This window comes from Pinus tabuliformis, chromosome 4_1, assembly GCF_031772625.1.
Source record: "Pinus tabuliformis cultivar Carrire ecotype Pingquan chromosome 4_1, CPIR1, whole genome shotgun sequence".
In the NCBI taxonomy this organism is placed as follows: Eukaryota; Viridiplantae; Streptophyta; class Pinopsida; order Pinales; family Pinaceae; genus Pinus; species Pinus tabuliformis.
In genome coordinates this window covers 665,044,610-665,116,698 of record NC_142303.1, presented here as the reverse complement: position 1 = coordinate 665,116,698, position 72,089 = coordinate 665,044,610, and positions in this window count along the sequence as shown.

Genomic DNA, 72,089 nt, shown 5'->3' with positions numbered 1-72,089 from the left:
GTTGACCTTCCTCAGGAGCTACAAGACACCCAGGAGCTAAACAACCACTCTGAGTGCCCAAACCTAAGTTGAAATGTTTTTTTTTTTGTGACATGGGCTCCCAAATTCATGCATGATAAGGCCTCCATATAGTTGAAGGTCTCCAACTGCATGCATAAGCCTATTAGGGTACAATTATGGCCCAAATTCCTTATTTCAAAGGGCGCGGTCCCAAATTCTAAGCCTAAATTCTAGGTCAACCTCCAAACCGCTACCCAAAACTCAGTGAGACTTTAAAATACGATAAAAAACATGAGGAAAAATCCATTCATACAAAAATTTATCAAAGTCTTGACCTAACTAGGCCTAACCATGACATTCATTTTGTTAAACATATTAAGAACATGTAATCTATAGGTCATGAATGCATATCTGAACATAGGGGTCTAAAACTTATATGAGATTCACCAAGAAGGTCTAGTTCCTTCTCATAATAGTTTTAATAAAATTCATTAGCTCATGCATTCATTAACGATTCATCAACTAATTAAAACATGTCAAGGGCCATAACTAGAACATGTTATGAAACGATGCTTAGAACTAACATATAGCCATAATAATAACCATGATAGAACAATAATCAAAGCCACATAATAAAAAGCACAATTACTCATGAAATACAATAGGAAAATAACTCTTATTAACATATGCAAAATCCAACCAAGTCAGGGACTTCCACGTACCACCCAACCACAGATTGAGTTGAACCAAATCTTTCTTTAAGCGAATCACTACCGTGCCATATTCCAAGCACAAATGTGGGACTCAAGACATAAAAAACCAGATCTTCTTGGATATTAAACCACCTCCACCCTCATGCTCCCATGATATCGCCAAAACCAGTTAAGAGATCACATAGGCAAACTGATACATGAACAACTAGGGATTCCCGAAGATTAAACCACGTCCTCCCTTAGGATACTGTGATCCTACCAAATTGGTCAAGAGATCACTAATCCAAAAAAAAGATTGGATGGCTCAGAATTTATTCACCAATACCTTGAGAAATTTTTTTGTCTCCACCCACCTGTTGAGAGCTTCCGAGAGATTAAACCACCTCCACCCCAAACCCTTGGGAATTTCCAAAGACCACCTCACCCAGTTCCAAAACCATCCAATAATCCAAATCTCAACCAAATAGAAGAACCCAATCACACCATGACTATATAGAAATGGTAAGGCAAAGATGAAACCACTATCACACCTAGAAAAATCCATTCCAATGACAACAAGAAAACCAAATACACACATTCTTGTACCATGCATTCACAAACTAGCTAAGGAATCACATATGCAATATGTTACCTGCAAGTATTCCTACTGAAGGTGCTTGATCCGAATTTTCCTTGCTTGTACCTTTCTTTCCTTGTCCTTCCTTTACCTTCCTTGTTTGCTTTCTCCAAGGCTAGAGTGCTCCAAGAATGCTCTAAGTGTGCAATAATATGAGAGAATAGAGAGAGAGCTCCAAAACTGAACTAACAAAAACGAAATGAACAAAAGTTGTGAACTGATCCTTAGAAGCATTTTTATCATTGAGGCCTCTATTTTCTTCATTTTCCTTCAATTTTTCTCACATGAAATTCTGTGAGCTTTCACCTTCATTTTCTCCTATTTTCCATTATTTTCATAAATAAAATGCCAATTAATGCCTCTTTTCCTTTACCAATGGCTTTTCCAATTTCCTTAGCCATAATAAACTGAAATGAACACCCATTAGGATGGTTTTCCCAATATTTACCTTGGAATACATGTCCCATGACCTTGGTCTTATTTTTCCTTTATTAACTTTTATTACATGAACTTTTAACCTGAAATTGTTACACTGGTGCACATTTATTTCACAAGTGTCACTTTCACATTTGTGATTGTTGTTTTGGATTGATTTCACTTTAATAAGTGTCATTATTTTGTTATCTTCACTCTGGCCTGTGTCACTTTCACTTTCTTTAAGCCTTTGCAAGTGTCATTCACACTTTTCACTTACTTTCATAAGTGTCGTCTTTTGGCATGGGAAGTGTCACACATTGTAAAAGCGGAGTTATGGTTCATTTCAAGAAGAAAATTTGGTATCAATGGGTCCTATCTATCATATAGACATGTATTAGACTCATTCCCAAAGTTTTATGCACTATTGTACTAATGTCGTCACTTTCATCGCAAAAGTATATCTTAAGTGTCACACTTGGAGGAGAATGTTGTTTTTTCATCGTATCAAGGGGATCATGTTGATTCTAAGTATTGAGTGTTTAATGTTGTGTCTTCAATTATGCTAAGTGTGTGATCATGTTCAAGTCCAACCTTGGTTTCATCTCTGCCTCACTGATCCCACACTTAGTCAAATTCTGGAAGATCTTATGCCCGACCAACTTGAGATCACTCTGTGCTCTTGAACTATGCATTGTGTAGTTGCAAGCTTCAAGCATGCACACTTTCCTCTTGGAACTACACAATGTATAGTATCTACCTCCAATTATTGTGCATTATGCAGTCACAATGCTTAAGAATTGCCTCTTGACCTCTGCAACTACACAATCTTGCCTCCCACCCAGTCTCCTTCTGTGCATTGGGAAGTTGCAATCATCAGTCTATCTCCATTCATTCCTAAACTACACAACTGCAGAACCTTATTGCCCTCTCTCTCTCATAAATTTCACATTGCGTAGTTATAATGGGAAATCTTGCCTCACTATGACCCTCAACTATGCATTATTATCTCCTAGGCCTCCAATGTTTTGCATTGCATAGTCACAAGCATCAATACCTCACTCCTAGCCTCTAGCACTGCATGTTGTACAATCCTTGAGCCTTACTCCTTATCCAGTACTCAGTTCCTGGTAAACTAGTGGATTTCACGAAGAGAGTTAGACTAGGGGTTTTTAGACTTATTTTGTCTTTTAAAGAGTGAATTTCACTTGCAAGTATTGTACCTTAACATGACAAGATGGTGTTCAAGAAAGATGATAGGGAGGCAATGCTAGAAGACACTTGTGAAGTAGTAAAGATAGGTTAATCATTAGACAGGAAGATGAAGGGATAGTAGTTTACGACAAAATACCAAAGATCAAAATCACATGAAGACTACATATCATTTAGTACCTTGGAGGGTGAATATGAAGAACAAAGAAAATATTTCATGAAGATGAAGTATTTAATAGACCTCTCCCGAAGATTGAATGCAAAGAAACAAGAATAATATATTGGCATTTCCACTTCATCATGGAGTCCATGTCATCATTGTAAAGTTGTGACTTGTACCAGTGCCATCACAATTTCATGTGTGTCCATGTGTCTTTCCACATCATTTGTAGATGTAATTATCAAAAGGAAAGGACAAAATGTAATGTGTGGAAGTACAAGAGTCATATGTGGAATATGAAAATTCACATAGTCATATATGGAGAAAAGAGTTTTTAGGAAAAGTCCAAAAGTCATGTAGAAGTCCAAAGGTCACATTAGAAGTCAAAGAGTCATGAGGTAAGATCAAGAGTCACGATGATATTAAAGGTCATTCCTCTTGTTATAAATATACCCTCATAACTCAAGAAAAGGGTTTTTGGAGGCTTATCCCTTAGAGAGCTATCCTTGGCTTCTATAGCTTAGCATATGAGAGAATATAATTCTTGGAGAAGCAAGAAGTGACTTAATGTTCCACTATTGGAGTTAGCAGCTCGCCATTATAACTGTGTACTTGGATATTTCACCTAATAATCAAAATATTTTTGAGCCAGAACATTTTCATGCATGTATCATGAATATTGTAAGACTATTCTTTAGTTGTTTGTGGTATATGTTTTGTTCATATGTTCTAAGGAAATTGAACTACTTCATTGGCTTTGGTACTTATCTTGTTGAATGTGTGTTGTATTTTCTTTAACGTTCGTTTTCTCTATGTGAACTATTTCACTAGATAACTTATGAATCTTTCCTTGCTCTCGTGTGCCTCTCTTTGGATAATACTATTACTTTCCTTCTATAGAATCACTCTTTCTTACCTCTCGTGAAGGTCTCCTTTTACACATTGCAATTTTTGTTTCACAATATCAACTGACTTGCTGATTTCAAAGGTTATGTGCATACTCTCTTATGTGATTCATTGCAACCAAAAAAAATCTTAGAGTCATGGTGGTCGGGCCAATACTTCGGATGGGTCTCCTACTCCAAACGATGTGAGGTCTAGTTGAAACTTCACATAAGGGACACCCCCTTAGTTGACGGATTTCAAGCACCTTAAACACATCCTTTCATGAACCCTAAGGATAATGGTGTGTGCCCGTAATAACATCACAAAACTATATGTGTCATATATGATTGCTACCTTTGTCCAACTCAAATTGATTGTAGCTCATTGTAGAATTATTTTGCATGTTGTAATTGAATTGGACATCATTCAACAACTTTGGTGAATTATTTTGGTCTACCTACACAAAATTCCTTTTATAATCCTCCAAAATTCAATTAATATATTACATTTTCCCATTGTTTTACCAATGACACCTCAAACTCATCTACTACTTGGTTTTGAAAAGTGTAAACAATTTTCCCCACTTGTGAACCTTATGTTTTTGTCAAACATAATGCTCAATGGGAGACCCCAATAATTCACAACATTATTGAAAAACAACTTTTCAACTTCCTCTGCAATACAAGGCACCTTTGTTGGCACAAATATGGCATACTTAGAAAAATGGTCAACCACCACGACGATCCCATCACACCCTTGTGTGACCAAAATTTGAGAGATGAAGTACATTGATACACTCACCCAAAGTCTCCTTAGCATTGACAAAGGCTATTCTGAACCAATTTGCATCATGGTGTCTACCTTGTCATATTGGCACACAAGAAACGTCTAGACACATTCTTCAATGTCTAACATCATATATTCCTGATAGTAACATTGTTCCAACAATGACATAGTTAATCACCATCCTAGGTGGCTAGCTCAAGGTGGATCATTTCCCTCCCTTAATAGTTCCTTTTAAAAACATTAGATGAATTTGGTACATAGATGCATTCACCAAAGAACAAGAAACCATTATCCATCCATCATTTCCCCACTTTTCCTTCCTTCACTTACTTCACGATGTTAAAATATATGGGATCCTTGTGCAATCGATCCTTGATCTTCTCTTGTAGGTTTGTAAAAATCTATGTTTGACTACTCGTGAGAATCAAAAACTAGTCGTCCTCCAAGGTTGCAATTCGTTCCTTCCTAATTAAGGCATACACTACTACATTCAACTTGATTGGTTAATACTCAATGACATGTCAAATTTTGCCAAGAAATATTACCATTGTGCCTGCTTCAATGATAACTTTGGTTGGTTGAAAAAGTATCTCATTGAAACATTTCCCATGTTCACAATGAACAACTTTCCTAAAAAGTAGTGCCTCATGGTTTTAGACAATTCACCACTTTAGTCAACTCTTTCTCATGAATATGGTACCTCTAATTGTGATATTATAGGCTTCTGCTCTCATAGGCCACTAGATGACCCTCATATGCCACAAAAATCCTCCAATGGTGAAATATGAAGCATTTGTTTACAATTCAATGACAACTCAAAGTCTCACCACTTTAACATAGGTATTGACACAAGTCTATGCTTTAGTTCAAAAAATGTTTCCTTGCACTTATCCATCTAATTCCAAAGTTTTCTCTTTTTAAAAAGTTCATTGCATGGTGTTGGAGTCTTGAAGTAACCTTCCACAAATCTATGGTAGTAGACAGTCAAACCAAGGAAACTTCTTACCTCATTAATTGCCCTAGTTTTCTCTTAATCCTCAACTACTCTTATCTCTGTAGTACCTATGTGAATGCATCCTTATCAAATCGAATGGCCCAAGAATGAAATTTTGGTCTACCCAAATGCACACTTAGACTTGTTTAAGTACAATTATTTATTCTTTCTTGAATCAATTACTTCTATCAACTGCTTCTTGTGGTCTTCCATGTTCTTAATGAAAACCACAATGTCATCTAAGTATGCGACCATCATCTTATCCAAGAAAAGTCTAAGAACATCATTCATCAAGGTGCAAATGGTTGCTAGAGAATTACACAAGAAAAAAGGCATAACAATAAACTCAAAACTACCATACTTCATCATCATGGCTATCATTGTCTCATCCCCTTATGTAATCCTTTCTAAGTATCCCTATCCCAAGACCATCTTTGAGAATACCTTGGCCTTATCCAACTTGTCAAACCAATTTGCAGCCAAAGATATGAAGTAATATTTTTTATGGTCTTTTTCTTTAATGCGTGTTATTCAAAGCACATCCTCTACTTTGGGATTGTTATTCTTCTTTTGGAAGAGGATTAGTGTGCTATACAATGGCCTAGAAGGTTGGATGAAGCCAACACCAACAAGATCAATAAAATTACACCTCAACTCTTACAAGTCAAGTCTAGAAATTTGATATGGAGCTCTATCTAGATGCTACAACCTTGGTTATATTTCAATACAATGGTCAATGATGCACTTGGGTGGGAGCACTTTGGTAACATATTAGGCATATGATCGAAAAAATAATATAATACGTTCACAAGTTTTGGTGGAATATATGTCCTCACTCCAACCTCAAACACTTACCAAATGATTTTTATAAAATTTTGTGATTTTGGGTGCCTAGATAGCGTCTTCATGCTTAGTGTAGAGACAATATGCACCATTTAATCTAGATTCAATGTTGTTGTGCACACAACACAAGTCTTCCATCCACCAACTATCACCGACTTGTTAAAAAATGGAACGAGAACAAACTATATTCTCCTTACGATATCCCACCCAATAATGACTTCAATTCCATACAATTACAACAATGTGAAGTTAACATAGTATTTCCACTTATCCAACTATATGTAAATTGTAGATGTAAGCCCAAATACCACCTTAACATTATAATTAGCCACCTTGATTAAATAACCACATGATCCAACTCTAAGTTCAGTTCACTTGCCAAGTACTTCCATAGGCAGTTGCATGAGGCATACAAATCCACTAATGCTTGAATTTTTCTTTCATTAATGATCAAATTAACATAATAGAGTTGATGGCAACTCCACCCTTGGTTTCTAGATAAGGAACTTATCCATTGCAAATAATTATTTTAAGAAGGGATTCTTCCTTCTGTCCATAGAAACTTGTTGTGCACAACTTGTTGAAAGATATGAACAACTATAAGAAGCAACAAAAACTTTACTTCTACTTGAAGTTACCTGCCAATTGGTACCAAGCATCATCATCTTCAAAAGGGTTATGGGGGAATTCCCTAGCTCAACTTCCCTTGAACAAAATACACTCTTGTATGTGTCCTTTAAAATTTATGCATGATTCTTCACTTGGATAAAGTGCACTCTAAGGTGTAATGGGAAAATTGACTAGGCTTTTACTAGATCAATTGCATCCTATGATGATAGTAGCTTAGATTTATCCTTCACATTCGTCAAACCTCCAATAAACTCCAATGATATTATAGATGACTGCCAAAGGGATCACTTCAATACCTCTACTTTGTGCTACCTCCATGAGCACCTAAACATTCTAGGAAACTTCATATCCAAATGAAATTGTTGCTATATAGATTTTCCTATATAGAAGTGGTAGTTGAATGAAACGATATGGGATATTTCCCTTAGTGAGGGTGTATGAATTGGTGCAGGCATCTTGTTGGGAAAAACGAGCATGCTAGTAGGTTATACCTAGAGCTAACTCTACATATCTAAGAGGGGTGACATCACAAAATCATTGTATCTGAGAAAAGTTGGCGAGTAGAAAGTGTGACAGCACAATTTTTTGATACCAACAATGAACTAGAATCATCTTTGACCTATCCTATATGATATGGTTGTGAGTGAGGCACGAAAGGGAGATCCAAGGATTTTATGGTAGAAAGTGAGAATAAATTCTTTTGATTCTCATTGTCTAGAATCAATGTAACTATGCAATCCTTCACTTGAAAATTTTGTTTGAAGAGGCACCCTTGCTCTACCAGACTATAATGGTGCACTATAATCATAAGGTGAGAATCATGTTCAATAGGATTGGCCACATTAATTGGCTCTTTATGAGCTATAAAAGGAGGATTTGGATGGAGATAAACTGTGCGAATAGTGCAGGGAATGACAATTCTTGATCTTATGTGAAGTGGTCTCACAAGAAGTAAAATACTGGCTAGTTGTTGATGGAAGTGTAGAATGGATAGAGAATTGTGGAGAGGATAGGGATAGATAGAAAGGATAGTGTGGAGTAAATGCACTCTTTCACAATTTCCACTTTGCTACAAGAGCATTTTGAAAATATTCGAAAAGAGATGCATTGGAGACTAGAGCCTCTTCTTTACACCATTTCTGAAAAAAACCATAAATAAATAAATATGATATTACATACTTGTTCTAGATTAGAAATAGATATTTGTACTTGTATTCTATAAAAGAAATCAATACATTGTGTGCATTGTATGGTTGGAAAGATATTATAATTGAATCCATCATGTGCATAACCTTCACTATATCCCATAGGATGAAAACACCCACATAGGGTTGTGCATAAGTCACCCTAAATAGTAATTGCATTGGAAGTGTGGATGATAGCCTTGTCATTGTGTTATACACACATAGATGCATCCTTGACCCATCAATGATGGACCATTTCCCACCATTGAGTTGCCAACCCTTGAGAGTGATGAGATGTTAACAAAATTTTATCATGGTTTTAAAGAGGTATTTATTGTATTTAAGATATGAGGAGAATTCTTTAATCCATGTGTCCAAGTCTTGATATCTATCAAACATACCAATAAACTAACATAATATTACTTTAGGCTCTCATTACATTTTAAAAGTGTTTTTCGGAGGAAGAGATGCAAATAGTGAGATCAACAAGCTTCTTCAATAATCTTGGGATGACTTCAATATGTTGTTGCATATATTATTGTATGTTGGTCAAACATTTTTTGTTGTTCCATGATCTGAGTTGTGGAAATGAGGAATGCAAATTCTTATACCAACTGATATGGAATAGACATAGGGGCTTCACCTTGTGAGCAATATTCTACCATGTTCATTCACAAAGGGTTTTTAGAATTGTGAAAAATAGAGTCAATATATCATAGGTATTGGGGGAAAACATGGGGGATTGGGGGTATAAAAAGGGGTACTTGAAAAAAATATGGGTTATTTTTATTATATAGAGATATTGGGAGATGGGTAAAAATAAAATAAAAAATTCGAGGCTTTTACTATATGCACTATTTAATATGCCAGGGACACAAGTGCTATGAAAAAAGTTGAATGAGTGGAATCCTTATGGGAATAAAATAGAAAATAGACAACTGAAAATGCAATGCTCTCTTCACTCACCAAAAACCTATAACTTTACATACCAATTAACCTCATTAACATAGGCACATTCCATAAAAAGGAAATAGTTCACTTTGATTGTATCTACCTCTTGATTATAATATATTGTCTAATTAACTTATTAGTCCCTACCCTCAAGGATGATAGGGACTATAGTAATCAGTTGGGACTTTGCTATTAGTCCCTACACGAAAATTGATGACCAAAACTTTGTTTTAGACCAAAGTTTGAAGGAACTTATATTACCATTTTCTTTTTAACCAATGTTTATATTCACCACATTTTATTGGTAACCAAATTTTTCATTCACCATCTTATTTGGAATCGGTTGGGACTTTGCTATTAGTCCCTGCACGAAAATCGATGACCAAACCTTTGTTTTAGACCAAAGTTTGAAGGAACTTGTATTACCATTTTCTTTTTAACCAATGTTTATATTCACCACAATTTATTGGTAACCAAAGTTTTCATTCACCATCTTACTTGGCCTCTTCTCGAGGTCATAGGTGCACATTGGCATTAGGATAAGAGAATGGGTTTAATCACATTCTTTTGGAGTGAAGTAATGCTAACATTACTTCTTTAAAATTTAATGTTTATTGCAATTTTTTTCCATTTTGATGTTTATTATAAACTTTTTCACCTTGAAATCTAGGTCTATGGTCTTTGTCTCACAAGCTTTGGCATGTTCTACCTAGTGCAACTCTAGTTCCCTTCCGTAGAGACCTCCCATCTCGGATTAAATCTTGCAGATATTTAAATTTGGTATTGTGAAAATCCTCATAGAGCCCCTTTGTAGAGTGACCTGCAATGGATGATTAGAGGGCTCTCTGTGTTGCAGGGTCCCTTTCCTGCAACATTTCCTTCCCTTCAAGAAATACCAAACAACTCTCATACACTAGCTCTGGAAGATGGTAAGTATGCCTTCATAGTTATTGGCTAATAAATTTCTCATTTATTTTTCAATTATTTGCATATGGGAGAATACAACTGGCTAAATCTAAACAAAGATACAACTAGCTAAATATAAATAGGGATAAATTTATCATCTTTACTTACCCTTATTGCATGAAATACTCCCCTTCTGATTTCATTTCCAACTAAAGATAAAGACCTCCTTACCATCAGATTCAAGGCTTTGGTCTTGGGTTTGACAAGCATGAAAGAAAAGTTGTGTAAGGGGTGTTATCATTTGAATCTTGCATTTTGTTTACCCTGAATCTTGTCGTGAATTCTGTCCAAAGGAGTCAGAATGGTGAAATTACCATCCATATTCAATTCAACTATTACCATCCGCCTAGCTTGAACCGATATGCTTTACCTTTTTTCCTAACCCCACCCTTGTGAAGTATGAATACAGTCTCTAAAATTACTCAACCAGTAATAAACCATCACAGTTGGCTTTGATGCCTAAGGTTCTCATGCCCAGACTTTCCCAATTGTAAGGGATTGTCATTAGAAGCCAACTCTTTGATATCAGGCTAAAACTCCACATATCTAAATTATTCTTGTTAATGACAATGCATGCCTCCATTATGTTACACTTACCTTGGAAATATTTGGAATAATAAACAATAACCCAATCATCACATACCAATCAAGAGGCTACCATGTCTTCTAGAAGAATTCTTGAAAAAATATTCTCCAGCAAGTCTGGCAGAAGATAAATGGATTCACGATCTTATGCTTTTCTCCCTAAAAACAAATTTACTATCTTTACCAGATTTACCTCTACAAACCCCTTTTTTGTGGCAATGAAGAAAAATATCTTGAAAGGATGTGGATAGAGGAATCTAATAATAGTGGTAAAACCCTCATAACTCATTGGAATTTTTTCATTGAAACAAATGAATTCTTTTCTCTATGATCAATATTATTTTTTGTAGGCATTTTTTTTTTCTCTTTGCTCTAAAAGCATGTTTTTAACCATTTGGAATATTGAAACCACCTTCGTAATCTCTTCTTGGCCTTTTCTCTCCATATTAAGACTTGTAACAATGTAAGTATGGAGAGTGAAAGGTATGCCATGTGAAATGATGAGGACAAGACCCAAAACAAATAAGGGTGGAATAATTACTACAATTGAACACATAAAAGGCTCATGGTGATTAGGTCAACTGGTCTGAATTTCCAGCTCTTTCTTTCTCTCTTTCCCTCAAAGAGCTTGACTTGTTCTTGTTCCTTGAAAGGAAGGGAGTCCATAACAAACCAACCTACCTATAAAAAGAAACATATTTGCTCCTGAAGCAGCTAAGTAAATACAAATTTCATGTAAAATGAGCTCAACCAATTCCTTAGTCGATGTTTTAGTTGGAGTCATTAGTTGTGACCTAATGTTGTATATTAACTCGCTGAAATGTTGCAGAAACAACACATGCTCGTGCATCTACCAACCCTTTTAGATGCACAAGAAAATGGGAACCATAATCTCATATATAAGTGGTCACAAATGCAAATTTGTAGAAATTTGAGTATCATTCATGCATATAGAACCACATTTAAAAAGGCTTTGGTAGAGCCATATTTAGAACCACATTTAAGAAACACCAATAATGCAGGAAGGTAGCGTAGGAAGGATTTATTAATGCAAGAAAATAGCATTCTTGATTTATCGACACATCTGATCAATAATGCTATGCCTCCTACATAAACATATTAGCATGATGTAGTGTTAAGTGGTGTGGTTTAGGGTATGAATGCTATGTTATGGAGAAGGAGTGGTGAGGCACGTGGCCCTCATGGGAGGGCCCACATGGTCCATCAAGGTATTTTTTATTCCACACGTTATGTTTAAAAAAAACCTTAATGGCTTTGTGGACCTTAACTTTGAGCTAGTTCTTATTTGTGTAGATTTGGTTTGAAGAGCTTAGTGTTTGAGCTACCAAAGAAAGAACTAGTCAAATCTTCTGAGATTGCAGTATGGGGACATTATTTTTTCCTGATGTACCTCTGTAAACCATTTTTGTGTGGCGATGAAGAAAAATCTCTTAAAAACATGTGGTTGTAGGAATATGATAAAAGCTATAAAACCCTCAAATGAGATAACTCATTGGAATCTGTATTTTTTTGTTGATTATCATATGGTTTTGGTAATGTCTAATTTGGGTATGCAAGGGAAAGGATGTTGAAGGTCAAGAAGTTATCAAACCCTACACTCCTACTACCTTGGATTTTGATGTTGGCTACTTTGACATGGTAATTAACGAAAGTGAACATGTGACTTGATTAATAGTTGTTGCCAATTTTTCATGTTCATTTAAATATACCATATTTTGGAATATTGCATGTGTTAATGCTCAGATTTTGTCGATGCAAATGTATCTACTAGGGAGAATGTCTCACCATTTCTGGAAATTACATTAGGGAGAATACTTGGCCATAAGAGGTCCAAAGGTATGCATTTGTGCTTTGCCTTTGATTTTTTTTTATTTCTCCTCATTCATGCCCCTTAACTACTTACAATGAAGTCCTTGATAAGCAGGTAAATAATCTCTATTTTTCTATCATAGATTGCAATTTTTTATTGGATTATCTTATGTTTTTTATTTTATTATTGCTGGGGTGAGAAAAATTCAACTGATCTATGGGTTGCCCTGTATTGGAGTATGAGCATTTTGTGAATTTTATTGAATTACATGTTTGAGAAATATTTTAGAGTTTTAATGAATATTGAAATAAGCTTAGAAAATTTTTCAATTCAAGCCTTCTGTATTATATGTTTCATGGTGTGATCCAGATTTAAGCAGGAACGCAACAAATTACAGAGATAACCATATACACAAAGATGCAGCGGAAATAATACTTCATTTCATTAATGGAAAATACTGACATATGCTTACAAACAGAAATGGCAATAAACTATCTAGGGCGATGGTAGCTTATCTCTGAGAAGAGATGTGATGGCTACATGCCTCTGAACTGTTCTGAACTGTATTACAATGAGGCTCGAAGGCCTATTTATTGTTGAGAAACAATGGAAAACCCTTCACATACCGAAACCTAACCCTAGAAGATGAAACGCCAAATTGTGGGCCCCGTTTGGGTAAATTGGTACATCAATTTCCCGGGGTCGTAACTTTGGCATACGATCTCCGTTTGACGCGTACGATAGCTCGTTAGAAAGATCTATCCGAGTACTACCACTTTGGGAGGCAACATAGGGCTCGATCACCCCAGAATTCCAAAAAAAACGTCGTTTAGGGCCTCAAAACGGCTCCGGAAGTTCAGGACCCGAAAAACTGCTAAAAATAGTAAACTGTGCTACAATTAAGGAAACTGAAAATGCTGAGAAAGACAATGGTGGGGGTCCAGGTGGACCTGGCAGGTGGCCACCAATATCCACCTGGATCATTCCTCCCCCCTTAGGAAGCAATGGTCCCCATTGCGTTGAGCTCCTCCATGAGATGAGGAAACCTCTGCTGAACTTGTTCCCTGGTGAGCCACTTGCCCTGCTGAAGGAGTTGGCCTGCTTTGACAACTCGATACAGTTGGATATGCTGTTGGCGAGTGTTCTTGATCTGTGTGTCCATGATCCGATCAGTTGCAGCTTGTTCCATGCAATCTGGATTTAATTCTGTGGGTTTGAGCTGTTCTGCAATGTCGGATGTGTCTAGCAATGGTGGAAAGTATGGCCGAAGGCGGTCCACATTGAACACTGGGTGCAGGCCAAGGAATGGGGGAATGCTGAGCTCAAATGCATTGTCTCCCATAGCCTTAGTAATGGTGTAAGGACCATATCGAAGTGGTCTCAATTTCCGATAGGCTCCAGTAAGGCGTTCCTTTTGCAAATGCAACCAGACTTTGTCGCCCACCTGAAACTTGTGTGGCACCCGGTGTTGATCATGTCGCTGCTTGTACTTGGCATTTGATTTCTCAAGAATGTCATGGACCTGCTGGCGAATATGTTGGATGCGCTCAATGAAGCTGGTGGCCTTATCTGTTTCGGACTGGACATGAGCTGAATTCATGTGAGTAGCTGCAAGTGGCATGGCCACATCAATGGGGCATAGTGGCTGGAATCCTAAACCCACCTGAAAAGGGCTATGGCCAGTGGAGCTGTGAAGAGCTCGGTTGTAGCTGTGCTGAACATAGGGGAGGCTCTCGTCCCATGTGCGTGGATGCTTTGAGTTATACATGCGCAGAATGTGCACAATCATCCTGTTGACAACCTCTGTCTGGCCATCAGTTTGAGGATGGAAGGCTGTGGACTTCGTGAGTTTGGTGTCCAGCATTGACCAGAGACTGGACCAAAATGTGCTGAGAAACCGACTGTCCCGATCTGAGATGATAGACTGTGGGATCCCAAAGTGCACCCACACTCGTTCAAAGAAGAGTTTAGCAGTGGCTTCTGCTGTGATATTCTTCTTGCAGGCCATCATAATGGCCATCTTTGAGAACCTGTCGACGACCACAAAAACACAGTCATTTCCATGCTTAGTGGAAGGAAGGCCTGACATGTAATCCATGGAGATGGATTCCCAAGGTCGACTAGGGGTAGGCAACGGGGTATAGAGGCCTTGCTTCTTAATGGTCGGTTTGGCAATGGCACAGGCAGTACATGATCGGATGTACTTCCCAACATCCTGTCGAAGATTCGGCCAATAGAAATAGTTTTGCAGTACTGCCACTGTTTTCTCGACCCCGAAATGCCCAGCAGCCCGACTGTAGTGTGCTTCCCAAATCATCTTGGCACGCTCGCTTGAAGGAACACAAAGGTGACCGAGGTGGCATAATAGGGCATCCTGGAGGTGAAAATCTGCAACCTGCCGACCCTCCAAGAGTGTCTGGTATGTGTGGCCGAATTCTGGGTCGCTTTTGTAGAGAAGTGGCCAATCAGAAGTCTCGTGCCCGCAAGAGTTGAGCACGGTGGTTAGCGCCATGATCGGTGGTCGACTGAGGCAATCTGCAACATTATTGGTGCTGCCCTTTTTATACTTGATATTCAAGTGAAACTGTTGCAGGTATGTAGACCACTTCTGATGGCGATCATTCTGCAATTTCCCTTGGGTCTGTATGAACTGCAGAGGTCGGTGGTCTGTGTGGATGACCGTTTCCTTCCCCAAAATGTAATGCTTCCATTGTCGGCAGGCCTGTACAATGGAATACATCTCTTTATCATAAGTGGGGTACTTCCGGACTGTGTCTGAAAGTGTTTCACTGTGATATGCCACTGGATGTCCATGTTGAGTAAGGACTGCCCCAATAGCATAGTCAGAGGCATCTGTCTCGACCTCAAATGGTTGTTGTAAATCTGGTAACGCGAGCACTGGTGCCGTGCAGAGGCGATCCTTCAACTCCCTGAATGCCTTCTGTTGAGATTCAGACCAAAAGAATTTTGCTTTCGCCCCGCCCTTGGTGACTTGACTCAAGGGCCAAGAAATATGAGAAAATCCCAACACAAACCTGCGGTAGAAGTTGGCAAGACCTAGAAAGCTGCGGAGCTCTGTTAGAGTGGTTGGAGAGGGCCAATCCCGAATGACTTGGACCTTGGCTGGATCGACATGCACCCCCTGTTCATCAATGATGTATCCCAGATACTGAACCTCGGTCATGCCAAAAGTGCATTTCTCCAAATTGGCACATAGCTTGTGTTGCCGCAGTGTTTGGAGAACCTGTCGGATGTGGTGGAGGTGCTCTTCCCAACTCTGGCTGAAGATCAGAATGTCATCCAAGTATACTACTACAAAGGAGTTGGTGAATGGCCGCAAGATGTCATCCATTAGCCTCATAAAGGTTGCAGGAGCATTCGTCAATCCGAAAGGCATGACCAACCATTCGAAGAGGCCCTCCTTGGATTTGAAGGCAGTCTTCCACACATCTGAGGGTTCAATTGGTACCTGGTGATATCCTGACTTCAGATCGATCTTGCTGAAATATTTCGCCCCCTTTAGTTGGTCTAGGAGGTCATCAATCCGCGGGATCGGGTACCTATTACGGACAGTGATCTTGTTCAGCGCCCGATAGTCAATACAGAGTCTCCACGTCCCATCCTTCTTCTGTACCAACACTATCGGGCTCCCACAGGGCGAAGAACTCGGACGGATGTGACCTTTCTGTAGGAGCTCCTGAATCTGCCTCTTGATTTCATTGTTCTCCAGAACGGAGCGCCGATAAATTGGTCCATTGGGTAGCGGCGCACCTGGGGTCAGATCGATGGAGTGCTTGACTTGACAGTGCAGAGGAACCCCTGCCGGGGAGGTGAAGATGTCTTTGTACTCCTCCACAATCTTGTCCATTTGTAGCTGTCGTGCAGAGGGACCTCGTTTGGAGGCCGCGGCCACTGTCTTCTTCTTCCCTTGAGGGCGTATCATCAGGAAAACAAATTTCCTGGTTTTGGAAATGATCTTACTGCATTGTTTTGCAGTAATCAAAGAGATGGCGGCAGGTGGTGGTACCTCTGGTATCCTGAACAACTTATTTCCCAATGTAATAATAACAGCACGGGGCCTTGATTCATACACAGCATGTCGCTTCCACAAGTATGGTTGTCCTAGTAATACATCACAAACTTCAAGGGGAGCAATGTCACACAATACCTCATCCGTGAAGGGCTTGATGTTGTATGGAAGGCGACACTGCTGGCTCACGCGAAGATCTCGCCCTTGGTGAAGCCACCCAATGGTGTATGGTTGTGGATGTGCTGTGGTCGGTAAGCCCAACCGCTTCACGACCTCTGCCGAAATGAGGTTCTTTTGACTCCCGCTATCAACAATGAACTGTATCGGGGAGCCCTTTACCCACATCTGGGAGTGGAAGAGACGCTCCTCCTCCTCTGGATCTTCGGGTTCATTTTTCTGGATCTTTGCGGTAGCAACAGTGGCGCTGGGATCCGCATCAATGATCTGCTTCCCTTTTTCATACCCCTTATCGGGTTCTGACTCAGAGTCGGAACATGCATCTGATTCTGAAACCTTTAGCTCAGCCACCAGTGACTGTTTGGCCCGACACTCACTTGTGTTGTGAGTGGAGCTCTTATGGAACTCGCACCATTTTCCAGTGTCCTTTCTCGGCTTCGCGGCGTTGCTCTTTGCTTGCAGCTTCAGCTGGTTGTCTTGGGCTGTCCCGCCTTGGCTTTGTCCTTTGTTCTGTGGTTTAGGGGCACCTTTCCCCTGCTTTGGATTCGCAGATCCAAAGTCTCGCTTCTTTTGTTTAAACTTCTGCTCGACTTTGACGGCATACCGGTATGCTGCGCCGAGCGAGGGGATGTTTAGGAACTGTATTTCTTCCTGGATGTACTTGTGCAGGCAGCCACGGTATTTGAGTATCAAATGTTGCTCCGAATCCTTGATACCCAACTTTGTGCGAAGGGTATGGAAAAGATTGGTGAACTCCGGCACATCTTGGTCCCTTCCCTGCCGCAGCGTGGTCCACTTTATGTATTCATCCTCATAGCTTCCGACAGGGTAGTACTGCTCCTTGATGGCATCCCGGAACGAATCCCAGGTGGGTGCGGCTGAAAATAGTGAGCCAGTACTTTCATCCTTCTGCTCGCAGTAGGTTTCCCACCAGTCCTTGACGTGGGGGGCTGCTTTGAGAAGAGCAAAAACAATCTTTTCCCGACTCGAAAATTCATGAACAGAAAAATAACCCTCTAGCAGATTTAACCATTTATCTACGGCATCGGCGTCTATCTGACCCTCGAATATGGGGATTTCAAAATTAACTTGTACCTTAAAGGGTGTGGCGTTTCCAGAGGAGCTGCTGGAAGCCGATGCGCCGCTTCTGGGTAGCCGCTGAAGGATCTGCGCAAAGTTGTCCATCATCGCGTTCCGTTGTCGCTCGAGCGCTTCTTCGAGCAAGATTTTGATGGGATCTCCTGCCCCCTCGTCTTTCTTCTCGTCCGCCATGGGAGGCCGTCGGGATTTGCGAGGCTGGTCTTGCAAAGGTTCAACCAGTTCAAGCCCTAACTCCTTATATCCCGACCTTGTTGGGGACATGCAAAGAAAAACAGAGAAAAAGCAGACCGCTCTGATACCACTGATCCAGATTTAAGCAGGAACGCAACAAATTACAGAGATAACCATATACACAAAGATGCAGCGGAAATAATACTTCATTTCATTAATGGAAAATACTGACATATGCTTACAAACAGAAATGGCAATAAACTAGCTAGGGCGATGGTAGCTTATCTCTGAGAAGAGATGTGATGGCTACATGCCTCTGAACTGTTCTGAACTGTATTACAATGAGGCTCGAAGGCCTATTTATTGTTGAGAAACAATGGAAAACCCTTCACATACCGAAACCTAACCCTAGAAGATGAAACGCCAAATTGTGGGCCCCGTTTGGGTAAATTGGTACATCAATTTCCCGGGGTCGTAACTTTGGCATACGATCTCCGTTTGACGCGTACGATAGCTCGTTAGAAAGATCTATCCGAGTACTACCACTTTGGGAGGCAACATAGGGCTCGATCGCCCCAGAATTCCAAAAAAAACGTCGTTTAGGGCCTCAAAACGGCTCCGGAAGTTCAGGACCCGAAAAACTGCTAAAAATAGTAAACTGTGCTACAATTAAGGAAACTGAAAATGCTGAGAAAGACAATGGTGGGGGTCCAGGTGGACCTGGCAGGTGGCCACCAATATCCACCTGGATCATGGTGTCTCTAGGATAGATAGTTTAGAATGCTAAAAATTTATATAAATTGGAACCTAGTAATATCATTTAACATATACATGTAATACATGGTATTTAGCATCCCCGGATGCGGGTGTTGGCACGTCAGAGGGGGTCGAGCCACATGCCCAACATGTGACGCCCCGTGTTAACCTTAATGTTTAATGGAATACCGCCGTCATAGTTTAATGTTTCGCTACCCGAGCTCTGGGCATTCAATGCCGAGCAGAGTGAATCGATGGCGTTGCAGAATGCAGTTAATGGACGCTCGCAACGAGGGAATGATGCTCGATATCAAGGGGCAGGTGAGGCGACGCAGACTCATTGGCATGGTGAAGCTGGGAAGGTGCGAGCGCAGAGGAATTCGAGGTGGGTGGATGTCTTACCACCTCAACACGCAGTCTTGGCTTTCCGCCGCTGCAACACAAGGAATTGCCTTAGGTGGGAGCGGCAATTCAAGAGCATTCAAGGACAATTGGATGCGAGGAGTGAAATCTCCCCCTCCGGCGAAGTTTGCTCAGTGGTTGTCACGCCTGTGTGTGGTTTGGGGCGAAATCAGCACTGTGCTTGTTTTTACAATTCACTTCAGGTACTCGAAGGAGGCAGCAGGGAGTTCATGGCAAAGCTGCGGGAACGACAACCGAGCAGAAGGGGACCAGGGCGTGGTTCATCCTCTCGACCCCCTGCAGCTGATGAGCACCACCATTGCTGCTGCTGCTACTGTTATAGGAGGGCAAGAGCCACACCAATTCCAGCCGGGAAATTCATGGAGGTTGGCAGCTCAAGTGAAGGAGAGCCAGTGCTTCCAGCATTTGGCTCAGTCGTGTTCACTCTGGGCAGCTCAAAGGATAATGCAGGTATCAATGCTCATATTTCAGTTCTTTTCTCTAAAGTCCCTGAAGGAAATGTTGTTGGAAAACCTCCAGGATCGGTGGAGCAGCCTCCAGGAGGTACTGGTGAGGAGAGCCCTGTTTTGCAGCTGTTAAACACACATGGACAGTAAAACAATGTGAAAGATAAATCAGTGAGTTCATATTTTTATTAACATCAGATATACATTTATAGTACAATGTGTGACTCTTGGGATTCAGATCCCAAGGTCTCTTGGACTGCTTAGTCTTTTCGGCTTCCACACTAACCCTTTAGGATTAGGTGTCCAACATCCCCCCCCCTTAATCCGAAGGGTTATGTATGAGTCCAAGAAGAGAGCTGTAATACAAAATGTACAAAGAATGCATGGCAGCACTAGGCTGATTGTGCTCTATGAAATTTTGGTATAAAGGGCGGTGGTTTAAGGATGACCACCAACTGGAACGCTTAGTGCAGTTCCCGGAACTCTTCCAAAACTGGCAAGAAACTGAAATTTTCTGCTAGAGGAAGTGATCCTATTGTTTTAAAGAGGGAAACCTTCAACCATAAAAGGGAGGTCTCACCCCGCATAAAAGGTAAAACTTCAACCTAAAAAGGGAAGTCTCAACCTGTGATGGTTTAAGGATAACCAACAACTCTGGAATGCTTAATGCAATTCCTGGAACTCTTCCAAAACTGGCAAGAAGCTGGAGTCTTCTGCTAGAGGAAGTGTTCTCAATCTGTGTTCACGGGCATCTTTGTCTCTGGCTGCAACTCTGAAACTGGTGTGGCAGGTTGTGGCTCAGGCTCGCTTGATGTGACTTTGAAGCTTGTAGATGACCATCATTTTCCCCCCTATCAGGTACAAGGTGAGAAGATGGAGAAAACTCAACTGCAAGACTGTTCAATACTCTGGAACAAGTTCTGACATGTGTTTGGAATATCTTCTTGGCTGTTGATGCCCATTGCCAAGAAGCGATCCATCCAAGATGAATCTTTGTTCTTGTAGGACGTTTGTTTCTGAAGCATCTGTGTGAAGAATGACTGGTTTTATGACAGTGCTTACATGGATGAAGATCAAAACAGTGATCTTTCAAATGGCCAACTCGGTCACAGTGTTGGCATTTCACGATCTGTTGTTTTTGTTGTTGCTGTTGCTGTGGAAGAGCGGCAGAATCTGGAATAGCTGGAGGTGAACTGTCATGAGGAGCAGGTGAACTGTCATAAATGAATCCAGCACTCTGAAACTGAATGGGCTTGGTGTAGTCTAGAATATGAAAGGACAAGTCCTTGTCATATCCAAGACCAGTTCTGTGCTTGTTGTGGACAAGCTGTTCCCAAGGTCTGATGATGGGCTTGGGAAGTGCAGATTGAACCTCTACATTTGCATGTAACTTTGCTGCTTTATCTGAATGAACTGTAACATTATTGACTTGCTGTTTATGGGAGTCTGCTTCATTGTTCTGAACAGAAACAGGTTCAGAATGATGACTCCACTGGTGTAATTCTTCCTGTTGTAGCTTTGTTTCAAGCTGCAAAAACTCAATATTCTCATGTGCAGTTTGCAGAGAGGTTTGGATGTCAAAGAGAGTTTCTTTGTTAACTTTGACCATCTCATCAACAGTGGAATAAATTAGGATATTCAATAACTTTAATGCATCTTCAAGTCTGGCCATTTTTCTTCAATGTCACTTAAAAAACACAACTGAGGCAACATCAACAGAGAAATAATATTGTACTCTTACTACAAGATATTGTAAGGGCTTATCAAGTGGCAACAATGTCACGAAAATGGTTGATGGAGCAGGAGCTGAGTAAGCTGGATTTTACCAAGTTACACTGCAATAAACATTTCTCGTCAAGCTACAATAAACATTGGTACAATTGGGCACATGGTAAATCAACAGTCCACAGTTCGTTTCAAGAATGAACTGGAGCATAACATCACCAATGCAAAAAAAAATATATAAATGTGAAGATGAGCGCTGTCCTCAACTTCAAACTTCAGAGCATCTAGCTGCTATGGAAATCATGCAAAATCTCTACAAGAAACTGCTCCAAAATCTCTACAAGAAAAATGGAAGTTGAGAAAGTTTAAACTATCGATTTTATCTTTTGTTCCAATTTCTGAGAAACCACTCAATATTTCGTCTGAGCAAGTATCTGAACTCTTCAAACAGTTCTTACACCTCACAGTAGAGAATATCGTATAAGCTGGCACTGGGATTTAGACCATTGAACCTAAATGCGTTTTTATCTAAGAGTATATATCTCAATCAGACTTTGCTCCTTTGGTGACAAGTACATATTGTTTGCCCTTCAAATTAAAAATCTGAGCCATTTCTGCATATTCTCGAGAAAAGCGTTGACAATCAAATTTAACCTTCCGATAAAGCTTCCGACAATCACAACCCAGTCAACTTGTTTTCATATGAAATTCATATGTTTTCCGTGCCTGTGCACCGTCCCTCGTATCTTTCCAGATGTGAAATGGAGTTTAATTAAAAATTAAAGCGGTTTTCCGTGCTTGTGCACACTTTAGATGATAACATCATTCACGTTTACAGTTCTCTGGTTTACACATTTTGTGCTTGAGAAATTAGTCATGCCGTCAAAGACTCAAATGTACCAAATATATCAGAATATTTACATACAATGACTGTAAGCTGAACCCGTGTACTTTATTCTTTATCGCAGCAAAGTAGAACAGAATACAAATAGAACCGAAATTTCACACTGTAGAGACCTTAAGGGATGGCGTTGTGCTGGCGGCAAGAGATGCTCCTATTGACAAGAGCTGAGATATTCCCTTTAGGCAGTTTTACGCTCTCCAGCGAGCAGTTTTTGCAGAGGGCTTTCACATCTAACAAGCTGACCTTCAAATGACATATGTTAAACACACAGCGAAACTGAAACGCACATATTAATATTTTTGCTCGAAAAACGCCACAACCTCCTACATATCGGTGTTACAATTAGAAAAGACAAGCAAAAGCGAAGACTAAAATCCTGCCCTCAACAATTTATTTATGCTAAAACCCTATTCTCAATTTATTTATGCTAAAATGCTGCTCTCTGCCTCTCAAGCTTTTTGGCCTGAAGAAGCATTGTGACTCTGAGCATATAAACCGTCGTTAAACCTTGGCGTTACTCTCAGGTGCCCATGATCTAACATGGCTTGGAGGACACTTATCATCTACAAGTATTTTGATGGATTTTTCAGTTAGAATCTCGGCCGACATGCACATCGTCTACTTGTTAGGTGCCCGTGATCTTACATGGCTTGGAGGGTACATGTCAGCTGTAAATTGCCTAAAGATGAGATGAGACATTGTTGGTCTCTCTGAGCGGGAGAACTTTTACTTGGTTGCTATTGGCGTCTTGTGAATAGTAAATCCTTATAATCCAAACCTCTGCGTACGTCTGCAATTCAGGAGACCCTATTTTCGAATCTCGTAACGACGCAGGAGAGATTCGAATGACACAGGTAATAAATTCAGATTCAGATGTTTATGCCTGAAAATATGTGCAAGTCTGAAGAGGCATCAGAGGGATGGCTGAACGAGTGTGAACCACAAAAACACTTCACCAATTCTTCGCACCAAAATCTCTTAGAGAAAGCCGTGACAGAGCTTCAGGGATTCTGCAGAGAATTATGCAGAGGTAGCTCAGACAAACGTTCTCATAACGGATGCATTCATGGATTCATGCGCAGAGAGGGACAGTAGAAATGTTATAAAAAATAATGTGCAGTCTCTGGCAGTCAGAGGCAGCGCAGATATAAGGGCAGCGCAAACGCTTCAAAATGACAGCGCTATTCACAATTTTTTTTTTTTTTTTTATTAATGTACAGCGCTCAGACAGGACATGTGAAGCAGGCTAGCGTTCAGAAATAAAACGCATATGACAGACAGGCGTTACAAAGGCAGTGCTGGTGCGCCAGAGAAAAGGAGTTACGACTATTCTGAGAACTGGGACCTATGCTCAAGTCAGAATGACAAAGGCCAGTGCTCAGACCAGTTGCACAAAACTACACAGACCACACATCATGGCTCTGATACCATGTTAAACACACATGGACAGTAAAACAATGTGAAAGATAAATCAGTGAGTGCATATTTTTATTAACATCAGATATACATTTATAGTACAATGTGTGACTCTTGGGATTCAGATCCCAAGGTCTCTTGGACTGCTTAGTCTTTTCGGCTTCCACACTAACCCTTTAGGATTAGGTGTCCAACAGCAGCTACCAATTGAGGCGGGCACCTCAGGGAAACAGATTCTGCACGCCCCCTCACATCCCCCGGAGCCGGAACCTCAGGGCACTGCAAAGGATCCATGGACCACCATGTGGGAAGGAATCCCTGAGGGCCAAGGGTGGAGCTATATCGTGGAAGATAAAAGTCTCTGCGATGACTGAGCCTCCGACGCACGCACCGGCACATGCCTTTTTCTCTCAGCTCGGGTCCAGGATAAAAGTCTCTGCGGGTATTTGGGTTTTGGTCATCACTGTGTCTGTTTACTTGCAGTTTTTAATACTGTCTTGTTTATGTCGGTCTTGTTTACTCTCAGTTTTTAATACTATCTTGTTCATGTCGGTCCATTGTAAGTTCTTTGATGGACACGGTCCACAGTCAGTTTTGGATGGAAGCCCCTGCGTGGGCCGTCACATTCATGTTTAACTCAATGCGGTTCCAGGTTCTGATGTTAGTCATGTCATTTTGGTCTCCAGCCTCAGTAAGTTTTTGGAGGGATTTTGGAAGTCCTGTAGGTGCTGCCCTTGCGAGGGAGCTTTTTGTTTCAAAGCTAAGCTATCCAAGGTGCAAGTGCTGGCCCTGGAAGGCATGTCTCACTGGTTGTAATGTTTACCTGTAAATATAATACAATAGACTAGCTAGTTTTTTACCGAGAAAAATACATGGTATTTAGCATCTTAATTTTTGGATTTGTTTAGGGATGTTTCAAGTATCAGCCATGACAAGTAAGAGAATTTGCAATGCTTGCACGAGGTTCCAATATTACTCCAATGTTTAAGGTTTGCATAGTTTCATTTACGTAAAAGCATCCAAACATCTAACAACTATTTTTTTCTAGTTGACTAACATTCAGAAATAGAGTTGGCTAAGAATTGTGAGCCAAGCCTTGCATTTAAAGTAATCAATTGGGAATTTTGATCTTGGTGAAGAGATATGATCTAAATATCAGTAGCACATGTGCATGCCATTGAGTTATTGGGATTTTTTTCATTAAGTTCATAGCAGGTTATATGTTGTTTATATGTATCATTTCATTCAATTAGAGGTTACTAGAGCCATACTATAAAATCCAAAGGACAAGAAAAATGTATACCTCATCTATGGGAATGTGACTTATGAGGATATTCTTCTCAAGGCAATATTTTCTCACTTTTCTCCCATTGTTCTTCATTAACATTGTTGCTTTGACCCAAAACTAGCCTTTCTTGATATACAATTGTTTTTCCTTCATAGAAATATGGATTTTTGGCTTCTACAAACTGACACCACTAACCTCAAGGTATGCTCTCTCGTACCATGCTCATGGTAAGGCTATGCTTTATCTCAATAAGTTATATTGTCTATCTCCGTAAGCTCATGGTATACGTTCTCTTTTACCACTAAGCTATGCTTTATCTCAAATAAGCTCATATAACACTACATATGCCTTTGCCCTGCCCCCATATAATAATACTTGGGCCATTGAGACACCCCTTGGGGACCTAGGGGGGCTTCAATTCAATCAAAATTCCTCTCCTCTCTTTGGTAGAAATTGGTGATGAGAGTAACAATATATTATTTTCATGTATGAATGAACAATATAAATTCTCTGAAATTATACTTGGATGCTTTATAATAGGACAATTGTTTCTAGATATCAATTATATGTTATTTGTGTTACTTTATCTCATCCACCATTTCAAATATTGTTTTCCAAAAAGATTGTGCAGTCTGGATCCTTGTGATTGCAAATGCTAGTGGATTTTCCTTCCCAGTATTAACCATGACCGATTCTATAGTTTCAAAGAAAAATTTCTCTTTTTCATTTGTCTTATGCTTATGGTTTTTATTCTTTATGATCTTATTCTTCCTATAAAACACACAAGTTTCTAGGATGAATGATAGATCCTAATCATTAATCCTAAAAGGAAGGTTCAATATAAAATCATTTTGCTTTAAGAGTCTTTTTCCCATGCACTATCACATCTTCTAGAAAAGTGGATGATTGTAAGGGATCTGATGCACCCATTTATTTAGGGAAAGATCTGAGAACTTTCTACTTGGTGCAATCTCTCTCTATTTACGACTTCCTATTTCTGCATATGAATTGAAGGGAAATTTTGGGCTCATCGATATGATTCATCTTCTGTATTTCCTTGGTTACAATATGGCCCAGTCAGACTCCTTTGGTTGAAGTGGTTGAATATTTTGTTCAACAAATCAAAGACCTTGGAAGCACAAAATTATAGCTTAGATAAGTTTCTTTGGTTAGCCTCAATCCTTGTTGACTTAAAATTTGATAATGTGTAGGATCCAATACTAAAAGGATATGCAGGGAACATACCTTGATTATGCTCTTCTTAGAATTTTCATTGAACTTAGCTATTTGATAGGGTATCTCTCTTAACTTGTTTGAGAATGTACCCATGTATTATATTCTATGTACCAGGCACCAATTTTGTCTAGCACAACTAGGGCTTACGTAGATAACCTTGGGCTAGGCTTATGAAATATGAGATCATAAATAGAATCTAGGAAGACTTTACTCAAACCTATGTGACATGTATTTTATCATTTCTGTTCCAAATTGATGTGAAACACTCATGTTTTATGCTTATATTAAATGAAGAATTATTTAGAGTTTTGAGGTTGAGTGTTATAGGATGAACTTGATAACTTAGTGAAGATTTATCCAAGCTGCTTCCAAGTTTACCACGTTTTTAATCAGGTATATACTACTTTGGAATTTTTTTTTAACAATTTGTTGCCTTTTTTTGGTACAAAGTTTGTTATTTCCCTATAATGTATTTCCTTTCATCTTAATATGTTGTATGAAATTCTGGCAACCACCTGAAGGATGGATAGGTGGAGTAGGCTTTACTAAGGAGATTATTTTGACTCATTTCCCTACACCTACATCATATATTCAAGTGAGTGAATTTATAAGCCTTGAGTTCTTTGTTTTCTCAATCACATGCGTATTTGTGTATGTTGTGTGTACAAGTAGGTACATGCAGGCTTGAAATTTCAAATCCCCTCTCCCCGTCAAATGAAAATTTGATGATGTATTTGCATTTTTCATGGCCTTCATTTTGTTTAAGAAAATTTGTGAGTGTCAACCTCCCCTTATTTGAAAACTCTCTTTCAACTACTCTTGTATCTCAACTTTCATTAATATCCCTTTGAGAGTGCGTTGATTTTTCTTAAGTGAGCACATGTGTTTCTAGATAACATAGAACCATACTTTTAATATTTTATAAGGCTTTTCAGCTTTTGGGGGTTAATAGTTTTGTACTTAAATTTTAACATGTGAAAGGCACTAAAGAAGGCCACATAGTTAGGATGATGAGGATTTTCAACCACCATTGGATGAGATGGAGTTATGCATCCCTCTAGCCATATTCGAGGTGGTAAACCTGCATCAAGAGGAAAATAATAAATGGAAATAATTAGTTGTGGAAGAAACATGGTCCATCACAAATGACTTGTTGGCTAAGCCCAATAATGACACCTTTGATATTGTAGTACAAAATATGATAGCATGTGTTTAAAATAAAAATGCTTATGTATATTCTTAATAAACCCCTCAAGACATAAATAATTGCTTGTAATGGTTTTCTCATACTAAACCATGTGTATATGGTTTTTTTTATTACTACAAGATTATAGTGGAAATTTGCATGTTTAATAACACGTATACGTTTTTGGTATTCTAAGTTTCAAAATGACTTATAATGCTTCTTCATAGTTATTTTTCTACGAAATGCTAGTTTTGCATATTGTTGTATTAATTGTTATATAAGAAGTAGTTTTACAAACAAAACATAACCTAAAACTGTGTTTATACAAATATTTGAAGCTTATTCTTCCATGGAAGGAGTAAGCTAAAGCAATTTGTCATTGGTATTTTAAAAATATGTGTTAATTTTCATGGGTTTTTATTGTTTTTCTTGACTAACGTTATTTTTTTATTGGATGTTTATTTTATTTTCAAATTGTAAATGAAATTGTGATTTTAAATATTTTAAATATATTTTTGAATGTATAAATGAATTTCATATCTTTAAAAACTTTCAAAATACTTGAATTATGCAAAGTACATAGCTTAAGTTTGTAATTTTAGTCAATCTCTACCCAAAAGATAAGGATATTTAACTGTGCCTTTTCATAGAAGGTTTAGAGAGAACCTTCTAAACCTATCTACTTTCTTTGCTAGAGTGAAGAAACTTCAAAGAAGTGCCCCAACCAAAATATAGAATGCAAGAGAAAAAATCATGTGTTTAATTTAATAGTTTGGTTGAATCAAAGTAGTAATAATTTTTTAAATTTTTAAAATGCATTAAAAAAAAGTATGTTTCCATTGTTGAGTTCAATGAATCTATCATAGATTATTAACATCACAATTACCCTATACATTTAAATAAAAAATTAATATGCTTGGTTGTCGACAATTTGTATTGGTGCATGTGGCACCTAAGAAAGGAGCTCCATGTTATTGTATCCTACAAGAAGGTTCTCTAGTAGGCCTCATTGTCGTTAAGAGTGATTAGTTTCTATGATTGATATTGGTCATTTATGAGAATAAGAAAGAACCTTAGTGAGTCTGAACAAGGTAGGTAGCAATGGATGAGAGCCAATCATCAATGATCCTGAGCCAAGTATTCAATGTTGGTTCTCCAAAAGACAAAGACAACCCTATGCCTAAAATGAGAATGATTCTTACTTCTAAATGATGGATATGAAATTCTTTCTGGATGTTGATATAATTTTGGTTGCCTGAGTAAAAAATTTTGAGAAATGAACCAAAATGTCAACATCTTTAAGTAAGGTTTGTGTGAATCTCTCCACTTTTTTCAAAGAGAAACACTCCCTCAACTAGTTGACGTTCATAATAAGAAATGAAATCAGATACACATTGCCCTCAAGGCTATGTCCAGGTACTTGAAAGATAACATTGGAAGACATTGCAAAATGAAGAAATATTTGGCTATTAAAGGGGTGTGTTGAAATGTGTTGGGTCCTATAATACTAGTGATTACCCCATTACTATTGTAGTTATACCCCTTATTTATATTGTTGTGCCCCCATTTCCCCCATATTGTTATTAATGTGCCCATAGAATCCCTCTATTGTTATTTTTGTGGCTTTATATTATTATTGTTAGGTCAGCTGGATTATATTGTGACTCCTTAGACTCCTATATATAGAAAGGAGGTTTTTTCATTTGAATCATCCGAGAATTATTCATTTATGTAATGTAAAGGAGGTTGCCCCCTCGAAGAGGCTGAATTCTAAGGCGTTGATCTATCTTTTGTATCTTTTCTTGAGCTGGTTTCATAACATTTGGTATCAGAGCTTTGGATTCTAGGGTTTCGCTGCTCCAAACAGGTCATCGTGGCATTTTCGCTATAACTTTTTTTCTGTGACGTTTCAGAAGTCGCAAAAAAAACCCATTTGAGAAGAAATCGCGCTGAACCTTGGGTCCGAATTTCAGAGCTTTTTGCGTGATATTTTCGGAGATATGATCTGAGGAATTTGGTATTTTTGCAGACTCCTGAATTACACTCAAAACAGGTGACCTGGGGAAAATCGTCATAACTTTCTTTCTGAGCATCGGATTGAAATTTCGTAAGAAGGTCACTGTGGGAGATTGTGCATAACTCTTTCTTGGAGAATCCAATTTGGATCAGACTAGTGTCATTGGAAAGAGGACATAGAAGGCTACTACAAGTCACAATTTCAGAACTGGATGATTCGAAATTACAGAGATACATCAGATTCAATATCAGGCTTCTACAAAGAAAAAAAAGGTGTGTAGTTTTTTTTTTTTAATTTTTGCATAAGCTTGGTTTGAAGGAATTCAAAGGGCATAGTAAAGCATTATTATCGGTAACTGATGCCCCGAGGAAAGAAAATGCAAACACCTAGTAAGGAACCTGAAAGCTCTAGCATGACTCATGAAGAAGAGGAAGAAATGCTACATGATATATCAAAATTACAAGAACAAGTGCAACAAATGTCACGCTCACAAAAGCTAACAGATGCTAAGATAAATGGCGTGGAATCTAAGATAAAAGGCATGGAAGCTAAGATGGATGATCTGAAGGCAGATTTGAGGACAATTTTGAAGACAAACATGGCAGATTTGAAGACAGATTTGACAAATTTTCTACAAGAAATACTTACTAATGGTGAAAAGGTTGTAAAGGAAACTCATGATGTGAACAAAAGAAATGTTAATCATGATTCCATAGACTCTAATGTTGGATCGAAGACCCACCATATTCCAAAAATCGATATGAGGAAGTTTGATGGCAAGGATCCCGCCACATGGATATTACAGATGGAGCAGTTCTTCGATCTCAATAATGTGCAAAACACACAAAAGGTACGTATGGAAACTTTATATTTGGAACCAAATCAGTTTGTATGGTATCAATGGCTTTGCTCTCGTAAACAATTTATCACTTGGGCAATTTTTACGGAAGAATTGATAGCACATTATGAGGATACAAAAAGCAACACTTTTTTTAGCCAATTGATAAGTCTCAAACAAAAGGGTTCAATAATGGAGCACATTGAGGAGTTTCAAAAATTGAACATAAGGGTAAAAGATATTCCAGAGGAGCATAGGATTGATGTGTTCATAGGGTCTTTAAAGGATAATATCCAACATGATGTTCGCCTTTGGGAACCTGATTCATTAGAGAAGGCATTCAGGTTAGCAAGAAAAATGGAAAGCAAAATTATGGCAACCAGGAAGCATACCACTCACAACTATAAAGACAGAAGTGTTGTTGCCACTAGTCTTCCACAACCTATAAGGTTGACACCACAACAATTGGAAGAAAAAAGAGCAAAAGGGCTTTGTTACAGTTGTGATAGCAAATACACTAAAGGTCATAAGTGTGCTGAGAAGAAATTATTCTACATAGATTGTGAAGAGGAAGAAGAAAAGGAGCAAGAAAGGTCAAAAGAAGAGGATATACTCCAGGAACAAAGCCTAGATGAAGAACAAATAAATCCGACCATATCTTGTAATGCATTGGCGGGAATTACCACTCCTCAAACCATCAAGATAGAAGGACAAATCAAGAAGAAAAAGGTAATAGTGTTGATTGATTCAGGAAGCACCCACAATTTTATTCATTGTAGGGTAGCAAAAGAATTGAATTGCTTCCTATATCCAGCACCAGAGTGTCAAGTGATGATTGCAAATGGAGGAACAATAAATTGCTCTGGAAAGTGCCATAATATCAAGCTATCCATGGGAGAATATGTATTGACTAGCCCAATGCTCCAACGGGAGGTGCTGATGTTGTACTAGGAGTCCAATGGCTACAATCCTTGGGTACAATAGCTTTTAATTTTCATCAAATTTTCTACGGAAGGAAAGGAAGTTGAATTAAGGGGTATTGCAGGGAAACCAGGAAAGATAATCAGCTCTAATGGTATGACAAAGCTTCTAAAAAAGGAGCAAAGGGGTGTAATTGCACAATTATGTTCGCTAGATGTTTCCACATTAGAATCATCTATTTCTCCAGATCTCCAAAAAGTCCTGGACAATCATTCCAAGGTATTTGAGACTCCCAAAGGTCTCCCACCTATGCGTGATCATGATCATGCTATTCATCTGATTCCAGGAAGTGTTCCTCCAAACATCAGGCCGTACAGATATCCCTATGTCCAAAAAAGTGAAATTGAACGTATGGTTGCAGAAATGCTAGAGGCTGGTATAATTCAACCGAGTCAAAGTTCTTTCTCTGCTCCAGTAGTATTGGTGCACAAGAAGGATGGATCATGGCGCATGTGTCCGGATTATAGGGAGCTCAACAAGCTCACTATTAAAGATAAGTTCCCCATTCCTGTCATTGATGAATTACTGGATGAATTGCATGGATCAATTTACTTCACCAAGTTGGATCTTCGTTCAGGATATCATCAAATCAGAATGAAGATTGAAGACATTCCGAAAACGACATTTAGAACTCATGAGGGTCATTATGAATTTTTGGTCATGCCTTTTGGCCTTACCAATGCACCTTCAACATTTCAAGGTTTGATGAATTCAATTTTCAAACCATTCCTTAGAAAATTTGTGTTAGTATTTTTTGATGATATACTAATCTACAGCAAGTCTTGGAAGGATCATGTTGAACATGTTGACAGGGTGCTACAACTATTGGAGGAGAAACAATTATATGCCAAAAGATCCAAATGTTTTTTTGGAGTCCAGGAGGTGGAATATTTGGGTCATATTGTATCTCATGAAGGAGTTAAGGTAGACCCTAGCAAAATTAAAGCCATTAAGGAATGGAAAATCCCCACATCCATAAAGCATCTGCGAGGATTTCTTGGGTTGACAGGGTATTATCGCAAGTTTGTTAAGAATTATGGGAGAATAGCAGCACCTCTAACAACATTATTGAAGAAAGATGCATTTTCATGGACTCCGGAAGCAACAAAGGCCTTTGAACATCTTAAAGAGGCAATGTGCCAAGCACCGGTCTTAGCTACACCGGACTTCACAAAAACCTTTATTGTGGAATGTGATGCTTCAGGAAATGGAATTGGTGTTGTTCTAATGCAAGATGAAAGACCCATTGCTTTTGAAAGTCGTCCAATCAAGGGAAAGTTTTTAAGAAAAGCTATTTATGAGAAGGAAATGTTGGCAATACTCCATGCACTTAAGAAATGGCGACCCTACCTAATGGGAAGACACTTCAAGGTAAAAACGGATCATGATAGCCTTAAATACTTTTTAGAACAAAGATTATCCTCTGAAGAGCAACAAAAGTGGGTCACAAAGATGTTGGGTTATGACTTTGAAATCATCTACAAAAAAGGGAAGCAAAATGTGGTGGCAGATGCACTCTCAAGAAAGGATGAGGATGTGGAAGCATTGTTGTGCGCTATTTCTATTATCCAACCAGATTGGATAAATGAAGCAAGGGAGGAATGGAAGAATGACGAAGAAGTGTGGGCACTTATTCAAAAGCTACAACAAGATTCCAGTACGTCTGATACATTTAGCTGGAAAAATGATTCGTTATGGTACAAAGATCGCTTATACCTCTGTAAGAATTCCCAGCTAAAACAAAAGATTCTTATGGAATTGCACACTTCTCCCTTAGGAGGGCACTCAGGATTTTTAAAAACTTACCACAGGTTAAGAAGGAATTTTTTTGGGATGGCCTTAAATCAGATATTCAAAAGTTTGTGGCAGAATGTTTGGTTTGCCAACAAAATAAAGTTGAAACAATTAAGACACCGGGTCTATTACAACCTTTATCCATTCCAAGCCAACGTTGGGAGGAGGTATCAATGGATTTTATCACAGGTTTACCCAAGTCTGAGGGAAAGAGTGTCATCATGGTGGTAGTTGACAGACTTACCAAGTATGCACACTTTTGTGCATTATCACATCCATTTAAAGCCAGTACAGTTTCTACTGCATTTATGGAAACAATTCAAAAGCTACATGGAAACCCAAAGATTATTGTAAGTGACAGAGATCCCATTTTCACTGGAAATTTTTGGACAGAATTATTTTCTTGTCTTGGTACTCAGTTAGCTCATAGCTCATCTTATCATCCTCAATCTGATGGGCAAACTGAGATAGTAAACAAATGTTTGGAAGGATATCTTCGTTGCTTTGTATCTGATAAACAGACACAATGGGTCAAATGGTTGCCTCTGGCTGAATGGTGGTATAACACTTCCTTTCATACAGCAACAAAAATGACCCCATTTATGGCACTTTATGGGTATCAACCACCATCCATCACATCATATTTAAGAGAAAATTCTAAGGTTCAGGCAGTGGAACATCACATCGAACATCAACAACAAGTCCTCCAACTCTTAAAGGATAACCTCGTGTTGGCACAGAATAGAATGAAACAACAGGCAGATCAACATCGCAGTGAAAGAAGTTTTGATGTAGGTGATTGGGTATTCCTACGGCTACAACCATATAAGCAAATGTCCCTCAAGCAAGCTAAGAAGGATAATAAATTATCACCAAAGTATTATGGTCCGTACAAGGTGTTGCAAAAGATTGGTACTATGGCATACAAATTGGAGCTTCCTGCAGCTTCTCGATTGCACCCAGTTTTCCATGTTTCATGCTTAAAGAAGGTTATAGGCGACAAGCTCCCAGTTCAAACAATATTGCCAGAACTTGACGAGGAAGGAAAAATTATATTGGAACCGGAAGCAGTTATAGAAACAAGAACTCGACAGCTACGAAATCGATCAATTTCAGAGTACCTTATCAAGTGGAAGAACTTATCCGCTGAAGATTCCACATGGGAGGATGAGAATTTTATGCAGAAATATCCAGAACTACTCAAGCGTTGAGGACAACAATTTTTTGAAGGAGAGGGGCATGTTGCGTCCCTATAATACTAGTGATTACCCCATTACTATTGTAGTTATACCCCTTATTTATATTGTTGTGCCCCCATTGCCCCCATATTGTTATTAATGTGCCCATAGAATCCCTCTATTGTTATTTTTGTGGCTTTATATTATTATTGTTAGGTCGGCTGGATTATATTGTGACTCCTTAGACTCCTATATATAGAAAGGAGGTTTTTTCATTTGAATCATCCAAGAATTGTTCATTTATGTAATGTAAAGGAGGTTTCCCCCTCGAAGAGGCTGAATTCTAAGGCGTTGATCTATCTTTTCTATCTTTTCTTGAGCTGGTTTCATAACAAAATGAAATCAAGAGAAAAATGTTGAAGCTAATTTTTCCCTATGGGCTATGTGAGGGGTTCTTCATAGGAAGAAAAAAATATATGTGAAGGGTAAATGGCATCTAAAAGAATGTGACTTTTTCAATATTCAAATTCAGTGAAAATGTGAAGGGTAAATGGCGTCTATAAGAATGTGACTTCTTCACTATTCGAATTTAGTGAAAAACTTCTTATACCAATTTTACAACAAAGAATTACATAAAGAAAGGGTCAGAGAATTGTATTTTAAAAGTTGACAAACTTGAAAGAAATGGTGTAGAAAAGAAAGTAAAAGCAAATGCCCTTCTTCATAATAAACGTATTAAAGAACCTAGCACCATAATCGTCTTTGAAAATAGGATTTGAGATTGTTACTGAAACAAATTTATTCTCTGAAGAAATTCAACAATAATAATTTTCTTTGGAAGTTCGAAAAATGAACTTTGACCAAATAGAGACTGCAAATATTGAGAGATGGAGTTGCTTCTTTGGGAAGATCTAAAAAGATAAACCATTGTTTTCAAAATATTTATACTATGAGGAGCAAACTTTAACAGAGTATTTGAACCAAGTGACCTTTATTCCTTTTCAGGAGAATGAATGTTAAGGCTTGTGGCTTTGTAAAGGTGAGAAATCCTGTGTTGTTTAAACATTTGGTATAAAAAAAATTGAATACAACTTTATTTTCAAAAGTTGAGAAAATAAATTCAATGCTAAAGACTCCAGTTTCCATGTTGAAGACTCATTGGATGTTCGAATTAATTTAGTAAAATTGTTCACTCTCTTTCATATGTTTATCTTGTTATAATCCACCCATCATTTTTTATTATGTATAATTACACATTTACTGAGCTCTCTATCTTCCCCTCATTACCCAGGTGGTTGAGACATAGACTAGAGATAGATTATCATATATGGAGTTTTGGTTTCCCAATTGCACTCATTTAGAGCATTATGCCTACCTAGCAAAAGTTAGGCCCACATCACACTAATGTGGCCTACTCCTAGGAGATGGATTTAGCAATGTCCTTAGACACTTTCAGAGCTTATTTCAATCAGATTTGCTCTAGTGTCCTTGTGCTAGAAATAATTTTGGAAGTACTCTTATCCAAAGAGTGGATATGCTCCACCATTGGAACAGATTCTTGTTGTAGCATCAATGAAATCATGATTAACAAAATCCGTAATGAGCTTAAATTGATTTCCACCTAACCTCAAAATTGAAATCAAACTAGTTTCAGGCTGATAATAGTTTCTTGTATTAAACATCTGAAAACAAAAATAAATTTGCAGTCTTGTACATAAGGCGCAAAGGTACTTGTAACTTAAAGGCAGATAGGGGATGTGGTTGAGCAATTACATTTCTTCTTAAGGAAACATTCTCAATAGGTAGAAGGTAAAATAATTGTTTCTATACGGTGAATCCCATGTGAAAGAAGTCCATGTCTACCATGGATAAATCTTCCTTTTTCTTATAGAAGATGAAAACTAGTTTATCACATATGCATTTTCTATTGCATATGCTTTAAAATTAAAAATATAAAAGCACAGGGAGGATCGAAACATAAACTAATGCATTTTTATTATCAATTATCTTGGGTTTGGCATTGAAATTTTCAAATTGGCTTCAAACTGACAATAGATTCGTAAAATAGAGCAAGCTCGAAAGTTTTTGTTAGAGAGATCGAACACTCTCTTGATCTAAAAATCGACAAGAGAGAGCTATTGAACATGTTTTCATGTTAGATCACTTGCTCATAAACCTCCCCTAATTCGACAACAAAAATGAATGAATCAAAATCATCATCTTTTATGGAGACTTCTTTTATATTCGAGCTACCTCTCATAAGGATCTCACTAAGAAGTGTACAACCAAAGATATGGCCATACACCCCTATAACATGTATAGAAGGACCTTCCAAACCTCTCAAACCTATACTCTAACCAAGATGACTATAATCCTACTATAATCAAATTATATATATATATATATATATATGTATATATATATATATATATATGTATATATATATATATATATATATATATATATATATATATATATATATATATATATATATATATATATATATATATATATATATATATATATATAGATAATCAATGAATAATTACCATATGAAAGGACACCTGATATACATAACATGCCTTGCATGTCAACTCTCCATCTTCCAAGTTAACCTTGCTGACTAGTATGATATGATACTACACTATAAAGTTGCAAATGGAAACATGAAAATCATGTATATGTATATTTAAATGATGCAATTAGAAAATAACTCACATGAGACATAACTAAATGATCAGTCACACCATTCAAATTTGCAAGAAAATGCTAAGTGCTAATCAACCACAAACCAACCCTAAAACCAACCCCAATAGAAGCATGTCATGTGGTAATAGTTGGAGAACGAGCAACCAATATGTTGTTTCCTTGAATTCCAACCCAAAGTAGTTCTGTGAGAGGGGTGGAAAGCTCAAATAGTAACCTTTAACCTTGCCTCTTCTTATGTCTACTAAAACATCTCACCTCATGTCCTATTGAACCATTAGAAAAAGTGGTTATAGGTTTCATATCCCAATGATCCCACTTGCTCCTCATATATGCATTATCCATGTATAGTGTCCTCTCAATCTGCTTTACCAAATGGAGAGACACATATTGAGAGTCAACGCACTAGCGAGACTTTCCCTGAATGAACTTCAATCAAATATTAGAATGGGTATGAGCGGAGTGATTTCACACAATGATCACAAGGCTCGAATTCCAAGCACGAAGTGTTCTTGGTTCTCTCAATCCATCCCTAATGGTGTTAGGGCTCTAAGGCATAGTTGGATCAATGAATCTAGATGAAATATCCATTAATTGTGGATATTGAACACGAGGGCTTCATTTAATGAACCTTTGACATATCATGTGTGTTCGTGGCATACTAAACAATACCCTTAATTTGACTATACATTGGCAAATACCTCTAAAAATCACATTATTTAACCCCCTACCAATATGAATCCAATACACCTTCCAAATTTAAAAAACCCTACTTTCACTAGATATTGTAGGTATCCATTTTTTCATTAACATTACCCCTTTATATTTTTTCATTCTTTGAGCTTCATTTTTTATACCTGCCAATATAAAAACCCTTTATCCTATATTATATGCTTATTCATTTTTCCCTCAATATATATCCCCCAATATGAATGCACGTGGTATGTTATTGCTCCCCTAATGAAGCCCTTGTGATCTTGAAGAAGAGGGATTAATGTTCAATTCGAGTTACTTTAAGTTCGATGCTTTTCTATTAAATTAGTAGAGGTGGTTTTGTTACTAAATGCACATACACCTACAATTTTGTTGCATGCTCTAAATGATGGTTGAATGATTAGAATATCCACTATTCCAACTTTTCTGAATCATCTTGATCCTGATACATCAATGATAAGGAGTACACCTAGATCAAAGTTTATGGGTGCACTTTGGAACCACTACTCCTGATAAGATATTACTATTTTAGGGAATCCACACAACTATTGGATAAGAGGTAAAACTAATGGCAAAAAAGACAATGCCTTTCGACATACAACATTAAAAAAAAAGAAACAAGATTATATTTGTATATCCTTCTTTATATATACATATGCAAAGATATATCCTTAGTATTCGATGAAAGGCTATGATTCGAGACAAGAGCTTGGAACAACTACTTTCATTCACTCAGGCTAAGCAAAAGCTTGGAATAACTACTTTCACTCTAGGAAAGAGTTGTTGCTCTGCAACACCTCTAATTAATATCTTCTACTCATCTTTAAAAATTATTTCAATTATTATATTCCACTCTACCTTCTCTCTACCTTCCCTCCCTCCCTCATTGATTTCATTAGAAAAATTTTCCCCAAGTTGTCTATATATACTAACAAGGAAGGCCACATTGCTAACTTGATTGATATAACATCGTCTAATGTAATAAAATCTTAGCTTTGTATATCTTATAATGCAACATAACTTAGTGGTGATGTCCATAATGGAGGTTTATACATTATTTTAAATTGAGATTATATATTCATTCGATATATTTATATGATTTAATTTTATTGTTAACATTTTGTACGATGTTTTATAATGATAATTTCTTTTGGATTTTATGTTTTCTTATTATTGCATGTCGCATATGATATTTCATTTAATTATTTTTTTTTATTTTAGTTAAATCATGATATGGATATTTAAGGTTGAGTGAGTGTTGATGGTTGAAGATGTTTCATATATTTGTAATATTATATTATTAATCTCATATATATATATATATAATTACAATAAAAAAATATTTACATTAGTTTAACGAAATCATTGTTTATGAATTGTCATTTTGAAAATTAGATTATAGGCAGTAAAGTAGAGTTAAGAACTTGTAACATTAGAGGAGATTCTATGAAAAACATATACCAAATTTTTTTTCTTTTCTACTAAGGGGGAGACTAGTGACAAGAGACAAAAATTGATCATTGAGTTGTTTAAATGTCTTTTTTTTCCTTTTTTCGTGTGAATTCCAATCCATCTTGAGAAGTTGTTGGGAGTAGATGACTTGGAGATAATGGTTGCATTTCCTTAAGGCATTTCTATTTCTGGAGGATCTATAGTAGTGGTTGCTTCCTTATCACAATCCAAGTGATCTAATTCGTGAAGATGTTTATGCCCACTTGAGGACAAAGCCAATATCATGGTTGTATCTCTCTCCATCCTAGAGATCCTAAAGAGATTGGGGAGATGGAAAATGAGGAGGAGGGATCATAGAGTCTATGGGATGAGTTGCGTTTTGGGGGGTTGAGCTGAGGTTGAAGGACTAGATTTGGCTGCAATTTCTTTTTGTTATTGCATGTTCTCTTGCTTGTGAATTAAGGAATTCTTATATATTTTTGGATCTTACCATCCTTGATCATTTTTCTTGGCATCAAGGGGATGAGAATGTCATTGAAATGAAGGGAAGTAATTTTGGATATGACCTGGCTATTGAAAATACCTACAGTGGAAAGTTATGTTTTCATAATCCACTAGTTGTGAAAATGTTATGCTATTCCAATTAAGAAGGATCCTATTAGGTAAACCTTTTCTAAGATCTATTTAAACATAGATGTGTGTAAAGGTTACAATACTCCTCTCATCTTATTTGTATCTATCTTAACAGAATGGCCTAGAGAGTTATCTAAAAAAGCTAAGAAATCCAGAGTTAAAAAATGAATGGGCATATTAGGAAGTCTTACCCAAATTGGAGTGGTCAGAGCTATCATGGATAAAGGGTTGTATTCAAGAAACCATTACTAAAAGGAGAGTCTGGAATGACCCCAAAACCAGGGTCCTTAATAAAAGAAACTCTTTGGTAATCCTCTAGTTTTTTGAAATAAACAACAAAGAAGCCCATTTAATAGAAATACATATGCATATTATGGGAACAGGCTTGATGCACCTGTTCCTGGAGCATGGATGATGATGGCTAGAACCCATTAAAATGGAAGATTATGGCATTCAACTCATAAGATAAGCTAAAAATATTAGATCACGAGCCTTCCACTTATAGTTTTGGAATATAGAAATTTTAAATATATATTTATATTAAATATTATAATATAATTAGAAAATCATTAGATAAAGAAGTATTTTACACTTCAATATACTTTAGTACATGTTGGTCAAAATACTATATATGTTAATTATATATTTAAAAAATAAGAACATATTTGCAAGGGAAAGATATAGGACATATATTTTTAGAGGAAAGGCTTTGGAGGATTAGTAGCCAATAAGAAATGTATATATGGAATTCATAATTTAGAATATTCTAAAACCTTTGTAACATGGAGAGATGTCCAATTTTCTATACTTCCTTGACATCTATGCTACCAACATGATCTTACTAATCATTCTTAGCAAGTAGTTGTTTAATACCAAAGAGGATGAGGCCAATGAATTCAAGGACAAGGTGGTGGAGCTCAAGCTCTCAATGGAAGACTTTAACATTTGGGACTTCTCGTAGGCTTTCCTAAGGAGTTTGGAGAAATTCTACATGGACATACTAATAGTGAGAATGATAGAGGAACATTAGTCAATGGCCAAGGAGTGAATGCATTATTTAGATTTCTAAACATGGTTATGAATTAGAGAGACAATTGTGATGGAAAAGGTGGGTGAATCACTAATGCCAACACCTTATCTCTACTATCTCTACTATTGGTTTCATATTATGATAGATTTTCTTGCGAGGTGTTATAAAAGGCTTACATGATGAGTGTTTGACAAAATTTTTACCTATCATCCTTTTTCTACATAGAACATTTTTAAGAAAATACTTGCATGTAAAGTGTCAAAAGAAATCCCTGTTTGATAATTTTTTGTTGCAATTTCGCATAAGAAGTCATAATTCTAGGTTATGATGAAGTCTATGTTTGGGACAACTATATGCATGGGGTAAATTCTAAGAGCTATGTGGCATATTCAAAGCAAATATTGGAGCATAGTCTAGGAATTTGTGTTGTCCAATGGCACATTCTTTGTGAGGGTAAACAATTGGAGGGTCTTAGTTGGTTGATTATCATATTACAAAGATTCAATTCACATTTTAATATTGCAATTGTGTGGAGCGGTGGGTACTAGGATGTCTTTTAGAGATGCAATTAAAAGAAAAGATATATCTCTTTTATTGATTTGAAGTATTCTCCTATTTATAATTCATATATAATAAAGCATGTTGAGGAGGTAACGATGGTGAAGATTAGAATACTGGAAGCCACAAATCTACATTTTCTATATGAGAAAGGTCAAGTCTTTTTTTTATATTTAATGGATGTTGGCTTCCTACATTAGCATTGTTCTAGTGGCTCCACATGACTTGGACAAGGATTTGTGAGGTCTCTTCTTGTTCGAAAGGTTTTTTACTGTTCAATTCTATATTCTTGTTGATTAACAGTAGTGTTTGAGAAGGGTCACTATTTTTGGAGAATCATGGGACATTTTATAACCCCTTGGTTCCCATATTTTGATCCTAACACTATGTCCATTACTAAAATGTTAACTTGGGTGTGTCCTCCCAATTTTCCATTACATTTTTGGGATTCAATAGTTTTTAAGCATATTGTGAATATTTTGGGCACTTGCATAAAATAAGATCTTGAGAGAAGAGTAGTGGGTTAATATATATACATGTAAACATATATATGTTGAAAGAGACCTTATTAAGAGTCTTATGGACAAAACAATTCTTATACGGAATTTTTTTCAATACACAAATCTTGGATTATGAAAATATTATATTTATCTATAAAATATAACTATCTTTCTAAAAATAATTACAAGTTATTTTTCAGCATGCTCATTTTGATAAAAAAAGACTATATATATATTCTTTTGCCATTTATTATTTTGAACATTGATAATTATTTTGAACATTGATAATGATCATAATGAGGTAAATCAACAACCTAATAGTAACATGAATAAAATCAACACGCGATTTTGGGATCCACTATTTTTTATTGGGTAGAATACAAGAAATGGATATAGGGCTTTCCTCCGTTCTCAATGGAACAAAAATATAACATGAAACTAATACCTCCTATTCTAGTAAAAAAAAATGAATTTTTTAAAACACTTTCTATATATTATATATTTATTATTATTATGAAATTATATATATATAAATCGTGAATGATTAAACGGGTATTACTAGAAATGAATTTTTTAAAACATTTTCTATATATTATATATTAACGGGTATTATTATTATGAAATTATATATATATAAACCGTGAATGATTAAACGGCTAATTTGGGAACTGATATAGTGAATAAAAAACTATGTTTAATATTATTTTCAGTTATTATGAGAAATATTCATCGGGTAAAAAACCCAATATCATTTTACTTAAGTTTGAAAGATATAATTAAATTTCACATCATTTAAGTAAGTGTAAGTCAATTAGTTTATACAAAATTTAATCTCTATTAAACTTAAATATTATTATATTAAAATAAAATTATTATTATTATTATTATTATGATAATGATAATGATAATGATAATGATAATAATAATGATAGATAATAAAATTATTTATATATTAATTATAAATATATTTATAAAATTAACAATAAAATTTATTAATTATATATTTGATATATTTTTAATCAGGTTATACACTATTTATAAAAGAAATTCCAACAGGTTTACAGACCTATATTATGGAGATTGATCAGAAACCTGTATTAAGGAAATTCATCAAAATAAACTAACAAAAAGTTTATGACTAAATCGAGAAAAGGAATGATGAATGTATGTACATGTAAAACACTTCCGAGACGTAATAAGTTCGATGAAACAAATATAATCTATTATATCATTATTTTGAATTTATTTATTAATTTAAATTATAAATTAAATGTATTTTATTATAATTTTAAACATTAAAATTATTATTTTTTTAATATTTTAATTAAAATGGTGTAATGTAATATTTTGGTAATAGATTATAAAACTTATAAATGTTTTTATTTTATTGTTAAATTAAGAAATTATATCATATATAACTAGGTACGATTTTTCTCATTTATTTGCTATTCCATAAGCAAACAAGTAGTTGAAGAGTAACATTTTTATTCAAAAACTAATAAAGAAAAATAATGTTTGTGATGCTGTCTAAACATAAAGATAAGAAACATAATTAAGAATATACAAATACTCCAAAAAGAGTTGTTATGATCCAAAAGTGTAACCATGAGAGCAATAAGGTAGAGGTTGAGACATCTATGGGAGTAACTAGAGTGCCAAGAGAGGCAGGTCCTTTTCCTTTGGTAAGAATATTTCAATTCTTGCAAGCATGAAGGCCATATCACGGTGCTCCAAAAACATCTTTGTATTCTCCTCTTGTATATGAACAATGTTAACTTTGAAACAGGAACTGATACTGTTACCCGTTTCGTAGAGATAGAAAAAAAGTGACCTGATTTTGAAAAGGGGTGATGCAAAACGAACATGTTTTTTTTAGAGCATAGTCTTTGGCACTTTAATTTTTTTATGTACATTACGTTTTAGAATCGTTTTAGAATGGTAGTGATTTTCATGCTGATTTAAAAAAGTGAGTATTTTGCATCACCCCCTTTTTTTTAAAAACCTGTGTTTTGGCTTTAAATTTTCTAATGTATAAAATGTAAATAATTATTTTGTAAATTTGATCATTTTTGAAGTGGCCGTTTTCTTCACATTTTCTTGTTTTTTATTTTAATTTTAACTTTTTTTTAGTGAGGTTTTTATTGTTTTGCATTTTTAAATTAGGAGGTCGATATTTAGAATTTTCGATATTCTACATATTTATACATCCTTAATTAATTTTTCAATCCAAATGAAATAATTGTTTCTAAAAAACAATATTTTTTAACAATGGACATAAAAATAACCATTTTTAACATAAATATAACTAAAAAACTACACGTTTTGATAATTTTTTGCTAGAATTGACATGTCAAAATCACAATTTTTATACGATAATTTTAACTAAAAATAGTTAAATAATAGCATTTTTTATGAATTTCATGTCAAAAAAATAATAATAATCATTTTTTTTCAAAAAATAATGATTAACTTAAAATCAATGCAAAAATCACATATTACAAATATTGAACGTATAAAAACCCTAATTGAGTGTTTATTCTTCTCATAAAATGTCAATGTCAAAACATTGCAAAGCTTGATTTACAAGCATAACTTAAATTTAATCAACAATGTCAAATAATCCAAAATCTTCGTCTTCTAGAGTTTCATCATTGTCTTCTTCCACAATATTTTTTGTTTCATTTTGCTTACTTTCCTCTTCTAATGGGTTTTTGATGTCTACGAATCTCCCAATGTATGTCTTTCCAACATTCCATGTAATGGTGGTTGGGGTTCCTTTGCCTTTTTTGCCACACGTGATTCACTAAAGTCCCCTTTATTCAACCCAATTTCCTGCATTGCATCTGGAAGAAATTGAAGAACATTAATTCTTTGCTGAATGAAATTGCACTGTACTGGATCTTTTTCAATTCCAATGCAATTTCTTCCTTTTTGAAGGCAACATGCTAGCGTTGTACCTAATTATCAAGCACAAAAGAAATAATGAACTAAATTAGTACAATGACATATTAATTAAAAAATAACATATTGAAATTCAATTCCATATAATAAAACTTACCTGAGCTAGAAAGTAAATCCAGAACCAAATCTCCTTCATCTGAATGTCTATAAGATAGTTAACCAATAATTGTGGTTTTTGATAAATGTTAACTATCTCTCCTTTTACTTTTGATTCCGGGAATCAACCAGCCACTAGCCGAGCAGGCAGCTAGTGGCTAGGTGATTCCCACCAGCCTGGCGGGTGGCTGGTGGCTGGTTCATTCCCAGAATCACCCAGCGACCAGAAGGGCAAGCGACTCATGGCTAGGTGATTCAGGGAATCAACCAGCCACCAGCCGGGCGGGCGGCTGGTGGCTGGGTGATTCCAGGGATCAACCAACTACCAGCCGGGTGGGTGGCTGGTGGCTGGTTGATTCCAGGAATCAACTAGCCACCAGCCGGGCGGGCGGCTGGTGGCTGGTTGATTCCAGGAATCAACTAGCCACCAGCCGGGCGGGCGGCTGGTGGCTGGTTGATTTCGGGAATTAACTAGCCACCAGTCGGCCGCCCGGCTGGTCGCTGGTTGATTCCGGGAATCAAACAGCGACCAACCGGGCCGGAATCAACCAGCCACCAGCCGGCCGCCCGGCTCATGGATAGGTCGGCTGGTAGCTGGTTGATTCCTGGAATCAACAAGCCACCAGCCGCCCGCCCGGCTGGTGGCTGGGTGATTTCGGAAATCGCCCAGCCACCAGCTGGGTCGGGCGGGCGGCTGGTGGCTGGTTCATTCCCGGAATCAACCAGCCACCAGCTAGCAGCCACCAGCTAGGCGGCCAGCTGGTGGCTGGTTGATTCTCGGAATCAACCAGCCACCAGCCGGCCCCAGAATCAACAAGCCACCAGCCGCGCGCCAGGAATCAACCAGCCACCAGCCGCCCGCTCGGTTGGTGGCTGGGTGATTCTGGGAATCAAGCAGCCACCAGCCGGGCACCTGGCTGGTGGCTGGTTGATTCCGGGAATCAACTACCCACCAACCGCCCACCCGGCTAGTGGCTGGTTGATTCCCGTAATCAAACAGCCACTAGTCGGGCGGGCGGCTGGTGGCTGGTTGATTCCGGGAATCAACTAGCCACCAGCCGCCTGCCCGGCTGGTGGCTGGGTGATTCCGGGAATCAGCCAGCCACCAGTCGGGCGGTCAGCTGGTGGCTGGTTGATTCCGGGAATCAACGCCCGACTGGTGGCTAGTTGATTCTGGGAATCAACCAGCAACCAGTCGAGCGGCCATTTGGTGGCTGCTTTATTCGGAAATCAACCACCCACCAGCCGGGCGGCCAGCTAGTGGCTGGTTGATTCCCAGAATCAACCAGCCACCCGCCGGGCGACCATATGGTGGCTGGTTGATTCCCGGAATCAACCAGCCACTAGCCGGCCGGCCAGCTGGTGGCTGGGTGATTCTGGGAATCAACCAACCACCAACCGGGCGGCTGGTTGGTGGCTAGTTGATTCCCGAAATCACCCCCAGCTGGTGGATGGTTGATTCCTGGGACCACCCAGCCACTGGTGGCTAGTTGATTCCTGGAATCACTTAACCACCAGCCGGGCGGCTGGTGGCTGGTTAATTCCGGGAATCACCTGCCACCAGCCGGGCGGAATCAACCAGCCACTAGCCGCGCGGGCGGCTGGTGGCTGGGTGATTCTCGGAATCGACCAATCACCAGCCGCCCGCCCGGCTTGTGGCTAGTTGATTCCCGGCCAGTTGTTGGCTGATTGATTTCTGGGAATCAACCACCCACCAGCCGCCCACCCGACTGGTGGCTGGTTGATTCCCGGAATCACCAAGCCACCAGCCGGGCGGGCAGCTGGTGGCTCGGTGATTCCGGGAAGTGGTTGGTTGATACCCGAAATCACCCCCGGCTGGTGGCTGGTTGATTCCCGGAATCACTCAACCACCAAGCGGGCGGGCGGCTGGTGGCTGGTTGATTCCGGGAATCAACCAACCACCAGCCGGGCGGAGCCACCAACCGGGCGGGCGGCTGGTGGCTGGTTGATTCTTGGAATCAACCAGCCACCAGCCGGACGGAACCACCAACCGGGTGGGCAGCTGGTGGCTGGTTGATTCTCTGAATCAACTAGCCACCAGTCGCCTGCCCAGATGGTGGCTGGTTGATTCCTGGAATCACCCAGCCACCGCTCGGCTGGTTCCGGGAATGGCTAGTTGAATCAACCATCCACCAGCCGGCCGCCAGGCTGGTGGCTGGTTGATTCCAGGAATCAACCAGCCACCAGGTGGGCGACCGGCTGATGGCTGGTTGATTCCGAGAATCAACCAGCCACTAGCTGGCCGCCCGGCTGGTCGCTGGTTGATTCCGGGAATCACCCAGCCACCAGCTAGCCGAGAATGAACCAGCCACGAGCTAGGCGAAGCCACCAATAGGGCGGGCAGTTGGTGGCTGGGTGATTCCCGGAGGCTGGGTGATTCCCGGAATCAACCAACCACCAGCCGCCCTCCCGGCTGGTGGCTGGGTGATTCCCGGAATCAACCAGCCACCAGCCGCCCACCCGGCTAGTGGCTGGGTGATTCCGGGAATCAACCAGCCACCAACCGCCCGCCCGGCTGGTGGCTGGGTGATTCCGGGAATCACCCAGCCTCCAGCCAGGTCTGCGGGAATCACTCAACCACCAGCCAGGCCTGCCGGAACCACCCAGCCACCAGCCAGGCGGGCAGGTGGGCCACTGGGGTGGGGCATCCCGGAATCTCCTAGCCACCAGCCAAGCGGGCGGGCGAGCCAACGGGGTGGTGCCACCCTATGCTGTACCACCCTCGCGGCCCGCCCGCCCGCCCGGCTGGTGGTTGGGTGATTCCCGGAATCACCCAACCACCAGTCGCCTGCACGGCTGGTGGCTGGGTGATTCCCAGAATCACCCAGCCACAAACCGGGCGGAGGGAATCACCCAGCCACCATCCAGGCGGGCGGGCGGGCTGCCGGGGTGGCGCGGCCTTGGTTTGCGCCACCCTGCTGGCCCGTCCACCCGCTTGGCTGGTGGCTGGGCGATTCTGGGAATCGCTCAGCCACCAGCCGGGTGCGTTGCTGGTGGCTGGGTGATTCCAGCCGCCTGGGTGATTCCCAGAATCACCCAGCGACCAGTCGGGCGGGCGCGGGCAGCTGGTGCCTGGGTGATTCCCGAAATCACCGAGACACCAACCAGCCAGGCAGGCGGGGTGGCGCGAATCACCTAGCCACCAGCTGGGCGGGCGGGCGGGCCACCGGGGTGGTCGTCTTGGGCTGGCGCCACCCTGGTGGCCCGCCCGTCTAGTGGCTGGGCGATTCCGGGAATCACCCAACCACCAGTTGAGCGGGCAGGCAAGCCGCCGGGGTGGCACAGCTTTGGCTGGCGCCATCCTGACGGCCCGCTCACCCACCCTGCTAGTTGCTGGGCGATTCCGGGAATTGCCCAGCCACCAGCCATCGGGCTGGTGTATGGGTGATTCCGGGAATCACCCAGCCACCGGGTGGGCGGACAGCCGAGGTGGCGCGGCCTAGGCTGGCGCCACACCGGCTGCCTGCCCGCCTGCCCTGCGGGTGGCTGGGTGATTTCGGGAATCACCCAGTCACCAGTCATGCCACCCCAATGGCTTGCCCGCCCACCCAGCTAGTGGCTGGTCGATTCCCGGAATTGGCCAGCCACCAGCCGGGTGGGCAGGCTGGCTGCTGGGGTGGCGCGGCTGGGCTGGCGCCACCCCGGCGGCCCGCCCGCCCACCTGGCTGGTGGCTGGGCAATTCCTGGAATCATTTTTCTTTTGTATCTAGCATGTTATGGTTGAAAACATGTTGAATTTATACTTTGGAAAGAAAAATGATATCCTTCCAAAAACATTAATGTGTTTTTTTCCTCATAAACAACTTTGTTTGGCACATAAAAATTTGGTTTTACTAGCATTTTTTAAAAAGTTTGATAATTGACCCTAAAAAAAAAATCATTGTTCCAGTATCATCACTTTCGTTTTGAAGCTATATTTTGCACGAAAATTTCGTAGTCACTGCCATTTTTAAAACATGTTCAAAATTGACCCCTAAAAAATAAAATCATCGTTCCAGTATACACACTTTTCATTTTTAGTACTATTTTTTATGTTTTTTCGGGGTTTTTTTGCCAGAGTTCCTGATTTGAGTTTATAGTTCCCGTTTCGAAGTTTACATTGTTTATGATCCATCTAGGGAGACAATTCTTTTTTAGCTTCATTCTCTTCTGAGAGGGCCTTACCCATGAGATTTTTCATATTCCAGTGAGCTACACTGAGCATATCTATAAGTTATGCCTCCCTCGAGTATGTCTCGGATCAAGTATCCAGTTAGCTATAGATTCAAGTATTTCAAAATCAGAGTGCTCCTCCCTTTCATCCATAAGCTTCCAAAGAGGCTTAGTTTATTTCCAACTTTATAGGGTTTGTTGTTGTGTCATGGAATCTTTGAGTAGCTTCTTGGGCTCTTTAATGGGCATGAGAACTTCTTTCTCCCTAAGAGGAGAAGCCACTTTGGTACCTTTCAAACTAGCAAGGCATTGCAAATCAGGTCAGATAAATAGGGGACAACGACATGGAAGGAGAAATGAGATTATGATTATAAGGGAGGTCAACCAAAACCCGAGCATACAAAGATAGAAGGTTAAAAGTAAGACTTACAATGAGCGTGGAGGGTGTTTTCGAAAGACATGCAAGTAGTGAGAACCCACACTATAACCCTGGATATGATCCAAAGATCAAAATTAGGTTAAAAATTGAAAGTGCTCAAAATCTATTGAAACTAGTGTCAAGTTGTAGTGTTCATCATCCTGATTCCAACGACGCATGAATCACCTCAATCCGAAATTGTATGACAAATTTATGATGTTTTGAAGTTTTCGGCCAATAAAAAAAAGTTGTAGGTGGGCTGACTAGGCTGCTGACTAGGAAGTCCATACTGCTGATGACATCATGATGTTGGGATGCCAACTAGACTTATGGAGGGCCAATCAAAACTTGTCATGTGTCGACTCCGTACAGGTGTGTGTTGGCTTCATTTGATTGATTTGTGGTGTTTTTAGGTGGCCCAACCAGAGGTCACCACGTGGCACCTCCACATTAGTCAACATTTTTGTTTAAAACCTGGAGGCCTCAGTAGGGATCAATCACATAACCTGCAGCAGCACATACTTCGACCTCCACCATCGCACTATCAATTTGGATCTTACCATACTAAGCTCTGGGGTTATATTTGAAGTCAACATGTTTTGGCATTGGGGAAAAGGGGCCGGACGTTAGCCCTGGCCCCTAGTCACAACACTGCCACAGGACCCTGGCTTGGAGTTTAGCGGAGTGGGGGTAGAGACCATCCCTAGACCCTGGTCACATGGTTCTTCGCAAGACCCTGCGAAGGTGTGAGTGGAGAGGGCAGAATGTTGGGGTTAGGCCCTTGGTTACCGGAACCACCCATACAACCATTGCCGAAGACTTGGCTACTAGACAGATGGGGGCGGGTGGTTTTCCCCAGCCTATGACCACGTTTATGCCATGTGCCCACAATAGGAGGAGAGGAGGCCTATCTGGTGAGTGCGGGCAGTTGGCCCCGACCCCCAGCCAGGTCGCACTACACGTGAAAATAACCCGAAGGAAAAGGTACCAATGCCAGTGGGGCCGGAGCATTGGTCCCAGCCCCTGACCTCATGGGTGCCATATGGCCCTAATTTTGAGTTCAAGGAGTTATTGGGAAAATTAATTAAGCAACAAAATGCACCATTTACGAGAGAAATTGTCACCTCCCAAACTATTTAAAGGGAAAAATTATCACACAGTTTGCAGGTTTGGCCAAATTACATGACAAATAACATAATTTGTTCAAGGAGGCATAGCTTGATCAATTTTTGGTCTTTTTGAGGCCAAGAAGAGCCTAGATAGGGGTTTTTGGGCATTCTAAATCCATTAGAACCCTTAGTTTTCTAATTGGAGAAATTTTGGAACGAATTTTTGCAGGATTCAGTCTTTTAGTGCCAGAGACAATCAGAGGTTTGAAGCAGTTTTGAAGTCATTTTGAGCATGGAGAGAAACTTGTAGGAGTTTACCAAACTTCATGTTCCAACTATAGCAGTTGTGACTTCTGTAGTGAAGCTCTTATTTGTCTCTTCTCATTATGTGTTTATGAGAGAAGCTCTTTTCAATACTTCAATGTGGAGTTGTTGTACATTTAATGCTTGGTTTTTAGGTGGAGTACAAGGACCTGATGTGTGAGTCCTTTTCATGTTGACCTTTTCGTGACTTGCTATAGGTGGTCATATTTTTGGAGTGAGAACTCTTTGCAGGATAATGTTTCCTTGTAGGGAAACAAGCCACTCAATTTTCAACAATTTGCATGTACTCTTTTACCACTAAAATCAATAGAGCGGTCTAGTTGTTGGAGCAGGCCTGCAAACGTAGCCTAGGAGGGGTGAATTCCGTCATCAAATGTTGTTATCTTCTCTTCATGTTTTCCATTTTGAGTTGCAAGTGAATGTGTTCCTTTTTAAAAGTTCATGTGAAAACTAACTCACCACCTTGAAGATATTTTGAAACTTGTCACCTTTAAGACCCATTTTGGTTACTTGCAAAGCATCAGAGGATAGTCAATTTTTGAGATGCGAAGTTCTCCTCCATTTTTAGATCATTTTGGTATTAGAGCTGGTTTTGACCAAGTTGTAGGTATGGGCAAGAAGTTGAAGCGGGAAAGACTCCAAGAGTCAGAGGAGATTAATTTGTCTCTCTGAATGAAAAATATTGAGTTGAGGATATTGCTTAAAGTTGTCGAGGAGGAGAAGAGAAAAATGTGCCTTCAGTTGCAGCATGTGCTGGAGGAACAAGTTGGTGAGAATTCCATTCCAGAAGCAGCAAATAATTCTTCCAAGATGAATCCAATTTGTGGGCATGGTCATGTTGATAGTGCTGGACCCACCAACATTCAGGGGATCACCCTGGTATGAAGTCCCAACTAGACCTCACACTGTTTGGTGTGGGAGTCCCATTTGGTATGATGGTCTAGTTACCATTATCTTAAGGATTTGCCTCAACTCTTTCTTGTCAGCACATGAGAGTGGTTCAATTTGTCTTCGAAAAGTAAGGTTCGCGTGCCTGGTGAGTGTAAGTGTACTTGTGTCAATGGTTCTTTCACTGTGAGGGGAAAAAGGTGAAGGTGAGTTCCAGGTTGAAAGGCATCAGTCCCAACTCAGCTAGGAACACACAGCACAAAGCACATACACAGCGTTCAGTAGAGAAGTCCACTTGGATGCAGTAGTCACAACATACAAGGTAAGATAACACGTACATCACTCATGGATCAGGCCGAGACGAGTGCAATGGTTGTTACACCAAGGTTCATGTGAAAGGTTTGTTTGATGTCCGACAGAGTAGTCGACACAGATGTGACAACATTAACAACATATACAACACATTTCCATTAATAGATTATGCATTACAAAAAATGAATCAATTCATATGTAGAACACATGGTTAAAGCAACATGCATTACAAGTGTTAAAGATCAATATTACAACAAATATAATACATGTGTGAAAACGTGTTGGCCTGTTGACAGGCTTCCAAATTAAGAGAAATTTCCAAGACACATCGTTACACCATACATCACTAACCCCATTAGCGGAGCGTTGGAGCCACTACTTACTCCTCAAAGAAAAGATTACAGACTCTCTTGGCTATGTGGGAGGAGCTGAGGTGAAAATTCATTTCATGTACAAATGAGGGGGGTATTTATAGCCAAGAGTGAAACTGACCCTTGTGGCAGTTCGACTACCCTCATGACTGTTCGACTTCCATGACTCTATGTTCAACAAGTGGGTCTCTTGGACTTCCAAGTTACATCACATTGCTTGACATCAAGCCCATAGTGGAGATGTGGGCAACATGACTCATGATTTGACATGACAATGCTGGTACATTTGTGTTGTTGTTAGAGTGCATGTCGAGCTAGAGTGCTACTGAGTGATGGATGTCTTCATGGTGTACCATAGCTTCACCCTGCATGGAGATGTGTGTGGAGTCTTCGATGGTCCTTGGTTTGCTTGATGAATATTTAGCATGTTGTTCCTTGCTTTCATGCTGGAAGGCTTGACAAGCTCACTTGTTCATGAAGGTGCATGTTTGTCGTGTTCGTTCATTGGTGAACCTTTCCATCTACATGTGCTCCCTTCGTTCATCCTATTTGACTTCGATGACTCTATGTTCAACAAGTGCGTCTCTTGGACTTCCACATTACATCACATTGATTGACAACAAGCCCATAATGGATATGTGGGCAACATGACTCATGAATGGACTCGACATGACTTGACCTGACAATGCTAGTACATTTGTGTTGTTGTTGGAGTGCATGTCGAGCTAGAGTGCTGCTGAGTGATGGATGTCTTCATGGTGTACCATAGCTTCACCTCTGCATGGAGAAGTGTGCAGAGTCTTCGATGGTCCTTGGTTTGCTTGATGAAGATTTAGCATGTTGTTCCTCGCTTTCATGCTGGAAGGCTTGACAGGCTCACTTGTTCGCAAAGGTGCATGTTCGTCGCGTTCGTCCATTGGTGAACCTTTCCATCTACATGTGCTCCCTTCGTTCATCCTGTATGTCGTCTTGACATGTTTGTTGGTGTACCTGTACCTACAGTCACCCATGACAAGACAACATCAAATCTAAAACCTCCTAGTCTACCATGACACATGATCATTCGAATGCAGGTGACCGAGAGAGGCAGCAGGTCTGTGATGCGAGATGATGGATCTGGGCAACTACTAATGCAAACTACGCAATAGTCACTGAGAGATGGAGACAGAAAATCTGAGTCGAAAATGATTGTCTGCAAGGTGTGGCTCGGCTGGGAGGAAAAATTGTGCAAATTTTGGGAGGGACAGTCTAGGCTGCAGGAGGGCAAAGCAGACATGCTCTATGAATTTTCTGAAATGAACAATCAGCAGGGGCTGGACAGCTAGATTTGTGCAATTTTCTAGAGGAACATGCCAAGATGCATGAAGGGTCAGCAGGTAGGGATTCCGCAGTTTTTCTGGGGAAGTTCCTAGGAGACTGGTAGCCAGATTTGTGCAATTCCTAAAGGGAACTGCCAGTTGGTTGTTGGGGTCATTGGCAGCCAGATCTGCACAATTCCCATAGGGAATTTCCAGTTGGTTGTTGGGGTCACTGGTAGCCAGATCTGCATAATTCACAGAGGAAACTGCTAGTTGGCTTCTAGGGTCACTAGTAGCTAGAACTGCACAATTCCTAGAGGGAACTACTAGTTGGCTGCTTAGTCAATGGCAGCAGAAACTGCACAATTCCTGGAGGGAATAGGCAGTTTACTGATGGGAGCTGCTAGCTAGGAAAATTGCATTAAGGATGGGAGGTCAGCCTACTGATCATCTCTGCGCAATTTCTGAGCTGAGCTAACTGACAGGTAGCGGGAGACCTGCTCATGAGCACTGCGTAATTTCTGAGATGAACAACCGGTCAACTATCCGGGTGGCCACCATGAGTGCTGACTGAGTTTCTTGCGAGCAGCACAACTTGAAAGAACTAGCTTGGTTCTTCTAAGTTGTTCTGGTTGACATTCGACCGAGTCGAAAGCAGGGTGATGGTCCAGTAGTCAAGGAGAAGTCTAGTCGTCAAAACTTCAGCAAAAATGACTAAGTGTGTGAACAATCGAAAGATGCATACGTGATCATACAGACATACACTTGCATGACTGGACGATGAAACGACCAAACCATCCAGAGACACATGTTCAACATGAATGACCTACGGTGCAAGCAACAAACATGACACTCGTGATTGATCGTTCATGATCGAGACAGCGCTTGCGCGACAATGAATGTGACTCCGTGTGTGAGTGCGACAGATTCTTTCATGGTGAACACAACAAACACATATGAAGCAAATACTTTGAGCATAACGAGAACATGGTCGCAAGCATGGCTTAAACATCAACATGCAGAGATTTGAATGCAATAAACAAGCAAGGTGAATGTAAATACTTACACGAGCCCATGAAGTGAACCCGAGTGTGTTCATTCATTAAGTGCAACTCTCCAAGGGAGACTCTGAAATTGTTGCAGGCCAAAATTTTGGAGGGTGGTTTTAGCTGCTACAACACTTGGCAACACACTAGTATAACTCTAGCTTCTCTGTTTCGGTTCATTTCTAGCACAAGACCTTGGTCTTTTGGGGAGGCAGATGCAGGATAACACTGCAATGTCTTTTCCAGGAGGAAGATGCCAAACATGAGTTCTATGAAGGCCAATGGTTCCTTCTCACTTTCAAGGGGAGTGACATTGTGTTTCATATACCTCTTGGATAACACCTGGATTTGGTTGCATCTGCCCTTGTACGGAAGCCACAGGTGAGACCAGTCTGTAGCAAAGTATCCATCTAGCTTGTTGGACCAGTCTCTGCTGAGCAACAGACCATATGCTTTCGGTATGTCCACAACAACTATGTTGATGCACTGGTGGACTTGACTATCATGGGATAGTCAAATGATCATGTCTCGTAGTTCACCAATGGATGGTACTGATGTTCTATCAAGTTGGATGATTCTCATGGATGTTTCGCTCCATCGTGCATTGATATTCTTAGCAAATGGAGAGAGGCATGAGATTGGCTGCCACGCCAGAATCAACCAAACATTTTTGGACGTTGTAGTTGAAAACTTTGAATGAAAGCAGGAATGGAAGGAAACCTGAGTTTGCTTCTTCCATCCGGAGTGTATTGAGCACAGTGGATAGTGATTCGGGAGGTGTGCATGCTCCCTTTTTGGTAGAGGTCGCATTGTCTGTTTCCGTTTGTCCCAATGCATGCAGTAGGACATCTCATTGGCTCTGGACTTTGGCTAACTTGAAAAAACTAGAGCCTTGATTTACCTCAGGCTGAAAAGGTAAGATTCTAGGTCCACATCAAACCACGCTCAGCATCGTAGCTAGCCCTACGAGGACAGGAGAGGGCTCTCTCCGGGTCAATCTAAGCAAATTATGGTCGATGAGGGATTGAGATGACTGAAATATCTTCTAATGTTAGGCTAGGTATGAAGTGAAAATATTTGATTTGATTTTCTGGGAGTTTTGTTGGAATCAAGGGAAAGGCAAATTTTGGGTCCGGGGATGAGGCTAGATTTTTGCAGAGTTTCAGTTGGGGCAAGGTAGGCAGTAGTTTTGATGCTTTAGATTAAATTAATGGATATCAAAGACTGCTGACGAGATGAAGAGATCGTGAGGGTATCAATAATCCTCCTCAAACTGAAGAAAACATTGAGAATTAAACAAAACTACAGGTAGAGCACAACAAACTCATGGATCTACCTTTGTCACTTAACTTGTTTAATTCAGAAGCAAAGAGAAGGGAAATGGCATACATAAAACATCAATGAGCTTACAATTACATGAAGAAACAAACCATCAAAACACAGAGCCACAAGGATCCCAACAAGTGCTGCAAAACCCTGGTCTTTCCTTTGCCAAAATTGCAGAAATGAAATGTACAATGGAGTGCCAAGCAATCCCAAGTATCCCACCATGAAAATGACTGAGAAATTACATAATATAGACAAGCCCAACTCCTTTCCATGCCTCTAGGGGTCAAGATCATCATTCTAGGAGCTGTTTCAACCATATCTAAACAAGGAACTGAAATCTAGGCAAATCAAACAACTTGCCTCTATATGCTAGGAAACTGATTCATTCATTTAATTTTCACTTTTTAGTGAATGAATCCTCTAGAACAAGTAAAAATGTGCCAATATTACATCATGGGCATCAAATTACATCATGGAAGATCAAGAGTAACATCAAAAAGTAAAACTAGTCAAAACTGGGTGAATTTCTGAGCTAAAGAGTGAAAATGAGGCCAAATTTCTCTATGTGCCATGTCCAAATTCTCTATGCTTCATGCCACTTTGGAGCTGATTTTGAGGCACTTCCGGAAGTCCAAATTGAGCCCAAGATAGCTTGTTGGAAAGCCCTTCCTGTCTACTTTCCAACCCAAGTATAATTTCTAGATTGGGATGTCATTTTCCCCTCCAAAAATTCAATCTCCCAAGACTCCTTCATGTGTGTCAAAATAGGGGCAGTGAGGTTATTCTTTGAGTGTTTTTGACCTTTTGAGGGCTCAAAACCTGCCCAAATTTCTTGGCCATAGGTAGGCAAGCATAAATTTTCATGAAAAATCCAGAAATGCAAAGATTTTGTGATTTGGAGCCCTCTAGCAAAAGTGAGCGCCATGTGGCGCGACGCATAGGGAGGAAAACTCTGTTTTTTGTGCCAAAAATTTCAAAATGCCAAAAATTTCTCCAAATTTCTTGAAATTTGGGCTGGAACTTCTCTATCAGGTGTCATGATAGGCCAAAGAGGCTTCGGCCAATATCTGAAGATGATCATGCTCCTTTTTCCTCTTTTGTTTCCTTATTGCCTTCTTTAATTTTGCCTTTAGATTCCTTATTCACGCCTTGCAAAACTTGTTCCGTGCCATGTAGTGGAAAGCCATGTGTCTTAGCAATGCTTTGTCCCTATTGGCCTGTCCAGCAGTATCTCTAAGTGGATGTTGACTCTCTCTCGAGCCAAGACTCCCGATTAGCGTTGATCTCTTGCTCAAGTGAAGTAAACTCCACCCTCCTCCTTTGGGCAGCTTGGTGGTTTTCACGGATGTTTTGCCACCTCTATGAGGCCTCCTGGGTGCATGTACTTCTATTGGCAAATCACTGTGGGTCTCCTCCTCATAGTCATATGAATGCTCGGATGCCATAACTGTTGATAGACAAATTGGTTTGAAGAAACAGGTGCTGATGTATGAAAATTGTGTTGGACTACCTTTTGGTGATGTGCTTGACCTCTATCACCAAGGGGAAAATAGTGAAACAAGGGATTGTTAGGAGAGAGGAAAATAGTGAGGGATTAGGGGCTATTGGGATAGATTTTGTTAGCGAAATATGGGAGGGTTTGGGGGTTTTATGTATGGGATTAGGAATTTTTGTGTAGGGTTAGGGTTTTAGGTTTTGGATTTGAGAATTTGGGAGAAGGAATTAATGAACCTAGGGGGCAAGGAATCTTAGGGAATGATGAAAACAAGGGAGAAAGGGATGGAGGAGTGACTCTAGTGACAAAACAATGATTTTGAAACCCTAACAGCAAGTTTCCTTGAGGTAATTTAGGAGGTAGGTTTTGATGTTTTTGTTTTAACCATTATCATCCATAAACCACCATAGCCTATCACAAAATTGGATGAAACACCAAGATGGAGGCTCTACTTGGCGAATCCGTGCAAGTTATTTACAATTTGGAGTGAATTGTGAGCAGTTTAGGGCCTTTTACTGTGTGCGTCGTGCAACATACCCAATGCACCACGCCTCCCCAGTGCGCCACGCCTGTGTAAAAATGCACTGAATGGTCGCGCCTACTGCGCCGCGCCTCTTGCTCAGTGCACCGCACTTCCAACATGCAGCGATTTTTTGCCCAATATCCTTATTTGTTCACAAAAACTGATTTTAATTGCCTCCTCTTTGCTCTTGGGATGAAAATGAGCCTTCAACACTTGGAGACATATTTTATACATGAGATTTTCAAATTCATTTTGCCAAAACCCACTTTCATAAAGTTTTGGACATAGCTTTTATTTCAACCTCTGTTTTTGGACTTTTTATTGCTTTTGGACTTTTTGATGAACTTAATAACCTGAGCTTTGCTTTATTTTGCAGGTGTCGGAGCTTCTTAGGCTAAGGAAAGAAACCAGGGTGCAGATGAAGAAATTTGCAATGAAGAAAATATAATTTACATTATTTTAGTACAAATAAGGCTAAATACTCTGTTTTTTCCTCAAAACCCTGTTTTGAGGAAAAACACATTTCCAAACACTTGTTGATAAATTTTATTGATGTTGAAACATCCTCATGGCCTGCTAGCAATTTTTGAACACTTTGATACATAGTTTGAAAAAACCCTAATACAACCCTAGACCTAAGTGACCATGAAACCCTAAAGACAACTTATGCAGTTTTCAAGATAAAAAGACTGTATATGTTTTTTTTTAAATGATGAGCCAGCAGGTAGATAACATGAGGGGAATGAGTGACAAGGCCCTTCCGTCAGAAGATCGATGCTCCTAATGGAATGCAGATGATCGAGCTGAATGAGACACCTAAAAATGAAATGCAATAAAAGAGGTTTTGATCTCTGATGGAGGGCTGAACAGACCGACTCTAACATTGTACAAAACATCTAGGAGAGCCAATGGTCCCTGAGTCATCCATTCAAGATTTGGGTTAGCCAACTCTTTGTCCTCTTCAGCCTCTTCGTCTTCTTCCTCTCCTTTGGAATCTGATGTTTCTGGATCTGAGTCTGTTGGTTCGTCTCTGCCTCCACTCCCTCTGCTACCTTCCCCTCCACCTCCTATACTAGATTTTGATCCCAAGACGACAGGAGTGCCTTGTTCGTCTTCAAAGAAGATTGGAGGTTCCTCTTTGTCTTCAATAGCTTCTTCCAAATCTTCAAGAGTGGCAAGGATTTCTTCTTGCATCGATGATACAAACACTCCTATGGGAGTGGCCCTTGGCTTCTTAGATGCGTGTGGAAGGTAATCTATCATGCTTGGGATCAATCAAAATGCTTTCATGAATTGTCGAGTGATGGGATGGATGAAGTGAAGGTTTTTATATGAAATTTCGTGTTCAATTCTGGGAGGTGAGGAGTAACTAACTGTAGAGTCGTGAGAGAGGGGTTGCGAGTTACTGCCCTGACTAGATGGTTGATGAGTGAGTGTGAGGGGAATTTCATCCATGTACAACTGGCTACCCTCCCTCTAGCACCAGAAATGTTGACGGTGTTGGACCTGTCAACATTTAGGGGATCACCCCAATATGAAGTCCCAACTAGACCTCACAACATTTGGTGTGGGAGTCCCATCCGGTATGATGGCCCGATTTCCATTGTCTAAAGGATTTGCCTCAAATCTTTCTTATCATCACAGGAGAGTGGTTTGCTTTGTCTTCAAGAAGTGAGGTTCGCGTGCCTGGTGAGTGTAAGTGTACTTGTGTCAATGGTTCTTTCAATGTGAGGGGAAAAATGTGAAGGTGGGTTCCAAGTTGAAAGGGATTAGTCCTAACATGGCTAGGAACACACAAAACAAAGGACATACACAGCTTCCGGCGAAGCAGTCCACTCAGATGCAGTAGTCACAACATACAAGGTAAGATAACACGTACAACACTCATGGATCAATCCGAGACGAGTGCAACAGTTGTTATAGCAAGGTTCATGTGAAAGGTCTGTCTAATGTCCGCAGAGCAGTTGACACGGACGAGACAACATTAACAATATATACAACACATTTCCATTAATAGATTATGCATTACAACAAATGAATCAGTTCATATGTAGAACACATGGTTAAAGAAACATGCATTACAAGTGTTAAAGATCAATCTTACAACAAATACAATACATGTGTGAAAACGTGTTGGCCTATTGACAGGCTTTTGAATTAAGCGAAAGTTCCAAGACACATCATTACACCATACATCACTAACCCCGTCAGCGGGGCGTTGGAGCCACTACTTACTCCTCAAAGAAAATATTACAGACTCTCTTGGCTATGTGGGAGGAGCTGAGGTGAAAAGTCCTTTCATGTACAAATGAGGGGGGTATTTATAGCCAAGGGTGAAACTGACCCTTGTGGTTGTTTGACTACCCTCATGACCGTTCAAATTCCATGAATTTCCAACTTACATGACTCTATGTTCAATGAGTGGGTCTCTTGGACTTCCATGTTACATCACATTGATTGACAACAAGCCCATAGTGGAGATGTGGGAAACATGACTCATGACTTGACATGACAATGTTGGTACATTTGTGTTGCTGCTGAAGTGCATGTCGAGTTAGAGTGTTGCTGAGTGATGGATGTCTTCATGGTGTACCATAGATTCACCTCTGCATGGCGAAGTGCACGGAGTCTTTGATGGTCCTTGGTTCACTTGATGAAGCTTTAACATGTTGTTCCTTACTTTCATGCTAGAAGGCTTGACAGGCTCACTTGTTCGTGAAGGTGCATGTTCGCCGCGCTAGTCCACTTCGCATGCTTCGCTCGTTCATTCATTGGTGAACCTATCCATCTGCATGTGCTCCCTTCGTTCATCCCGTTCGTTGTCTTGACATGTTTGTTGGTGTACCTATACCTACAGTGACTCATGACGAGGTTACATCAAATCTAAAACCTCCTAGTTTACCATGACACATGATCATTCGAATGTAGGTGTCTGGGAGAGGCAACATGGCTGTGATGCGGGATGATGGCTCTGGGCAACTGCTAATGAAAACTGCACAAGAGTAACTGAGAGATGGAGACAAACAATCTGAGTTGACAATGATTGTCTGCAAGGTTTGGCTCGTCTAGGAGGAAAAATTGCGCAAATTTTGGGAGGGACAATCTGGGTTTTAGGAGGGCAAGGCAGACATACTTTGCATATTTTCTGGAATGAAAAGTCAATAGGGGCTAGAAAACTAGATTTGTGTAATTTTCCAGCGGAATGAGCCGGGCTACAAGAAGGGTCAATAGGCAGGGATTGCGCAGTTTTTCTAGGGAACTACTTGGGAGATTGGCAACCAGATCTACATAATTCCTAGATGGAACTGCTAGTTGGATGCTAGGGTCACTGGCAGCCAGATCCGCACAATTCCCAGAGGTAACTGCCAGTTGGCTACTCGGGTCACTGGCAGCCAGAACTGCACAATTCCCAAAGGGAACTGCCAGTTGGTTGCTCAGTCACTGGCAGCAGAAACTATGCAATTCATGGAGGGAATATGCAGTTTGCTCCTGGGAACTGCTGGCTGGGAAAATTGCATTAAGGCCGGGAGGCCGGCCTACTAATAATCTCTGTGCAATTTTTGAGCTGAGCTGAATGATGGGTAGTGGGAGGTCTACTCATGAGCACTGCGCAATTTCTGAGTTGAACAGCCAATCGACAATCCAAGTGGCTAGCATGAGTGTTGATTGAGTTGATTATGAGCAGCACAACTTGAAAGAACTAGCTTGCGGCTTCTACGCTATTCTGTTTGAGAGTCAATCGACTTGAAAGCAGTGTGATGGTCTGGCTGTCAGTGAGGAGCCTGGTCGTCAGAACTTCAGAAAAAATGACTAAGTGTGTGAATAGTTGAAAGATGCATAGGTGATCATACAGACACACACTCGCATGACTTGATGACAAAATTACCAAACCATCCAGACACACATGTTCAACATGACTGACCAATGGTGCAAGCAACAAGCACAACACTCATGATTGATCGTTCATGATCGAGACGATGCTTGTGCAACAGTGAATGTGACTTCGTGTGTGAGTGCGACAGATGCTTTCATGAGAACACAACAAAAAAATACAAAGCAAAGACTTTGAGAATACCCGGAACATGGTCGCAAGCATGACTTAGACATCAACATGCAGAGACTTGAATGAAATAAATAAGCAAGGATAATGTAAAAACTTACACAATCCCACGAAGTGAACCCAAGTGTGTGCAATCATCAAGTGAAACTCTTCAAGGGAGGCTCCAAAATTGGTGTGGGCCAAAACTTTAGAGGGTGGTTGTAGCCACTACAACAGTTCCAAAAAGAGGAATTAAACCTTATGTTGATAATGATGCTTGTGAGCATTGTCAGCATCTAAAAGAATCTCCTTATGTACCTATTGGTAAAAGTGGGTGGCTTGTGTCATCATATACTTCGTGATCAACATCTGAAATAGAAAATATGGGTGGGAAATCAAAGGAGGTAATTAGCAACTCTAGTTCTACTCATTAAGTTTATGTTGATAACACATCTTTTGCAGCCTTTGAAAATTATACTAAAAGCATTGGTATGAATCTATTAACTCATATGGGTTACGAAGGAGGAGGTCTTAGAATCAATGGCCAGGGTATCACTAATCCTATCGAGGTGAAGGAGTGACCATGATATGAAGGATTAGGTTATGGCCATGGAGAGTTTGGAGAGTGTTCTAAACTTTTTGAGTCAAAGAAATCATCAAGTGATGATATGTCACACCATGATGGTAGTGATAATGGAAATTTGTCTCCCAAGAGTGATGAATGTTTCAAAGGACATGCAATGTCTAGTCCTTGTTGTCAAAGTCACAACCCAAGGGATAGGTATAAGTGTCATGGGAATTTTAACATTTTTGGTGATTTTGATTGTTTATGGGACATGTTTCCTTGCACATTTTGTGATGCAGTTGACTATTATGTGGCTATTTGTGAGCAACACAAAGTGATGGTCAAGAGAACGGACCAAATTCTTAGAATAAAGCATGAAGAACCTCTCTCAAGTTTGAATACTTCCATTTCGATGGGAAAGAGAAAGTATTTTGTACCCATTGTAACATGAATGGGCACTAGATAGAAAGGTGTTGGAAAATTCATCAGAAACTTGGTCCCAAGAAGGAAAAATAGGTCACGCAATCGATTGCAAGGAAAGTGATAGGTGGGAAAGAGGAAACTGATGGAGTTCCTAAGGAAACCTTCAAAGCAGAGTGGGTGCATAAAGAGAACCCAAGCCTAAGATAGGCAAATATTGGGTAGATTGTTTTGTATAGTTTCCTTTCTTTGTAAAATTGTAAATACTTGTTGTAAATTATCATTTAGGTGCTTTGTCAAGTGAATTCATGAACAATCACTTATTTACAACAAGTGTGTTTTCTTTGACATGTTGTGTTGTTATGGTTTGATGACGAGTCCAATTGTTTGAGGAATTTTTGGGATGAGCATTTGTATGTCATCTAGTATGTCTACAATTGCATCATGTACTCACTAATACAAGTGTTTCAAGATGAGGCTTTCTTGTGAATGTAATCTTTGATAAATATTTTGTAGAAGATGACTATGTTTATGTGGACAAAGTCAAGTATGTCATTGAACAAATACAACGAGTGTACATAAGAATGCGAGTGCATGGCAAGCATTGAGTTGCTTCTAATTTCCAAGATGGAAAATCAAGTTTGTCTTCAATAAATAAGGACTTCAAGATGAAGTTTGTTTGAGCCAAGAAAGATAGGTTTTGGAGATAATGTTTAGATTCGATCCATAAAAGTTTTTGTTTCTGCATGTTTACAATAATTGTGGCTCAATTCTTGATAGGAAGATAATGAATTCACGTAGAGGATAGGTGGCATACCTTGATTGGAGCTTGAAATCACCAATTGAAACAGAACATGAAGGATTGACATTGGAAAATTTTATGAGCTTTTTCCTCATTTATTTCCTAGGAGAAGATAAACTTTTGGGGTCCAAAAATTCCTAGTGGGGGGGTATGATCCAAAGATCAAAATTAGGCTAAAAAATAAAAGTGCTCAAAATATCCCAAAACCAATGTCAATTCATAGTGTTCATCGTCCTGATTCCAATGATGATTGAATCCCTCAATCTGACGTCATATGACAAATTTATGATGTTTTGATGTTTTTGACCAACATTTTTTTTTTTGCAGGTGGGCTGATTGGGCTGCTGACTCGGAATTTCGTACTACTGATGTCATGATGATGACAACATTCCAACTAGACCTATAGAGGGCCAACCAGAAATTTCCATATGTCGACTCCATACAGGTAATTGTTTGCTTCATTTGATTGGTTCGTGGCTTTTTTAGGTGGCCCAATAGGAGGTTGCCACATGGCCCAACTAGAGGCCACCACGTGGCAACTCCACATTGGTCAAAATTTTTGTTTAGAGCCCTGAGGTCTTAGCATGGATTGATTGCATGACTTGCAACACACAAACTTCGGCCTCCATCATCACACCATCAGTTTGGATCTTATCATACCAAGCTCCTAGGTTATATTTGAAGTCAACATGTTTTGGCATTGGGGGAGAGGGGTCAGGCATTAGCCCTTTCCCCTAGTCACAACACTGCCATGGGACCCTGGCTTGGATTTCAGGAAAGTGGGGATGGGGACCAACCCTAGATCCCAGTCACATGGTGGTTCATAGGACCCTATCAAGGTGCGAGCGAAGAGGGCGGACCGTTGGGGTATGGCCCTTAGTTACCAGAACCACCCATATGAATGTTGCCGAAGAATTGGGTGTTAGACCAATGGGGGTGGGTAATTATCCCAGCCTCCAACCACAATGACGTCATGTGCCCATAGCAAGAGGAGAGGAAGCCTATCCAGCGGGGGTAGACAGTTAGCCTTGTCCCTCTACACGTGACCACAACCCAAATGAAAAGGTGTTAGCGTTGGTGGGGGCAGGCTATTGGCCCCAGCCCTCGGCCTCATAGGCACCGTATCACCCTAATTTTTTGCTCAAGGGGTTATTGGGAACATCAATGAAGCTTCAAAATGCACTGTTTGTGGGCGATATTGTCACATAGTTTGTTGGTTTGGACAAATTGTAGGACGAATAGTAGAATTTGTTCAAGGAGGCATAACTTGATCATTTTTTTGTCTTTTTGAACCCAAGAAGAGCCTAGAAAAAGGTTTTTGAGAATTCTGAATCCATTGGCAACCTCAGTTTTCTAATTGGAGCACTTTTGGAATGATTTTTTTTTTTACGGGATTGAGCCTTTTAGTGCTAGAGACAATCAAAGGTTTTAAGCAGTTTTGAAAGCATTTTGAGCATGGGAAAAACCTTGTAGAGGTTTACCAACCTTCCTATTTCATTTGCAACAACTGTGACTTCTGTAATGTAGCTCCTCTTTGTCTTTTCTCATTATGTGTTTTTGAGAGAAGCTCTTTTCAGTACTTCAATGTGGAGTTGTTGTACATTTTATGCTTGGTTTTCAGGTGGAGTACAAGGACTTGATGTGTGAGTCCTTTTCATGTTGACCTTTTCGTGACTTTTTATAGGTGGTCATATTTTTGGAGTGAGAATCCTTTGCAAGAGAATGTTTCCTTGTAGGTGAAACAAGCCACTTAATTGTCAACAATTTGCGTGTACTCTTTTAGCACTGAAATCAATAGAGCAGTCTATTTGTTGGAGCAAGCATGGAGATGTAGCCCAAGAGAGGTGAACTTCATCATCAAATGTTATTATATTCTCTTCATGTTTTCTATTTTGAGTTGCATGTGAATGTGTTCCTTTTTAAATGTTCATGTGAAAACTAACTCACCACCTTGAAGATATTTTGAAACTTGTTACCTTTAAGACCCGTTTTGTTTAATTCCAAAGCATCAGAGGATGATCAGTTTTTGAGAGAAGAAGTTCTCCTCCATTGTCAAATATTTTTGGTATCAGAGTTGGTTTTGACCAAGTTGCAGGTATGGGCAAGAATTTGAAGCGGGAAAGACTCCAAGAGTTAGAGGAGATTAATTTGTCTCTTCGAATGGAGAATGTTGAGTTGAGGAGATTGTTTGAAGTTACCGAGGAGGAGAGGAGGTAAATGTGCCTTCACTTGTAGCATATGCAGGAGGAACAGGTTTGTGAGAATTCCATTCCGAAAGTAGCAAGGAATTCCTCTAAGATGAAGCCAATTTGTGGGAATGGTCCAAACATAGGATATGGACCCTATGTGGAGAACGATGCTTGTGAGATTTTCCAACATCTAAAAAAATATCCTTATGTACATGTTGTTAAAATTGGGTGGCTTGAGTCATCATCTGCTTCATCATCAACATCTGAAACAAAAAATATGGGTGGAAAATCAAAGGAGGTAATTAACATCTCTAATTATACTCCTTTAGTTTATGTTAATAACACATATTTTGCACCCTTTGGAAAGCATACTAAATGCATTGGTAAGAAGTTGTTAACTCGATGGGTTATGAAGGAGGAGATCTCAGAACCAATGGAAAGGTGTAATAGCCCTGGTGAAACTTTCATGTAATAAAAGTTAATAAAGGAAAAATAATACCACGGTTAAGGGACACTTATTCCAAGTTGAATGTTGGGCAACATATCCTAGTGGGCATCACTAGATGTGTGTTTTGGCTAAGGAAAATTGGCAAAGACTAAGGCTAAGGAATTAATAGGAAAAAAGTCATTTTAGCACATTTATTTATGAAAATAAAGGAAATTAGGAGAAAAGGAAGGTAAAAGGTCACATGTTGCTTGTGAGGAGGAAATTGAAGAAAAATAATGGAAAATGAAGAAATTATAGGCCTCATGCATCAAAAGGCTTCTGAGGATCAGTTCATGGCTTTTAGTCAAGTTCAGTTTTGGAGCTCTCTCATTACTCTCTCTCTCTCTCACTCTCTTGGTCACTTAGAGTTTTCTTGGAGCACTCTAGTCTGGAGCAAAGAAAAGGGAAGGAAAGGAAAGGAAAGGAAAAGCAAGAAAGGAATAAGGAAAGGATAGCAAGATCAAGCAGTTTCAGCAAGAATACTTGCAGGTAACCTTTCTCATGTGTGATTTCCTAGCTAGTTGGTATATGCATGGAATTGCATGTTGGTGTATGGTTCTCTTGTTGTTGGTGGCATGGTATTTCTAGGTTATGGTAGTGGTTTTCAACCTAGACTAGCCATTTTTCAGATGCCATGGATGTTGGGAAGTTTATTTCAGTTTTGGAACTTTGGAATTGCTGGATGGATTTCAGAATATGGGGTGAAGGTGGTCTAATGGTTCATTCCCAAAGGCCTAGGAATCCCTTGACCGTTTTTGGTGGGATACAAGATAAATCCTGAGGTAGCAGTCTCGATTTAGGGCATAGTGATCTGGGTTTGCATTGCAGTAAAGACTGAGAGACAAGGAGATGGAAAATTCCTCAAGGATATTGATGGATTCTGGATGGCATTCTAAGTTTTGTTCGGTTGTGATCAGAGCAATGGTTTTGGTGTGATCATGGGTTGGATGAGGGTGTAGGTGGTTTAACCTCTGGATTCCCTTGATTGTTCTTGGATTGGTTATTCTATTAATCCCACATTCATGATTGGAATATGGCATGGGGGTGACTAACTGAAAGATAGATTTTGTTCAGCCATGTCTATGGTCAGGTGGTATGTGGAAGTCCTGAACCTAGTCGGATTTGCCTAAGATTAATAAAAGCTAAGTTCTCTTACTTTTTCACTGATTTATATGTGGATTTAATGGTTGTCATATCTCTAATATTTATATGGTTTTATGGTGGTTATAAGCATGGTTGAATGGCAGGTTCATGTCAAGGTTATTTCATATATTTACTTGTAATTATTAAATGGATGGATGCAAGACCTAATTGATGATGTAATGGTTCAATGGAGAAGGAGGTGATCCTTCTGGTTATGTTTCTTAAGTTGTTCAGTCATTTATGCTTTGTCTTGTATCCTAGACTTGTAGGTTGCATTGATGCCAAGTGTTTGACAGAATGTTAGTCCCGATTGGGGATGCTCAGGCCTAGTCCTAAAGGTGATTTCGATTGATTAGCATGTTTATCACGTTTTTAATGATTTCTTAAAGTTACAACAATTTTTGGGCAAAGGATAGGATTCTGGGCTAGAAAAGTGGCTCAAATCCCAGGGCCGCTGACACAGAACTTGCAATTCTAGATCACAGTCGCTGGTGAGCAAGCCTGTGAGAGTGACTTTAGGTTGTTGGTTGCTCCCTTGCCCATGGCATGAGAGGATTATGGCATAAAAGTTGTAGAATGGCAGTGGGACCTAGGGACATGCTATCTGAGTGGTTAACTTATCTCTTGAGGGAAATGTTGACGATGTTGGATGATTGTATGTGATGTTCCATCGATTCCAATTTCTTAAGGTGACATAGGAGGTTGAATTTGATTGTAGTGGCATCTCTCCTCATGTTTACCCCAGTTTGGCATGGTTGCCTTGGGTGGACTTGGGAGGGAATGTTACAAAAAGTATCACTAATCCTATCGAGGTGAAGGAGCGACCACGATATGAAGGATTGGGTTATGGTCATGGAGAGTTTGGAGAGTGTTATAGCATTTTTTAGGCAAAGAAATCATCAAGTGATGATATGTCACACCATAATGGTAGTGATAATGGAAATTTGTCTCCCAAGAGAGATGAATGTTTCAAAGGACATGAAAATTCTAGTCCTCGTAGTCAAAGTCACAACCCAAGGGACAGGTATAAGTGTCATGGGAATTTTAAAAATGTTGGTGATTTTGATCATTTATGGGACATGTTTCCTTACACATTTTGTGATGCAGTTGACCATTGTGTGGCTGATTATGAGAAATGCACAGTGATGGTCAAGAGAATGGACCAAATTCTTAGAATAAAGCATGAAGAACCTCTATCAAGTTTCAAGACTTCCTTGTTGATGGGCAAGAAAAAGTATTTTTGTACCTATTATAACATGAATGGGAACTAGATAGAAATATGTTGGAAACTTCATCTGTAACTTAGTCCCAAGAAGGAAAATTAGGTCATGCAATCCATTGCAAGGAAAGAGACGGGTGATAAAGAGGAAAATGATGGAGTTCCTAATGCAACCTTCAAAGCAGAGTGGGTGTAGAAAGAGAACCCATAAGCCTATGATAGGAAAATATTGGGTATATTGTTTTGTATAGTTTGCATGCTTTGTAAAATTATAAATACTTGTTGTACATTCCCATTTGGGTACCTTGTAAAGTGAAGTCATGAAGAACCACTTATTTGCAACAAGTGTGTTTTCTTTGACATTTTATGTTGTTATGGTTTGATGTTGAGTCCAATTGTTTGAGGACTTTTTGGGATGATCATTTGTATGTCATCCATTATCTCTATAGCTGCATCATGTACTCACTGATACAAGTGTTTCAAGATGAATCTTGTTTATGAATGTAATATTTGATAAATATTGTGCAAAATACGACTATAGTTATGCGGGAAAAGCCAAGTATTTCATTGAACAAATGCAACCAGTGTACCTAAGAGTGCAAGTGCACTTTCAGGATAGTAAAGAAAAGTATGAATCAATACATGACAAGCATTGAGTTTCTTATGATTTCCAAGATGGAAAATCAAAGTTTGTCTTCAGCAAAGAGGGACTTCAAGATGAAGTTTGTTTGAGCCAAGAAAGATGGTTTTGGAGAGAATGTTCATATTCCATTCATCGAAGTTTTTGTTTCTGCATGTTTAGAAGAATTGTGGCTCGATTCTTGATAGGAAGATAAGGACTTCACGTAGAGGATAGGCGGAGTACCTTGATTGGAGCTCGAAAGAACCAATTGAAACAAAACATGAAGGATTGATATTGGAAACGTTTATGAGATTTTTCCTTATTTATTTGCTAGGAGAAGATAAACTTTTGGGGTCCAAACACTCGTACAAAATGACTAATTAGTAACTAAAAAAACAACTAAAATTTGCATATAAACGATCATTTTTCAGTCGGTGACCAATAGTAGCTAATTTATAGTATCTTATAACGTGACCAACTTTTAGTCATTTTTAGCTTAGTCATTGATTGGTTTCCTCAATTTTACCATCTAGTAGTATATTTAGTCATTAATTTTGAATTGGTATAGTCATAATTGTCGCGATTAATGACCAAATATATAACAAAATACATTAGTATATGAATCCTCAAGAAAACCAATTAATGACCAAAGAAATATTACCAAAACGTTTGTCATGCTATAAGATATTGTAAATTAGCTACTAATATATATATATATATATATATATATATATATATATATATATATATATATATCTATATATATATCTATATATATATATATATATATATATATAACTAGTTAATGACCAAAGAAATATGATTAACTTCTAGTCATGTTATACGATGCCGTAAATTAGCTACTAATAGTCGTATATATGCAAAATTTAGTCATCATTTAATAAAAAAAATTATCAATTGTAGTAGTCATTTATCCTTTTTGGTATTTTCATATTCATTATATAAATGACTGATTTAGTAGTTTCTATTCATTTCATTTATTCATGTTTATCATTAATTAATATAAACTACTATTTTAATAGTTCTATATTGATTTTATGTGTTTATTATTAATCACCATAAATTAATTAGTATGATTTTGTGACTAAATTTTAAGAAAATGTCATACAATGAGTGTGTTTATCTAATATGATAACACAAAGTTACATATGTTAATTACAAGACTAAATAATATCAAGTGAAAATAAAAATAATTTTAACCATATAAATTTTATTATATAAAATATCAAGTATTACAATATGAGTTTCCAACTTAATATGGGTTGGACTACAATTTATAAATGAAATATTGTTTCATAATTTCAAAACATTATCACTGTGTTTCCAAAGCATTGCAAGTCAATTCACCAACTCTGAAGGCTTGACCATCAGTCTCTATGAGTGTGTCTTATACAAGATATTGGCTCTAAGGGTATCACTAGATAGATTCTCCTCTCTCTCATTTTGCATTTGTCGCTCCAGTGTTGTTGTTCTCCTCTCAGATTCTCTTCCCTCTCTCATTTTGCATTTGTCGCTCTAGTGTTATTGTTCTCCTCTTTCTTCAATTGTTGCTTCTTACCATCAATATTGAGTTCCTTTCTTGAAAATGAAAGAAGATAAATGCAAATTATAAGACATGAAAGACGATGAATACTTGAATATAAAATAAAGTAGACTATAAAAGATTTATATGACATATATCTCAACATTCAATAATGGCCAATATGTGGCTAGATGACCTGTATAAACAAAACAAATAAAATGTCACCATAGAAAATGGAATTGGAGGGGGATTCATCATGCATGCTAGGATTTTTTGTGTGTGCACACATCATATTGCTCACTTCTAATTGTATAAAAAACAAAGAGTATGCACAATGACATGTAGTGACATGTGGGTGTCTATTTGACTCAATGATATGCTTGATTTTTTAACCCATTCCAATCCTACCACAATGAAATTAAGAGAGACAAGGACACAAAAAGGACTATCAATAAATGAAATTAGAGACTTTAGAATGCAACACAATTGTACCTGAACATAACGATAAGCATTTGCAGCTTCTTGGTCACTGATGAGAATCAAATCACACTGTGAAAAATTCCTTGCATTATGATAATTTGGTTGCACCTGCACTAATCCTCTGTAGTAGTCCCTTGACTTGCCTATAGATATAATTTTAGAAACAATCCTACTCCTGCAATTCTTCCCTATATGGATCATCTTTGT